This window comes from Aulonocara sp. 'chitande type north' Nkhata Bay, linkage group LG18 (genome assembly GCF_057382095.1).
Source record: "Aulonocara sp. 'chitande type north' Nkhata Bay isolate Kocher_YH1m ecotype deep benthic linkage group LG18, A_spYH_male_GT1.1, whole genome shotgun sequence".
Lineage (NCBI taxonomy): Eukaryota > Metazoa > Chordata > Actinopteri > Cichliformes > Cichlidae > Aulonocara > Aulonocara sp. 'chitande type north' Nkhata Bay.
Genome location: NC_141361.1, coordinates 27,097,652 through 27,151,850, shown reverse-complemented (window position 1 = coordinate 27,151,850; position 54,199 = coordinate 27,097,652). Strand labels below are relative to the sequence as shown.

General features: G+C 40.5%; 6 protein-coding genes and 1 long non-coding RNA gene across 8 annotated transcripts; 2 read left to right on the top strand and 5 right to left on the bottom strand.

Moving 5' to 3' along the window:
• Positions 1–1,841: 1,841 nt before the first annotated feature.
• Positions 1,842–20,038, bottom strand: scp2a (sterol carrier protein 2a). Its single transcript, XM_086270891.1, has 16 exons — positions 19,880–20,038; positions 18,813–18,867; positions 18,617–18,688; positions 18,255–18,386; positions 17,876–17,940; positions 15,369–15,495; positions 15,170–15,233; positions 14,997–15,083; positions 14,726–14,876; positions 14,485–14,632; positions 14,024–14,131; positions 11,132–11,285; positions 10,872–10,968; positions 8,565–8,694; positions 5,398–5,477; positions 1,842–2,364 (listed from the first exon to the last, which is right to left on the bottom strand). The coding sequence occupies exons 1-16, from the start codon at positions 20,000–20,002 to the stop codon at positions 2,269–2,271; spliced, it is 1,689 nt and encodes a 562-aa protein (XP_086127017.1). The 5' UTR covers positions 20,003–20,038; the 3' UTR covers positions 1,842–2,268.
• Positions 20,039–21,603: 1,565 nt separating this feature from the next.
• czib (CXXC motif containing zinc binding protein) lies at positions 21,604–23,668 on the bottom strand. Its single transcript, XM_086270898.1, has 8 exons — positions 23,610–23,668; positions 23,440–23,523; positions 23,186–23,242; positions 22,987–23,068; positions 22,872–22,903; positions 22,714–22,791; positions 22,173–22,238; positions 21,604–21,935 (listed from the first exon to the last, which is right to left on the bottom strand). Exons 1-8 carry the CDS (start codon positions 23,613–23,615, stop codon positions 21,858–21,860), a joined length of 483 nt encoding a protein of 160 aa, XP_086127024.1. The 5' UTR covers positions 23,616–23,668; the 3' UTR covers positions 21,604–21,857.
• A 545-nt stretch (positions 23,669–24,213) lies between these two features.
• On the bottom strand, positions 24,214–30,924 carry uck2b (uridine-cytidine kinase 2b). The gene is made up of 7 exons (XM_086270896.1): positions 30,769–30,924; positions 28,638–28,797; positions 28,085–28,181; positions 27,740–27,882; positions 27,428–27,525; positions 27,166–27,214; positions 24,214–25,468 (listed from the first exon to the last, which is right to left on the bottom strand). The coding sequence occupies exons 1-7, from the start codon at positions 30,871–30,873 to the stop codon at positions 25,332–25,334; spliced, it is 789 nt and encodes a 262-aa protein (XP_086127022.1). The 5' UTR covers positions 30,874–30,924; the 3' UTR covers positions 24,214–25,331.
• Positions 30,925–31,142: 218 nt separating this feature from the next.
• On the top strand, positions 31,143–38,924 carry aldh9a1b (aldehyde dehydrogenase 9 family, member A1b). The gene is made up of 12 exons (XM_086270892.1): positions 31,143–31,278; positions 31,455–31,673; positions 32,418–32,563; positions 32,704–32,833; positions 32,937–33,071; positions 35,063–35,259; positions 35,401–35,541; positions 35,657–35,845; positions 35,939–36,026; positions 36,165–36,306; positions 36,743–36,855; positions 37,050–38,924. The coding sequence occupies exons 2-12, from the start codon at positions 31,493–31,495 to the stop codon at positions 37,142–37,144; spliced, it is 1,557 nt and encodes a 518-aa protein (XP_086127018.1). The 5' UTR covers positions 31,143–31,278; positions 31,455–31,492; the 3' UTR covers positions 37,145–38,924.
• On the bottom strand, positions 37,506–41,200 carry zte38 (zebrafish testis-expressed 38). 2 transcript variants are annotated; one of them, XM_086270895.1, is made up of 13 exons: positions 41,120–41,200; positions 40,913–41,023; positions 40,590–40,734; positions 40,055–40,118; positions 39,918–39,954; positions 39,796–39,816; positions 39,690–39,716; positions 39,525–39,592; positions 39,291–39,439; positions 38,962–39,194; positions 38,797–38,845; positions 37,910–37,950; positions 37,506–37,805 (listed from the first exon to the last, which is right to left on the bottom strand). In XM_086270895.1, exons 2-13 carry the CDS (start codon positions 40,961–40,963, stop codon positions 37,758–37,760), a joined length of 933 nt encoding a protein of 310 aa, XP_086127021.1. In that variant the 5' UTR covers positions 40,964–41,023; positions 41,120–41,200; the 3' UTR covers positions 37,506–37,757. The 2 variants fall into 2 exon arrangements, with proteins under 2 accessions (XP_086127021.1, XP_086127019.1); XM_086270893.1 differs by having other exon boundaries at positions 40,913–41,199.
• Positions 41,201–42,421: 1,221 nt separating this feature from the next.
• prdx1 (peroxiredoxin 1) lies at positions 42,422–48,050 on the bottom strand. The gene is made up of 6 exons (XM_086270897.1): positions 47,942–48,050; positions 44,251–44,363; positions 43,912–44,065; positions 43,703–43,825; positions 43,486–43,616; positions 42,422–43,098 (listed from the first exon to the last, which is right to left on the bottom strand). The coding sequence occupies exons 2-6, from the start codon at positions 44,354–44,356 to the stop codon at positions 43,016–43,018; spliced, it is 597 nt and encodes a 198-aa protein (XP_086127023.1). The 5' UTR covers positions 44,357–44,363; positions 47,942–48,050; the 3' UTR covers positions 42,422–43,015.
• A 2,053-nt stretch (positions 48,051–50,103) lies between these two features.
• On the top strand, positions 50,104–53,673 carry LOC147308799 (uncharacterized). The gene is made up of 4 exons (XR_015125956.1): positions 50,104–50,870; positions 51,239–51,391; positions 51,753–51,840; positions 52,422–53,673. It is a non-coding gene; the product is annotated as an uncharacterized LOC147308799 (long non-coding RNA).
• The last annotated feature ends 526 nt before the right edge of the window (positions 53,674–54,199 follow it).

Genomic DNA, 54,199 nt, shown 5'->3' with positions numbered 1-54,199 from the left:
GTAGATTAAGCATAAAGTGAATAGCTTGTCTAACTGACCACTAAAATGAAAGGCGGTTTTTATTATTCTTTAAAACGATTGCCCTAATAAATGACCAGAGATGTTTCTAAGGTTGCTCACGACCAATAGGACGTGCTTTTAGAAAGACTTGAATAGCAGTTGTTAGCTGTAATGTATTTTAACTGATGAGGCTTTTTAGTGTGATTATAAAAATTCCACCTTTATACTGAATACGGTTGGTAAGCAGTCAAGAAAGCTCATATACAGTTCTCATGCATTACAATTATTATTGACATTTTTGTTTCTCGCTGCTGCTTTGCTACACCAAATTCTGTGTCAAATCCCATTTTAACCCCTGGGTGTAGCTACTTACATTGTGTAGCGACTGTTTCATACAGAATCACATTTATTTATTCAAATACGATATAATACTGCAGTTCTGATATAATTATTTTACGTTTACCTTCCAACACATTTCAGAGAGGGAGTAATCACCTTGAATCCTATCTACTCGCCTTCACAACTAATGATCAAACGCAATGATTGTCTGTAGAGATTCTACATCAGGGGAAAAAACCTGAAGGTTACAGGCCCGGTGAGCAGGTTCATGTGGATTGTGAAGTCCTCTACACAATGTAATTTCACTTGCTACTCTGCTGATTTGAAGAAAATGCTCTGAGCACGAGCAACAGGAGCAGCCTTGGAGCAACGCTCGGTGCTAAAGCAGCATCACCAAGGCAACCTTGCAGAGCAAATTACACGAATTGTGTGCAAATGCCAAACGAACGATCAGGAGAGATGGACTGAAAGGGCAGTGATCAGGATGCATAAGTATATTTAACAGAGCTTTATCACACGTGGCTCCATAAATACTTAAGTAGTAATCAAATCTGGATACAATCTTCCATAATAATGCATTTAACTTTTTTTTTTTTTAAGCTTTAATTTTAAGAAAAAAATAGTGCATTAACTGATCAAGAATTATAACCTGTATAAAAAGAAGTAATGAACTGGAGACCAGAAGGCTTAGGATACCACGGAAAACAAGTAAAATGGATCAATTATTTCCTTACTGAAGGAAAAAAGCCTTAACTTCTTCAGCTAACATCATCCTGCTTTCACTCTCCACCTAAAGACCCATTAACCCACTGCTATCGGTCAGTGAGACAGGACAGGAGGGGCTACGCAGCTTGTGCAGCAGCTGAACGATTTGGCGAGTCAGCCACCTGGCAGAGAGGCAGTGTTGGGTGGGGCGGGGGGCTAAAGTAAGTTGGCTGGAGGCTGGATATGAGCAATTACGAACAGCCTGGATCTGGCAGAAGGGACGCTGTGGTGGGTGGAGGTGAGGGAGGCCAATGAGGAAAGGTCGGGATCAACTTGGAAATAAATGGACAAATGTGGAGGGGGGGCTAAAAGGGGGAAGTAGGACAAAGGCTGAGACAACGAGGTCAGAAATATAGAAGCAGATTCCCTTTGTTCGGTTTTTGTGGAAAGATGGTAAACGCATGAGTGTGTGGATGACGCAGAATGAGTGGATATGCTCAGTATGATTTAAGCTTAAGAATCCTTTATTTCCTTATATTTTTCTAGTGCATATACCAGTTTACCTTTTAAACCTTAGATACAACTGCACACACAGAGAAGGTATTTCAAGCAGATTTGTCTTACACCCCCTTTACTAAACATTCAGTGACAGAGTAGAAAGTATCAACACCAGTTCTAATCATTCCTTTCTTATATAACAAAATGTTATTTTTGTTGCATGATTCATTCATCTTAGATTCTTCTACACGTTTCATACATCATGAAATAGAAATATGGACAATTATACAACAACTCCAAAAATTGTTAGAGATTTTATTCGTTTCATTTAAAACAACAACCTGGATTTCATTTACAGATGTACATTTTGTGCAAAATTATTCCTCAAAAACCCCCAAATGCAATTCTTACAGACAGACTAGAGCACATTGAGATTGTGAATACATTAGTAAAGAAATTAAAGGAGCAGCGTGTGAGTATTTCCATAATTTGAACTGGCTGTGAGTAGTTCACACATCACGTTAGGCTTAAAGAACCGACATAATCACTGAACCATGCAGTGTGCTCTGATATCAAAGCTGCAGCTGGAAATGAAACTTAATAGACTTTCAACACCAAGCATGTCAAGGTATTTGACAAATCATCAGTCAGTTAGTTCAATTAAACAGGCAGATTTCAGTTTTTCCTACAAATTTGCGTTTAACATGAAGAAGACAGCCAAGGCTCTCACAGCTTGGCCTTCCCTGGTGCAATCTGCAGGTTCTGCAGCTTCATAGCCATGCCCATGTTCCCAGCGACCTTGAGCTTTCCCTTGAAGAACGCCTGATGGTAAAGCAGTTAAGCATGAGGAAATTTTAATTTTCTAATATCACTTAAAAAGTAGTGGTAGGTTTTTAATGACATTTTGTTTCAGTCTAACAAAATTTCAAATTGAAATCATTATCATCATCACTAAAAAAAAAATAAAATACCAATGCATTTAAAACCTTAAATCTAAGGTTTCTGGCTATATAGAAGAGTTACTACTATTTTTAATATTCAGCATTATCATGATCTTTGTGGACCCCATGCCTGTTTTTACGTGTGTCTCAATGCTCATTGGCCTGTGCGCTGTAGGGAGTAGTTCAATATATACAAAGGCACTGATGTCTAATTGATGGGTGGATATGGCTGCACTGGAACAAAAGCATTACACTTTGCAACTGACATTCACTCTATCAATATTAAATGTGGGGCCAGCACTCTATGCAAGCCTGGTAGTGAGACTTTAAAACCATTTTAGGAATTCCCCTGGAAAAAAAAAAAAAGGAAAAAAAAAATTTCAATACTGTAAACAAACAGCAATCAGACAGTGGGATTTGACCTACTACAGGCGCAGACAACTCTTACAGAAAACAAATTCTCTCTATGACACAACAGATGGGTTAGCTGCCCCAAAAACCTGCAGCAGAACGGAGCAGATTTTGTCTGCTGGTGGATGATGGTAGTCTGTCGGGTAGACACCAACTGAGGGAATTCAAAGCGCCTTCCTGCCAAATCTGTTTGGGTCAACTAAACAAACGCGCAGGGTGCATGTTCCTGTTTTGGTTCGCTTCCATTGGGGGCTGACGTAAAAGCTGTCAAACTCTGCTGTCACACTACAGTAAAAATAGGACGGCAACCTACTGGCGATTATCGGGGGGGGGGGGGGGGGGGGGGGAGGAGGAAGAAGGAAAAAAACCTCCAAAACAACATATCTGAGTTTATAATGTAATATGGCCTATATTTGTATATTTGTAAGGACCCCAAATCACTTTACACATTCACACACTGGTGATGGCAAGCCAAACCAAATCATTGTAGCCACAGCCACCCTGGGGCGCACTGACAGAGGCGAGGCTGCCGGACACTGGCGCCACCGGGCCCTCTGACCACCACCAGTAGGTAACGGGTGAAGTGTCTTGCCCAAGGACACAACGACCGAGACTGTCCAAGCCGGGGCTCGAACCGGCAACCTTCCGATTACAAGGCGAACTCCCAACTCTTGAGCCAATATCATCTTCCAGGATAGAAGTTATGAAATCCAGGTGGTGATTTTATACCTGTTAACAATGTTCCCTCTAAGCTGCACACTGCTGGCACGGTCTCTGTGCACAGAAAATCTGCGTTGCGCACAAAAAAAAAAAAAAAAAAAAAAAACTAACTTGAATTGAAATTAAAATCAATACTTTAACAATTCTGTTTTGCAGTGTTAGTCAGTGACTGGCTGCTCCGTATGGGATTAGAAGGATGCCACCTTATCTCATAGTCCAGCCAATAATGCGATTCACATACGCAGCTAATCAACGTCGTCGACAGGCTATGACAGCGTCCTTATGTGCCGACACCGGTGTTGTAGCTAGCAAAGCGGCGTGGCTGATGTGGAGTGAAGCCACGTTAATGACAACGTGTACAACCATTGGAGATGTGAGCAGGACAGACGGAACAATTGACGGAAAAAGTGTGGACTTTATACCAGTTTTTAAATTGTGTTGATCGGCCACGTAAAACCAGAGTTATGATAAAAATATCTGCAATGTTTGGTTTTCTTCCTGAATACTGTCATTGTTTATATTTACTGCGGGAAGAAACGTTTTTACATTTTCATTGTAAGTGGGCTAAAGCAGTTAATTAAAAGTAGTCGAACATAAATGTAAATGCTGTAATTTGATTATTTTAATAAACCATGTAACTTGGGTGGATTCCATGCTGGCGTGACCACAGTGCACACGTCTGCTGTTGCTCACAGTGGTCCAAGGGATCGCTCAGGGAGTTTGTGTGTTCGCTCAGACACATGAAAAGTTAGAGGGAACATTGCCTGTTAATCTCTAATCTGGAGTCTAATGTGCTCCACAGCTGTTACCATGGTGATGTGCCTCAGTAAGAAGTGAACCACCTTCAGGAAACCCATGAAGTTACCTGGATAAGACGAAATCCTCCTTAATAGTACCGGCCTCAGACCACGTGAACCAAACTGCAGATGTAAAAGCATCTTCACAGCACTTAGGAAACTGAGATCTACAGTTTCTGAAGAGGAGCTGGGGAGGCTAGACCTCCTCTTTCAACTTTTCTAATTCTCAGTTTTCATCACTCAGCAAATCTGCCTGGATTGCCTGCAGGCAGTTCAAAATGCTGCTGATTGTCCTTCCTGTTGGCCAGCCATACATGCCTCATGTCACTCCATTACTAATGTCCCTTCCCTGTCGCCTTGCAGCATTTAGGATCCTGTATGAAGTCCTCGGTCCTATCTACAGAGTACTGCATTACAATGAGGCTCCCTCATATGCAGCTGAGCAATTTCACTGCTCTTCTCGCTCATGCAGGTCAAGCAATCTAAAAATCTAGAAGAGATCATCAGAGGGAGGGTCGCCTGCTCCCACCAGGTTTACCAATTCTGTGGACTCTTAAAAGTTTGTTTACTTATGCATTTCAGAAACTTTTCATGCTTTTGTGGGGTCTACATTTTGTCTTTTGATTCTTGTACTTCTCTTAGAAAGTTGGTTTGAATAATTTAATTATGCAGTTTTGTTATACAACATTTTTGTGCCCATTAAATTCTTTCATATTTTTACAGCGTAGATTATTTCATATCCAAGACAATTCCTGTCTTTGTAAAGTGCTGTATAAATGAATAAATAAATAAATACTGTTTAATTCCAGTTCACAATAAATGAACTAACCCTAATGTAATATAAATAAATAAATGCTTTACTGTAAAAATGTTAGGAGCCCCACAGCATGAATTCACTTTTACAGTCAATGTAAAAATATAAGATATCCTTTCCCTTACTTAGACAAATAAACTTTATTTATAGTCATTATTATGCACACACACACCGTTTGTGGGTTCAGCTTTCCTGTCATCAGATCCAGCAGATCCTCGTCATTCAAGGATAATGTGCAGTCTGCCTTTTTACCTAAAACAAGACATTAAAAGATGCATTTATTATTTATCTGGCCAACAGCATTTCAGGTGAGCCAAAACTAAAAATCTGCACACACAAAAACAACTAACGACATACTCTACACTGAAGGAAGCAGCACGGAGGAATGTTTGTCTCCGCAATATAGTACAGAAAGCACACTTGGCATTTCCATAACACTGCACTAATCAGCCACAACAATAAAACAGGCAGGAGGAGTGAATAATTATCTCATTACTGCGTCGCCAGTCGAGGGCTGATGTAAAGAATAAGATGTGACTGCTCCCTTACTGCCTTTGAACAACAAGAATATAAGCAGAAAGTCACAGCCGCAGTTGGCTGCACAGCCATAAATCCAAGGCCAGAAGTGACTACACTGGCCATGTGAGAGTCAGAGCTCAACCATCGAGCATGGAAGAGGTCCGATGAGTCATATTTCCATTTACTAAGAAAGAGATGGCAGCATAATGCTCTGAGCAATGTTCTCCTGGGAAATCTTTGGTCATGCCTTTAATGCATATTCATCTGACCACATTTACCCCTTTATTCCCACTTCTATTCCCTGATGGCAGTGGCATCTTTCAGCAGGATAATGCACCCTTCCACACTGGCTCCACACACAATACTGTTTAGCGATGGCTTGAGGTGAAGTTGTGTTTCAAGGCGTCTTAACTCAATAGAGCACAGGTGCCAAACATGAGGCTCTGAGGGCCAAAATTGTGCGGGCAAAGACTGGACAGCTAGGACAGATATGAAAGCATGAATTTTTAACTTTAACAGTATTTTCATAAGTTTTCCAGCTTTTCCATCCATGGTTATTCATACTGCACCACAGTAACAGAAAACTATTAACAATTTCTATTTCTGCTTTTTATTTTTCACTTTCTAGTGATTTAACAAAAACTTTGTTTTCTAATGACAGGACAGTCTGGGCAGTGAGCCACCAGAACTTCCTTTGCAGTTTTACACATTTGTTTCTTTCTATTTAAGCCCAAAGAGTCGTGGCAGCAGATTTCTTTCATTTAGTAGAGCCAAACCTCTTTCTTATGCAGGAAAACTGAGGTGTACTGCTGAGGCTGCACTTCCTTTTCTATTACTAGTGTATCTCGGGGAATAAAATATGCAGGTAAACTTCTTTACACTGACAAGGGCAGTTCCACTGGTCCGGCTCACTCAAGGTCAAAGTGGGCTGTATGTGGTCCGCCATGTAAAATGAGTTTGACTTTCCTGCAATAGAGCGCCTGTAAGATGACCTGGACAAACAAACCCAATCCACAGAGGCTTCACTTCACAGCTCACAGAAGCTTTTGACTCAAAGCAGATTCTTTGAGTCTGTTACCACAGGACACCTCCAGAGACACAATATTAGGCAGGAAGCTTTAATGACTTGGCTGACCGAGGCATCCATTCAGTGCAATTTGTATCACAGCTCAGAAAGCATTATGACTCACTCTTTCTATATTGCATAACTTAATATACTACTTTGTACTGTTAACACACAATACATTCTGTTTCCATCATGCTTGAGCAAATAAAGATGGTGGACAGACGAAATATAAAAACTGAAATTTAGATGGCCACCATGTTTAAATCAGTCCAATAAGGGGAGATGATAATGCAAATTAAACCTTGTTCAGTCTTCAAAGTAAGACTGAACACACTGCCTCAAAATCTCCTGTATCAGCTTCATTAAAGATGTTATTAGAGCTATCTGAGAGCTGCAGTATCCTAAAATCTAGTTCAACTTTCACTAAAAACAGCACAGCAGTGTGCTTGCAGAAGTTCAAATACTGGTCCTGCAAACCAGCAAGAAAACATTCAAGTGTACTGGGTTTAACAAGCCTGTTGTTCCCACTCATCGGTTCAGCTTTTTATGTGCAAGAGAACTTCTTTAACTGTTGTTATGATTGCAGCGGTTTTCAAATTTTGCTCCTAACCTAACTTTTAAATTCGTGCAGTAATGTTGGACCATAACGGAGGGGGAAAAAAACGCATATTGAAAACCTTTGAGTGGAACAGCTTGTACATCTTAGATTTCCCTGAACATTTCTTTCTATTTTTGAAACATTCAGTCATATGGACAGAGTGGTGATTCAGAAATAAGGGCTTGGAAGTAGCACGCATTACAGGGGAGACCATCAAATGATGAGATGCCCATTTACCAGGATGTGCCTATGAGTACGGATGCTACGTGTGTGTGTCTGTGCAGAAATCAGCTTGTAAAATAAAAAAGTCAGAATGCAGCTCTTCTAGCAGTACCTCTTTTACACACATCAGGTCATTATTGGAATTAAGCTTGTTTGTTTCCATTTGGTTCATGTTTTGAAGTCCCCTGTAGCATCTGCATTTAAATCTAAATTTTAAGGCGGATAATGAAGTAGCTGAAACATTTTCACCGCTTCAGCTACTTAATTTGCGTTAGTTCTTCACAACTGCAGAAGTATCAAGCGAATTCAGCCTAAACTTTAAAACAAAAAATACCACTAAATCACAGCCTTTCCATTTTACCTCCAGCACTCTGCAATCTTCCACAACGATATCTACTGAAGATTATTAGTTTTTTTTTGAAACCTCTATTTATTGTAGGGGACTGAACACATTTCTTTTTGAGCTTCGGAGAAAAAGAGCAGAACACTTTCACTCCCACAATACAAGAGTTAAAAAGCTGACGCTCCGAGGTGTTTGCAGGCTCCTCAGGGAATAATAAAGCCTTTTGAAACGCTCTCTGAAGTCTTCAGACAATGAGGGCTTTCCTGACAGAGGTGTGAAACAAAATCAAGCTCAGCCACAATCGCAGCAGTTCGGGTGATTTTTATCTGCAAGCCGCTTTGCACCCCAACTACACCCAAGCCCCTCTCCATGCTGCTGCTGTTCTTAAACTTTACATGTACACAAGAAGGACAGGGAGGTCCAAGAACAGAGCCATACCTCCCAAATGTAAAGTACTGAAGACGGGAATAATTATGAATATCCTAGCAGACCTTATCCTAAGGGTGTAAAGACTTACAAAATAATGATAATTAATCAGCTGCAAGCAAAATATCAAGAGTGTTACAGGACTTTAACAACAGCCTCACATACCTGGGTCGTTTGTGACAGAACCGTTACCATTTTTCACGTCAACAATCCAGGTCGCCTCTTTCCCACCTGGGCCGTCCTTCACTTTAAATGCAAACACTCCGCCAATCTTCTTAACAAGTTGCGCTCCCTCCTGCAACAACAGGGTTTGAGTTCCTTTTAATGAATGATTGCATACAGTAAGTGTAGACAGGCAGCAACAGCCCACACAGTGCAAATTAAATTCTACAGCCATCTATTTGTTATACACACAGCTTGACATGAATAGTTTAGATCATGTTTCGTGGTTTCGCCTGAGAAAACCTCTCAAACTCCATGGTCCTGATGGTGACCAGAATAATACACCACCACATCTGATTGAAATGGCTGTGCAGCTATAATTATTAAGCAGTTTCTGTCGCCTGTAAATCATCTGAATCCTGACAGATTCAGATGATTTAACGTGTAAAAGTGTGACAAAGAATACCCTACAGTTTACAGAGAATGTCTGCCTTCTTAACCATACGAGTCCTGGCAGCTAATACAACAGAAATTTATGGAGCAGCTAGCTGAGAAGTTTTGTTCCAGCTCATTAACTTTCTATACTACATGGATTTCACCACAATAAAAATGATCTCTCCAGCACAGATCTGATGCTCTTGAAATCCATGTTGCATTATGGCATGCGTGTTAGCTTAGTTAACACTGAACCGTCAGCTTTCTCAAAAACAACCTAAAGTATTCTGGGAAGAAGTGAGAAGAAGTGAGAACATCATTGGGTTCCTTGAACCCAATGCTTGTAGACGTGGGTGAAACCAAAGTTCCCCGAGAGTAACTGGTTCTCATATGCCACTCATGAGCACTTCTTTTTTTAAAATGTAACATCTGAGGGAGCGAGGGGTCACAGGCAGGACTGAGCAGAATGCTCATCTTTAAGAATATACAACGCTCAGAGAAACTGAACGGAGCACTTTTTAATCACATCAGTTAAACTTGGGGGATATTGATGAGGTCAGTTAAGTAGCACAGTTTTAGCTACTTTGGTATTAATGAATTAACAACTGTTTCACCAGAGGGGCAACAATGAGGTAAACCACTGACATTGGCAGAAGGTTTGCTGAGTCTCCCAGCACAGTCTCAAGATCATGGAAGTGATTCAAGGGGACAGGCAGTTACTCTAGGAGAGCTGGACCAGTATCTGCTCCTTTGTGCTTGGAGGAACAGGATGAACACTGCCAGAGACAAAATTGTCCTGTGCTTTTTTTTTTTTTTTGAGATGCTGTAATGAAATTTCAGTTAAAATAGACTAGCATGCTGCATTTTCTTCCCACCTTTGATTGTCAGGGTGTCTTTGAATTCAACCCTCTGTAGGTTGATCATTTTCAGTTCCATGTGGCATCCCTTTATTACCCAGTCCATATCAGTATAGATATCCAGCATGATTTCCTTCCCCGTTGAGATCTGGTGTGTTTTCAAAGTGTTCCTTGATTTTTTTTTTTTGCAGTGAATATCCTCCACATTTAAGAAGATACTGCTGCCATACATCATTACTGTGGAGTGGCTCTCCTCTGAACCAAGACCCAAAGTGTCAGCCAACTCCATGAGCATGTTTTTAGTAAACACATCAACATGAAACAAGCAAAAATAGTTTCTTGTGCAGTGGAAAAAGTCCTTACTGCGATGCACATATATAGAAAATCACAGTTGGGTAGGCGTTCAGGCACCTTTCTCTGCATTGTAACTCAAGCAGGTAATAGCTTTGCTAATGCACACAATTACTGATACCGCCTAATTTCTTCTGTTATGTCATTGCACGATTAAAAGCCTTGAACACCGAGTACAAATTCTTTCAAACCAACATCATCACACACGCTTCACACAAACACACCGTCAGTGTTTAAGATTTTGTATCTTTTTAAACGCATTAATCGCAGCATATCCAAAGCACAGCATGTATCACATGTATCATACTGCTTTAAATTTGCTCTACAAATTCAGTTTACATTGCCGCAACACTGTATAAATAAACCTTTTTGCAACTATGAGGTCGTGCGTGTGAGTTTCATATCGACAAACTGCGATTTAATTTATAAGAAAAGAAAAAAGAGACCAACGTATGAAACACGTTTCTATTAGAGGTTTGTGGTCATGTTTACATGTCACGCAACTATCAATAACGACAAAGAAGAAAGAAGAAAATCTAATACATGAATGGATTTAACTGGATGCGCACTCATCAAGTCTATAAGAGCAGACACAGAGTGGCTAATTGAAAATATCACAGTGACATGCTGTCACTAATAGGTAACCGCCTGCTGTGACACTACCTACCTGCTGTAGATGTTTTTCAATCTCTTTAAAGACAGGATAAGCTTTAAACCCTTCCAGACCGCTGCCTGAGCTGGTGAGAACTGCACCCACGCGGGACCTGAAGGAAGAAGAAAAAAAACTAAACTGATGTATGAGTTAAAGATTTCCTTTAGAACCTGCCTCGGCAAGTTATTCTTTAAGATAAGAAGTGAAAATGCTCCTTGCTGTATGAGAGGTATCCAAGTGAACTAATAACAAATCATTGGCAACTTCCTGCTCACCTCGCCTCCTCTGGAAAACCCATCTTGTAAAGTGCGACAACCACTGCTCCTCCCAAGCCAATGTTGTGCTGCAAGGCCACTTTTGCCCCAGAGACCTGCCTTTGCCCGGCCATCCCTCGGAGCTGCCAGCATAGCTCTGCACACTGGGCCAGACCTGTGAAAAGGCGAGCACATGGTAAACTTAGTAAACGTGGTTAACCAAGTTTACCTCCTAGATCACACGGACTTTTAATTTAAGAAAAATTATTATTTACCCATGTGACATGAAAGTGAAGGTTATTATTATGATTTCTTTTTAAGATGATCTGTTTTAATTATTCTAAAATGAATTTTCATTTTTGTGGGCTTGCAAATTTTTTTATGCCTTTGTGCAACTTAATAATGAACATAAGGATACACTTAAGTATTCAAAAGTATTTACACACAGTAAAATCATCATTAATGTAAAGTATCATAGCTGGGAAGTTATTAAGAAACCCGCACACCCACAGAAAACGAATCCCAAAAGTAACCGTAACAACGTACCATACAAAACTTAACGGGTTCAGGACAAAGAAGCTGTTTCGCTGGATTTTCAAAATATCTACAGGTTGCAGTAACAGGAAGGGAAAAGCTGCAGTCAATATTTATTTTACAATTCTTACTGAGAGGGGTGACAAAATGACTCCTAATCTGTGAACTTGCTCCCTAATCTCACCAGTGGCAGCTCCAGCACCAACCAATGCTACAGCTAAGCATTTCATCCCATCTGCTTAACGAGCTTTCGCATTTCTCCATTATCCCAATGAGCTAAGGAACTTGAGGCTAAAAGACCATGGTGCATCTCTCACATTCTGCGGCACTCGCCTAATTCTTTTTCATGTGGACTTCTGTGAGAGTGTGACTTTGCTTGAGTGCCATTTGGAAAAATTGCCACATGGTTCAAATTGGCACTTTATCAGTGAAGAGCCTGAGGGCATCCTGTCAGATCCATAATTTTCATCCAATGTAAAAAACCTTCACGTTCAAGACTGTTTGTCGTCACGCCCCCTCAAATATGAACTCATCTGCAGTAAATTCCCTCCCAAAAGCTCTTTCATAGTACCAAATTTTCATCAAAAGCCATTTGATTTAATAAAGGATAAAAGGGTGTAGTCATTCACCAAATACTTCGACCTATGAAACAGTGACATCTCAAGGTCACTGGATGAGATGTCTACACATTAAAAACTAAATAAATAAATAAAATATATCACATCCTCCTGAGGTGTAGGTTGCTTCAGGCAATTGGCTGTTAGCATCTCTGCTCACAGTGTTACTGGGGGAAGAGGTCAGAGACTTACAAGCAAGATTTAGAGCAACACCATGGATCAGACAAAGCTTAGCTGAGTAGGGCACTCGCACGCTGGGAGTGTGACCCAGGAGACACAGGGAGTGCTGATGATATGGGCAGGGCGAAGTAATGGAAAAAAATACAAGCAAAACAATTAAGATGATAATTCCAAGATATTTGGTAAATACGGGTGAAGTAATTAATGACGTTCGCACTGTTTGGCCTGGTTATCTGTCCTTAACGAGTGCATTTTTCCATGTGAGTCCATTACAGACGCTGGGCGAGCCAGCTGCACTGTTTGCTCAGTCTTGTCCCCCGACGATTTAAAACGCAGAGAGATTACAGGGGAAGCGTGCCAAAGTCACAGCCGGCTGCTCTCGCACATGCAGGCTTATGATCACTTTTACCCAGTGTCAGTGTAGGTGGCCATTAATGCAAGACACATGCCACCTGGTGGGCACGGTGGAAATCGCTTGTCAAAGTTTTCAAAGTGCATCCAGAGAAAACACTTGTTTGTTGAGCCTGATTTGTGAATACGAAACGCACGTGGCTACGAGACGTTTTTAGTTCAAACTTGTCGTAGCTGCTTTAGATCGGGGTGGGATCTTGTTCACACCATAAACCGTACCGAGACCACCTCCTCCAAAAGGTCTCGGTGTGGTTGTTTTGGTCTGTACCCGAGTGCAATTACTGTGTTAAACCTGTACAAACAAAACACGAAAAAGTGGGAAAACAAACCAGAGTTCGATTTAAACTGACTAAACACCACAGATGTCAAAACGCCCCTTAGATTCTTAAAGGACTGTTTATTTTTACTTTTGTCTGCAAGTAATCTTACAGCAGGTCTTTGTTTTATAAGTAAGATAATCATAAAACAGAGAACATTTAAGCATTTGCTCATTTAAAGGTTTGTTGTTTTGTTATTTACTCCTAGTTTAACCGAGTTGAAGCATTGAGACTAAAACTGCCTTACACACAATAAGAAAACACAAATTAATGAACTATAAAACACGATTGCCCATGCCTTTACGATTCATTTAAGTGGGTAAGTCTACTAACTTAGCACAGTCATCTTTTTGTCTTCGGTTTGCTAAATGGTGTTACAGAGAATGCATATACATAACTTTACTGGTTGTACTGATCAGTCAAAAAAAAAAAAAAAAAGCTACATTCAGACACTCACACATCCACTTTGGCTACATCATCTGACTTGTTAATCTTTACACATTTCTAATAAAATGGTTTGCTCCTTGTTTTGTAAAACATGGCACTTTGCTGCAAGCTTACCTGCCCATGTTTGTGACATGCCCATTTTTATGTGAACGTCCTCATAGCTAAACTGATCTACTGAGTTTATAACCATCTTCGTGGATCATGATTTTAAGTAAGTGAAGCTGGATAAAGAAAAGGTATCCTGTTGAACTTGCTTTGTCTTCTAAACCTGCTTTATGGAACATGTTAAACACATTTTCAGGACACCAAACAAGTTATATAACAACAATTAAATGGTCAAAGTAGCTTTTATTTTTTATTTCATCACTTACAAATGATTTGCATCAAGAGTCAGAGTCTCTTCTTACCTGTGGCACCAAGAGGATGTCCTTTAGAGATGAGGCCACCGCTGGGATTGATCACAAACTTGCCTCCATATGTGTTGTCCCCTCTGTCAATCAGTTCTCCAGCTTTACCTGTAGAAACGGTACATTTAACTTCTTAAAAAGTAATTTATCTGTAGGCGTACATCCATGTGAGGTAACATGACCTCACTGATACTGCACTACAAGATCATCTGGGCGGTTCAGTAAAGCTGAATTAGCCGACATTAAATTTAGATATAAAAACTTTGGGAATTGTATCAAAATCATTTAAGTTCCTTTGCTGCCAGTATGGTCATTAAACAACACTGCCACCTGCTGCTCAGTCAACGCAAAATACTTTAACATATCACCAGGGACAATTCAGGGGAAACACTGACATAAACTGTGATAGAGGCTCAATGGATATGGAGAATACATCAAGGTTTGATGAGATGCAGTCTTACCCTCTGGACACAACCCCAAGGCCTCATACGTGATGAGCTCATTGGCTGAGAAGCAGTCGTGCAGCTCGACCACATCAACGTCATTTGGCTTCAGACCAGCGGCCTCGAAACACTTCTTAGCCGCCAGCTGGGACATGTCATACCCCACCTGGAAAGGAAAAGTGTTTGTCACCATCAACCCAATTATTTGTTTGTTGTCACCAGTGTGCGTGTCAATAACTTTCAATTTCAGATTTCTTGCCATTTTAATGCAGCTGTTCTCTTCAAATGTGGACGTCAGGTCGGTCACCATCTCCTGGGCCACAATCTCCACCGCCTGGTTCTGCAGGTGGTATTTCCTGACAAAGGGCTCGCTGGCCAAAACTGCTGCTCCAGCACCATCTGATGTAGGGCTGAGAGGAAAAGAAGACAAGACAAGAAAAAAAGAGGCATAGTTGTCAGAAAGTGAAATGATTATCAGTAACCGATGATAAGAATCTGTACTTCGATCAACACTTGTGTAAGTTTCTTACCAGCACTGCAGGAGCGTAAGAAAGTCAAACACCTTCCTGGATTTCATCACCTGCTCCAGACTGTACTCATCCTGGAACTGGGAGTACCTGCGTGTACAAACACAAATATTTACACCCTCGTTTGAACAAAAAAAGACCAATATGAACGCTGAATGCGGTCAGCTGTGTCTTACGGGTTATTGGTGGAATGTTTGTGGTTTTTCCAGGCAATCTTGGCAAAGTGTTCTGGCTTTGTGCCTAAAGGAGAATCAAAAATACTGCAAACACCGTAGAGAAAATGCAATAATGTAAAATGATGACAACAATGAAGATTTTACAATAACATTCCTACTGTAGTCTGTAGGAATTGCTTTGTTTGGATGATATGTTTACCATATTTCTCCATGTGCTCCCTGCCGGCATTTCCAAACATCTGTGGTGCTGCTGGCGCTGCTGCCATCCCATAGCGGTTGATCATCACCTCCATGTGCTTGTCCATGGGATTTGTCCTATCCATGTACTTTAGAAAAGAAAAAAAATGCAATAACAGACTAAATTTTCCTTCCACATATGGGCTCTCTAGTTCCAGAAGGATATAATTATTTGACATTTTCTTGAAATTTTTAGTCTGTCTCTCCCAGTTTGACCTGATATGGATTTGTAAAGACAGGAAGTGAAATGTAAATCTTTACCCATCGTGCAATGGTAAACAATCCTTTGCAAAATCTTTAGATCCGGGTCTGAATTGACTCCAAAAGTTACAGTATTTAGTCAGCCACCGATTGTGCAAGTTCCCCCACTTAAAATGATGACAGAGGTCAGTAATTTGCACCAGAGGTACACTTCAACTGTGAGAGACAGAATGTGAAAAAAAAATCCATGAATCCACATGGTAGGATTTGTAAAGAATTTATTCGTAAATCAGGGTGGAAAATAAGTATTTGGTCACCTCAAACATGGAAAATCTCTGGCTCTCACAGACCTGTAACGTCTTCTGTAAGAAGCTTTTCTGTCCCCCACTCGTTACCTGTATGAATGGCACCTGTTTGGACTCATCATCTGTATAAAAGACACCTGTCCACAGCCTCAAACAGTCAGACTCCAAACTCCACCATGGCCAAGACCAAAGAGCTTTCGAAGGACACCAGGAAAAGTATTGTAGACCTGCACCAGACTGGGAAGAGTGAATCTACAATAGGCAAGCAGCTTGGTGTGAAAAAATCAACTGTGGGAGCAATCATCAGAAAATGGAAGACATACAAGACCACTGATAATCTCCCTCGATCTGGGGCTCCACGCAAGATCTCATCCCGTGGGGTCAAAATGATCATGAGAACGGTGAGCAAAGATCCCAGAACCACACGGGGGGACCTGGTGAATGACCTGCAGAGAGCTGGGACCAAAGTAACAAAGGTCACCATCAGTAACACACTACAACGGCAGGGAATCAAATCCCGCAGTGCCAGACGTGTTCTGCTGCTGAAGCCAGTGCATGTCCAGGCCCGTCTGAAGTTTGCCAGAGAGCACATGGATGATACAGCAGAGGATTGGGAGAATGTCATGTGGTCAGATGAAACCAAAGTAGAACTTTTTGGTATAAACTCAACTCGTCGTGTTTGGAGGAAGAAGAATACTGAGTTGCATCCTAAGAACACCATACCTACTGTGAAGCATGGGGGTGGAAACATCATGCTATGGGGCTGTTTTTCTGCCAAGGGGACAGGACGACTGATCCGTGTTAAGGACAGAATGAATGGGGCCATGTATCGTGAGATTTTGAGCCAAAACCTCCTTCCATCAGTGAGAACTTTTAAGATGAAACGAGGCTGGGTCTTCCAACATGACAATGATCCAAAACACACCGCCCGGGCAACAAAGGAGTGGCTCCGTAAGAAGCATTTGAAAGTCCTGGAGTGGCCTAGCCAGTCTCCAGACCTCAACCCCATAGAAAATCTGTGGCGGGAGTTGAAAGTCCGTGTTGCTCGGCGACAGCCCCAAAACATCACTGCTCTCGAGAAGATCTGCATGGAGGAATGGGCCAAAATACCAGCTACTGTGTGTGCAAACCTGGTAAAGACCTATAGTAAACGTTTGACCTCTGTTATTGCCAACAAAGGTTATGTTACAAAGTATTGAGTTGTATTTTTGTTATTGACCAAATACTTATTTTCCACCCTGATTTACGAATAAATTCTTTACAAATCCTACCATGTGGATTCATGGATTTTTTTTTTTTTTCACATTCTGTCTCTCACAGTTGAAGTGTACCTCTGGTGCAAATTACTGACCTCTGTCATCATTTTAGGTGGGGGAACTTGCACAATCGGTGGCTGACTAAATACTTTTTTGCCCCACTGTAATCACCAAGTTGGGCAGAGCCCCACATCTGGTAATGAGTTAACCAAACTACAAGTAAACCACGTAACGTCCTTGTCCACAGTTATTAGAAGTCAGTAGAAAATGCTAATCTCCACTCTCTACTGTGATTGTACAAAGGAAAACGGTATGAGCAGAAAGAAGGATCGCAGTTGCTGAATTGCAGTCTTTTATTGCCCGATGCTTTTTATTAGCCATTGGACTTTAAGGATTGAAACACAAAACTTGGCAGCCCCCAAAACTGTGGACAAAAAGTCCCCAGAGGCCAAGTCAATAAATGACAGTGACCGAGCTTTACACATGCAAAAACCCAGATAATGCTTTCCTTTTAACAGCTTTCATTCTCAATAAGAAGTTTCTCTGTATTATGTGACCTCAGCTGATTTTTCTCCCCCCTCTCATCCATCTGGTAAAATTTCAGCCAAGTCAAACATGAAAGATTGCAAAATAGCTGTGAGGGCTGACTAGGGGGTAAAAAATGTTAAAACATACAACGTGATCAATTCCTGGATGAATGTGCATACCTTTGCAGACAGAGAGCCCCTCTCCATCTTCTCAAACCCAAGAGCAAGCACACAATCAGAAAGACCTGCAAGAAAACATTAAAGGCAGTGAATAAAACTACTGATTATAGACTGCGCTGAAAAGAATATGCAGGTTTGAGTCGGCTGATTTGATTTTTACGCTGGATCCTCTCCTGATGCAGCCCTAAAGGGCCTCGTCTCTCCACCGGAGACTGAACTGGGGATCTTTCGCTTGTTATACACCATCGAGCCACAGTAACATTTCAATACTTTGAATAACTAGAATCCAAAGAAGCCACGGTTTATCAAGTTTCACCACAGCCTTCAGGTGTTATAGAGCAAACTACCTGCCACTGTTAAAACCTCCTGGCTGACTCACCTCCCTGGACCAGCTGGCGTGCCATGAAGAGAGCAGTGGAACCTGTGGAGCAGTTGTTGTTGACGTTGATAATGGGGATGCCGGTCAGACCCAGGCTGTGGTAAATGGCCCTTTGTCCACATGTGGAGTCACCTGGAATAGAGAGGTAGGATGAGATGCTACTCTTCACTCATTTCACTTTAACTGTGCTGAAAAGTACATGAAAGAGGCTTAACAAAAAAAACAAAAACAAAAAAAACAACAATTTGGAGCATAAAAACAGGAAAAATAAAAAATTCCCATTTTCACATATACAGCAAAGTAGACAATGTGAATGCACATACTATATTGTTAAAAATATAAATATTTATTCGAGGTTTTACCATAGACGTATCCTACGCAAGCTTGTTCAATGGCAGAATATGGGATTCCTGCATCTGCTAGAGCCCTTTCACCTAAAATAGGATACAGCAATGTAATAAAACTTATTACATGTTTTATAACAGCACAAAAACAATAAATATCAAGATCTGATATCTATGAATGAGTGGATGACCAATAATCTGTAAAGATCAGCACCTGCTTCCTTGGCCATATCAGGATAGTCACCTTCCCGTGCTCCAGGCTTGTCAAACTGCAGCAAACACACACATAAAAAAAACCTCAGGTCAGTGCGACTAAAGAATGATTCAAGATTTTATTTTCAAAAAAGTTTTCTGTAAACATTTTATTAAGTGTGGAGAAGTCTACAGTCACTCTGCTGATGCAACCTAAACATGCACCAGACAGCAAGAATATTAAAACCACTGACAGGTGAATGATACTCATCATCCTGTTAGTATATTTATATATTTGATTTATACATGCCTCCTGCTGCAGGTGTCATGATGTGAACAGACTTAAAGGACAAAGAGCAGATAAAAAAGCTGCGGTGGCATAATTGTAATTAATGTCATTAATGCACAGAGGTTTAAAATGATAGAAAATTATTTGTGTGCACTGTTCAGAGAGCAGAACAGTGCACACAAATAATTGTGTGCATAAACAAATATACCCTTCTCCACCAATATCACTGTGAGGGACATATTTAACTTTTCAGGGACCTGAAAGCATGAGGCTCGTTCAGGTTTGGAGGTAGAAGCAGCTTTTGGAATTAAAGTGTCCACCTTTAGCAGCCGGAGAGAAGACCTTTGGCACAGTTTGTAATGCTGTTGACCATGAACTGTGGACTCCACGTTTAGTCTCAGCGAGTAATGAATACAAACCAGACCTACTGCCATCACACTCACGAAAGCTGGGTAGGTTTTAAATTGTAAACATGAACTACAGCAATTTGACTTTACTTCGGCTAACTTAGCTAGCTAGCCTTTCAAAGTGTACTGACAGCTATGACACAGGGGTTTTTTTTAGACCTTTGGACACAGCATGAGCACAAATAAGCCCGACAGTCCCCAACACCTCGGATTTTGATCCAACTGTCCCAATGAGAGCAGAAAAGTCCCAGCTTAAGGTTTTAGATGGACCGCACTGAAAGAACCGAAATCTTGGTTTAGGTAATCGTGCTAGCCTCTCCGCTACACAGCGCCGTTTCTCGCTGTTTTACAGAGCAGCAGGGTGATAAACTGCTAAAAATAAAGTAAGATTACCTTAGTCATGCCAACTCCTATGACAAATACTCTGTTCTTCTTTCCAGGTGCCATGGTGCTTCTCTGAGTCCACTCACACAAGTGACGTGAAAATCCGTGAACACGGCGTAGTAACTGGGACATAAACGATCTTCAGCGTGGTGGCTCCTGATGTGACCAATGAGAGCCCGCGGTGAGGAACATAAACACGGAGAGAAGGGGCCTGACAGCAGCGGGTACAGCAAAGATCGTCTATGCACAAGTAGGTGTGTCACTCTGTGGGAATACAATACCATTAGTAATAAGTTAGAATAAAGCTCTTAAACATCTAAACAAAAGCGACTTTTCTATAAATATGCGTCCTCAAACATAACGTCCACCAGATTGATAGCACTGCATATATATACAACTACCATGAGGTTTTTTTTTATGGTTAAATATTGGAAGTTTAAGAACTCACAAGCCTGTGTCCCCTGTGATCATTTGACCTTTATCGTTTGCGTTATCTGATTACTTTTTGTAAGGCGTTGTCGGACTAAATTGTTATGCTATGTTGCTATATCGTTATGCCAAAAAGTCATTTCCGATATTTAAACCGTTGTAAATGACTTTCTGGCCTATAGTCCATCAAAAATCCCTCTCATGTTTAATAACAAGTTATTTTGAGCTACATCCTGTCACAAGGTAGAAACTGGAGTTTTTCAACAAACTAATGCTTATATATCCTTTATTTATGCACGATAAAATGTGTCATTGATATTAAATATGTCTTTTTTAAGAGCGATGTGCAGAAACAAATATATCACAATTCTACAGTTATTTTAAGTGGTCAAAAGGGTTATATCAATGCAAAGTCATAACGATGCTTGCAAAAAGGTCTTTTTTTAAATCTTATATTTAACCCCTTTAGAAATCCTGTTGACTACAACCTATTTACAGACATAAGCAAAGACGTTAGACGTAAAAAAAACACAAACATCAGTTTTTGACACAAAGCAGCCTTATAGTTAGGTTTTGTTTTACTTTTACATATCTAGATAAGTCACTTTAAGGGTAGCTTTTTATTATTTCAAAAGTATACGCATGTGCAGATATTAAGTAGCAACTGTTCACACTGAACCACGCGTCTACTGTGAGATAAATCCTGACAGGAGAAATTAGTTGGAAGTTTGCAGCACTCTGCAGGTACAGTAAGACCTCTTCAGTGACTGATACTTTCTTTTGATAAATTCACCCACAATGGGTCCTTGTCTCAATCTGTATTGTTTATAAAGTCCAATTTAACACAAGAAAAGGATTTGTATGTTTTCCCGGGAGGAGGCCCCGGGGCAGACCCAGGACACGCTGGAGAGATTCTATCTCTCGGCTGGCCTGGGAACGCCTTGGTGTTCCCCCGGACAAGCTGGAGGAGGTGGCTGGGGAGAGGGAGGTCTGGGCTTCTCTGCTTGGGCTGCTGCCCCCGCGACCCGGCCCCGGATAAGCGGAAGAAAATGGATGGATGGGATGGATGTTTTTCAAGTAGAGTTGCGTCTTAATTTAATTCCCAAGGTTTAACGTTACTTGTCTTTTTATTTAACTCTGAAGTGAGTCATACATAATTATCTCTTAATTACACAAAATGTGTGGAGGACATTTCAAAGTGTATTCTCCATTAGCATCTTTAGCATATTATGTGACATACCTCATACTACACATCGTCAGTCTTGTATTGCTGTTTGAGGAGCAAAAGAAAAGAAAAACCTCAATTCAAAATGTTCATCCTTCATTTTTATTGAGGGACTGAAAAAAAAAACAACCAAAAAAAAACACCATCCTCTTAGCATGTTGATCAATCCAAGACACGTGTACAACAACCTGTTGCCTTAATCCGCACACCTTAATGTTCATCGTCAACCAAAGCGCCGATCACATCTCCGTGTCGAGGCATTCCCCGTCGCCAGGAATTGGGGCAGAGGAAGTTTTCCTGCAGTGTTCCTCTAAGGCTCAATGCATGGTGATATCAGCACTTGATGAACTGGTGTGTGACCTCATATATCCCCACAGACTCACTAATTTTCTCATCGTAGTCGGTCCAGTCCTGAAATGTTTTTGTTTTTAAAAACATGAGCGAGAGAAAGAACTGTAGGGATTATTTTCAGATAAAGTGCAGTGATTTTCACGAGTTCAGTGAAGATAAATGAAAGAGCGCACTACCACAGGAAATCAATCACATATCAGTGAATTGTATCCTGCTGTGCTAAACAAACAGCTGAAAGTCTGCTAAAGGTCAAGTTTACTTTCTCGCAGTGAGCGATTTAATTTCTCCTGTGCTTACTTTTTCTAGCAGGTTGATTTCAGGAAACGGCGTTCCAGACTCGGCTCCTTCTGCAGCAAAGCCAGCCTGGAGGAGGGTATTACAACAAGTCAAAGTCACGCCATTATCACAGTGTTACCTAGAACACACTACCAGATTGCATAGATAGCATCAGCTTCATTACATAACATAAAAGATAGAGCGAAAGAGGTTCTTGCAGGGTTGAACCCTGACACACTGTCACAGGCAAACAGCACTGGTGTGCTGGACATGTGCTCTACAAAGCAAGCCCAGATTTGGCCGATTACCCTCTCCAAATGTTTATGACATCAAATATTGTAACCTCAACTTTTTTTATTACATTGTTGTAATAAACGGGCAAAAAGGTGATCCATCAAAAACCTTTTTTCATACAGGATAAAAATGAACCGACATCAACTAACATCTGGATGACAGTTCTGGTGGAGAGTGGCTCTGGCTTCATGGATGATGACACAATCTGGGTTTTATCTCCTCCAGTTTATATGGACAGTTGTGGAAATAGGACAACAAAGATTCTCACTTGTGGCTGGAAATCAACGGGCTCCAGACCTCGACACTCGAACTGCACCATCGTCTTGAAGGTTTCGCTGTTCTCGGCCTTCAACCCAGCAGACACGACACAACATTAGAGAAAGAGAAACTGAAAAACCTGAGAACTGACCGTGGACGTTTGCTTACATTGTAAGGTGTGATTGTGTCTCCCAGAATATCTGTAAGGAAAAAGTTGACATTTCGTAAGCTTTTAACTCTGCAAATTAAGACAAGATGAGCCGGACGTCATGTCACGGCCTACCGATGGAATTTTCCCTGGAACAGAGTTTACACTTCTGCACCATGCTGGCGCTTCCTCGTCCTCCCTTGAGTGGCACACTCTCCTGTGAAGGCAAACACAAAGTACAGGTGGTATATTATATACGTGCAATTCTATAATAATAATAATAATAATAATAATAATGTTAAACTGAATAGAAAAATTGCCCTTTCTTCCTTACCACCAGAGTTACATACTGCCATTTATCTGGAATTTCTCCACAGTTTCCACACTTGAGCTAAATTTAAGACAAAACAAACAAGAAACACATAAATGATCTTTTAAAAAATAATGTTTACATGTTTCATTATTTAGTGAGTATGTGTCAGCATTACACATGGTTAAATTAAGGAAATGATCAAAGATTAGCAGAGAGGAAAAGTGCATGATATTTTATTATGGATGAAAACAGTTTAGCATGTTAGCTTCTCATACCTTCAGGAACCAGCGGAAGTCGTCCCCCAATGGTCTAACATTGGTTACGTTCTCCAGGGTGGCTTTAAACTGCAGTCCAAATTTCTGCCGTGCACAGGACAGAATAGGTGGTTAAAACTAACATAATAACAGCAGAAATTACCCCTGAGACACGCAGCAGCAGTACGTACCACCATTTCGAAGCTTCCCCGCTGACAACTTCCTGAGGCATTCAGGACACCTCGTAAATTTTAACTTCCAAACCACTGACAGCTATTTTAAATTTTGCATTTTTTTCAGTTCATCTCAAAAACAATCATAACATAGAAATAAATAGTCGTTATAGGAATGAATGCACCATGCTTGCAGGTGACTAATAAACTAAAAATAAGTAATCTTTTATTACGTATCTGCTCATTTTGTTGCCTAAATGAGGCATTTCAGCTGTTTCTACTAAAACTTTGCATAAATCTCAATTACAAAATCTTTCGGCTCTGATGGCCGTCAGAATTTCTTCAGAACTATATCAAAAATAATATCAAAGTACATTTTAAATCACCAATGCTAAAGCAGGACGGACGTGCGCCATCTAGCGGATGTACCAAATACAACATGAACTGTTTCTCTGTGAAATGCATTTAAATTGGTAAAATAACCACAAAGCTACAAAAACCGCATCAGTTTATTAACCGTTCAAATATAAATCACCAAACAAATCATTATCAAGTCATCATACAGTACAAATCTTATGGTACAAATTATTAAATTAAGCACATTAAAAAATGGATCCAGCTGTTTGTTTTTTGTTTTTTTATTGTAACCTTTTCATAGTGGAAACTGCAAGTGTGAATACTTACTAGACATTTTAACCTGAGGCATCTTCACAGAGGCATTGTGGTGGATCTTGGTGGTTAATGGCCACACACCTGGGATAAGTGATATTGCTGTACCTGGCATTTCAAATCCATTGGTATCAACCTGAGTATATACATGCCAGCTCGAACTCGACAACTTATTTGTCCATGTGAACGTGAGCAAATTGTAGAAGAGGGAGGAGTACAGAAAAGCAATTCACAGATTTGAACACTTTGCTCACAAACCAAAGTCTGTGCCATTGAAAACAGAAGGATCTGTATAAGCTTCAGTCATTACACATGTGAGCCATTTAGACAGGAGAACTAACCCCATAATTAACAGTTGCACTAGACATAGTTATCAGAGCACTCAGTTGAACCCTCAGGCATTTGGCTTCATTGATCTGCTAGTCGTGTTATTCTGCATGTAGCAACTGGTACCGAAAAATAAAAATAAATTGTGTTACAGGCATACAAAAGGTGCGGACACTACAATACACTTAACACAAACGAGAAAAACCAGGAACTGAATGAAAATTGTTGGAGACACTCCCAAGATTGTCAGTGCAAATCTAGCTAGAGTGCACCTGATTCATCACTTGTCTAACTTGCGTTCCTTTCAGAACACTAAACATGTCATCAGATTCCTCCCCCCCCCCCCGAGGGCTTCAAGTTTTATCAGACATAAGAAAAAAAAAAAAAAAAAAGATTCCCCAATTTTATTCATTTACAGCATAAACTTTAACGGAGCAGCAGGGGATACATAAAAAGAAAGGAAGGGGAAAAAAGAGGCAGGGGTGAAATGCATGGGATCAATATTTAACCAATGGTCTCATCGCAACAAGAGCTCATCTTTACCCTCATGACAAAATAAAAATCAAATCCTTACAGTTACAATGAAATAACCAATAACATAAGAGTAGTCATGATATAATAAAAGGCATTTCAATTCTCTTTGCATTTCTTCTTCTTCTCCTCTTTTAAATACAGTGATGCCCACAGGCATTATTTACAACACCCCACACCCCTCTCCCTTCTGTGAAGAGAGGTGTGATGGGGTCAGTGAGGCCGACTGCTTGACTCGGAGGTCCGCCGCTGCCGTGGAGTGCTGTGGCCGTTCGTGCAGCCGTTGTGACGTTTGCTTGGTCCGCCGTTCAGAATGTCTTGGATGTGCTGTACTATCAAGTTGATGGCCACTGAAAGAGGAAATGGAAAGTTTGTTAAAGACCTTGAGATGCTGTGTGGCAGAGGTGTGTTATTTGTATCACTGGGGCCCGTTCTTCGTACCTCGATAAGTAAGTTAGCTGGATTTGATTGTTGACGATTTCGCGTGATCTCGGATCGTTCGGTTCTCCGAAGCTCATCCGGGACTTGCTGTCATAGCAACAGATCCGTAAGCGTAAACCTGCTCGGGAGCAGGTTTACTTTATGTAAACAAGATTAGATCGCGGCCACTCAGGTATGTCCGCTTCATGTATACGAAAGCAACAGCGATATTTTACCACTGTTTTACCATAAATAAATATTATCAATGTAACTAAAGATATTGCAGTACTTGATTCTTTTATTGATTTCATACAGATACATACAGGTCATTTCCTAAAAAAAAGGGAAATGTACTATTAATCATTCTATTTCATGTATTTGATTATTTCAGATGTAAGTCATATGTTAGAGTAGTAATAGTAAATTACTTCGTGTAATCAAGATGAGAGACGACGGCTATAAAAGCGAAGGTGGATTTGGGAAGTCTGTCGCAGCCATGTCCTCTCCGTATACGTGAGCCACCCATTGCGGAAGGTGCAAGATTGATAAGGAGAGTTCTCAGAATTCAGCGTATATTGCGGGATAGACAGGATCCTTTAGCTCAGCGCGACAGTGTGCTCATAGAGAGATATCGATTTTCCCGTGAGGGTATAATTTACTTAACCAACTTGTTGACGAGGGGGTGCAGGACCACCACCTGTCTTTTGTTGCTCTGCCCTTTTCTTGGTTGCTGTTATAAACAAACAGATTATTCCAGGGTCTCATTCCAAGAGACTAAAAGCAATATAAGTGATAAATATTACCATTCTGTAGAATATTCTTATATTTCACTTTTACTTGTTCCCATGTTCTAGTGGGTCCTGTTGTGGCTCTAATGTGAAAGAGGATATAATGTAATATAATATAATAAATTTACCCTACCGCCTACTGGTGTTGGCCAGAGGGGCCGATGGCGCGATATGGCAGCCTCGCTTCTGTCAGTCTGCCCCAGGGCAGCTGTGGCTACAACCGTAGCTTGCCTCCACCAGTGTGTGAATGTGAGAGTGAATGAATAGCGGCATTGTAAAGCGCTTTGGGTGCCTTGAAAAGCGCTATATAAATCCAATCCATTATTATTGTTATTATTATTAAATTACTTACGAGTTTAATTTGTCAGCAACTTTCTCCCAGCCCTCTCTCCTTGCTTTTGCAGCCTTTGCAGTGTTCCCTTGCGTTTTAACTAAACTCTGAAACTCCTGAAATCCCTCAATCAAGAGTTCTTGCTCTGCTGCTGAAAAATACCGAGCGTGCTCCTTCGACATTTTCGCTGACCAATCAAAGGGTTGCCGATCAATGTTTCTACTATCGATGCGTAGCCCCTGTTAAGCCACCCAGTGATCTCACATTACTTCATCCAGCTGTACTAATCGTCAACAACAGGTGTGTTCGGAGAACCGGAATAGCAAGCTCAAAGTTAGCGCGATGATTTGATCTTGGATGTAGTAAGCGAGGTACGAAGAACGGACCACTGGAGCGCAAACATGTTTGTTTTGCCTCGCACGGGCAAACTCAAGCACAATCCAAAGGACAAGTTAAACACGTTAGTTATTTGTAGGTTAAGATGTCACGATAATCACTGAGGCCTCACCAAGATTATCTGCTCCTCGTGGAATAATGACATCTGCATACTTCTTCGTCTGGTAGAAATAAGAAATGTTCTTATGATTAAATACAGCAGCTCAAAAACATTATAATATGGAACAATTCTTTATTCTAAACAAGTACAAGCACACAGCGCTCTCTAGTGGGCAAATATTTCTTGTTACCAAAAAAATAATTGCCTGTATCAGTGTTAAAACTAGAATGGTGTCAGTCCTGGTTTAGTGTCTCAACAAGACAGGAGCACTCACAGGTAAACAGAACTCCTCGAAGGCCGGCTTCACAAAAGTGATGTACTGACTGAGCACTTGCTCCAGGTCTCTGCCACGTTCACTGATGTCTCTCAGAACTGAAATAGAGACATGTTTTACATTTAGACATGAAAAACAAAAGTACACCAATGTAAAAAAAGAAACAAGAAACAGAAACACAACACACACACACACACTATGTGATGATAACAGACTGTCCAAATGTACTTTTGAAAACCAAAAGCACTTTAACAGTGCACTTAAGTGACAATCGTTACACTAGTGAGTAGCAACCCAAATCACGCTATACACCTCGACGCGACAGCCGTGTGTCGGGATCTGTGTCAACAAACAGCTTCATCTGGAACAGATCTCTGATTTCCTGCGAGTAGAACATGAGGATGCCCTCAAACAGGACCACATCAGCCGGATACACCATAACAAACTCGTCTTTCCTGGAACACACAGAAAGGTGCCTCTTCTCTGTGAGCGACTGCATTTACACGCGTGTCAAAACAAATTTAAGCATATTACACAATCGAAGTTACACATCAAATGCTTTATTTGTTTAACTGCATAAAGCCTCTGTTGTGCTTCTATGATCACATGATGAATTGTGGCCAAATTAAACAGCATGGTAAACAAAGAGGCACTCACCTGGAATGAGTGACAAAGTCATAAACTGGGATCTGGACAGTTTTCCCCTGAAGGATCTGTCTCAGTGTTTGTATGATCAGCTCGCTGTCAAAGGCATCTGAGGTCAAGAAAGGGAAAACCGAAAAATGCTCAGTTACAATTGGTCACACTTAACCTCCATCACTACAGCTCAATGTGCACCCACAGACACGTGGCACCGCTCCCCGCACGTTTGGTAACCCAGGAATCGCTTTCGTATAACATGTGTTGTGTTCAGTCTGAGCCTGGCAGCAGCTGCCTGAGGACGGCTTGCTGATGGTGCAGATTTAAAATCAGCCCAGAAAGGAAGCGAGGGTGAAAAGCCTGACTCCAAAAATGGACTCCAAAGGTTCTATGTATTGCTGCCACTGTTAGGTGTCATTTAACATATTTTATCCTCCAATTGTTTAACCGTAATCCACTTTGGACTGCATGTGCACATGAAAGATGCCATTTAGTTAATACAATAAGCCAGGTAAAATGACCTAGCCACTAAAACCTGTAACATGTAGCAAAGATTTAACGTGCATCATACCTGGATGATCAAAGTTAAACTGGCCCTTGAGTGCCTTGGCTTTCTGCTCAGGAGTCAGCACCTTGTAAAAGCTGTCCTGGCTGAGGATCGCCACCTGCCGCTGATGGTGGTCAATCTTGTTCTGTCCCAGGAGCTCCATGATCTTCTCACACACAGACGACTGTGGAAATGATCAAGAACATGACTGTCAGGAGAGTGCACCAATAGGACTACTGAATACCAGTATCGGCCAAACATCAGCATGCTACATCCCATGTGGGCTAAATATCAACCCACATAGATTAAGATTTTAACCTAGAAATAATCTGGGTGAGTAAACATCCTGCATCACATTTGCAAACTGCTATAGGCAAACTGCCCTGTGGCCAACCTTTTTTGTCCTCACTGACCTCCCAAACTAAAAGAATCTCATGCCCAATGCTGACAGGGCATTCCCCCACTGCCTGAGGCTCTGCTTCCTTTTGTACCCATTACACTGTGCTACAACGAATTTAAACAGCTTCACACCAGAGCTGGAAGCTTGGGTCAACGCCCTCAAATGGGGTAGTTTCTGATAAAATGGACAAACTTTGAATGTACCCTTGAGCCACCCCAGTGACACAGCATCACTTTGAAGCTCTAACTTCCAAGTTTAGCCCTCTTGGAGAAATTCAAAATAAACTTTTTAAATACACTAAAGGGAAGACGTTTTACTTTTAAATATTAAGGGTATGTATATAATTTTATAATTATTTTTTTTAGTATTAATGTTTGTTTGTTTTTAAAGAAAAATCATATTCATTATTTTGTTGCCATTACAGGCAGGGGGAGACCTTCAGCAGTAAGGCTAATGAATATGAAACAAAACTGGTATGTCTTCTAAATATACCAAACGCGGAACATGACATCACTCACACCCCGAGCAGCGTCAAACCGGAAACTGACAGGAAAACACTGACATAATGCCAATAACAGATGATACGGTTTAAAGAGCCAGAAAGAGGGCCCAAAGGAGATGAATGTACGACGGGATCACAACAAAGCCGCGAAAAGTAACATTCACCACCAATTTAGTATTGTTTACCTTGACTAACCTTCGCATTTAGCTAGTCTGTTATGTGAACTTTGATCACTGGTTTAATTCAAGGGGAGTTTTTTTCCCCAGCCGCCCACGGTTTAAAAAAAAAAAAAAAAAAAAAAAAAAAAAAAACCCTAAAATTCATAACAAAGAAATGTGACGACGTGTTTGGAGAAATAGCCACGTCTGTGTTTAAGAGTCAGCGCCACCGTGTGCGCTGGCAAGTTTAGCTCTGCCCACGCGCGTGCTTCTTTGTGCGAGGCTTTTAATGCAACTCGGTCAAATTAAAATAGAATACAATAAGCTAAGCTAATACTTCTTGAATCGACGTGTGTGTGTGTGTGTGTGTGTATATATATATATATATATATATATATATATATATATATATATATATATATATATATATATATATATATATATATATATTTTATTTATTTTTTTGTTAAAAAGGCATCTAAGGTTTCACATATTAAGGAGAGATGAGCGACATCTTTTTCCACAGTGATTTCCACAATGGGTTCAGTATATTATTATCCAGTAAGCCACCATGTAGGTTACCGTTATTTAACGTTAGCAGTTATCCCGGGCCAAAGGGGAAAAAATCTGACGTCAAACAACTATCATTTTAACGCTGCTAAAATATTATTCATTTGACAGATATGTGGCTCACACTGTTTACAAACACAGCCCACCTAGCTTAGAGTTAGGTTAGCACTAGCTATTGTCTTAGATCTCCCGGCACTGCTAGCATGTGATGGAATTTATCGTTAGCTCGGGGGCTAACTAAGCTAACATTATTACCATCCATTGTCATTTTAGTTTATCATTATCATTATTATTTCCGTCACAAAAAAGAAGAATATTGGACCAACTAAAGTCAGCGTTCAGCACCACAGACAGAGCACCAGTGCGCTAAACTATTGTGAACTGTCAATCAAGCCTCACTGCTGCGTCGCTGAAGCCACGCGGTCAGCCGGCGAACTCAGCTGCGAGCATCAGCCGTCAATTAACTCAAAATTCTCAACGTGTCACTACGTGAAACCCGTCAAATTAGCTCACTAGAACGCTAACCTTGCCGCTGGCAGTGCCACCGGAGACACCGATGAGGAAAGGTTGCCGAACAACCTGGGTGTTCTCGCCGCGGTCCCCTAAATGTGTCTCACTGTCTCCAGCCATACTTGTAATGTGCTCCTCCAGCCGCTGAGCTGGAACGTAGTTATGATGTAGCTCCTCCCACAACGCTGCCCTATATTTTAAACAACTGCAATTTTAATTATATATTTTTATTTGCTTGTATTTATTAAGAAAGTTTTACAGCCATGCAATAGTTACTGACGTTTAATTATGTTTAACATATGAGAGTATATTCGTAAAGCCGCTTTAAGTGATCGACAGTGAAACTATCCAATCGTATAGTACGTTCAGACGCCACTGGCCTGTTAGCGCCGATTGGCTTTCGGCTGCAATTTGGCCCGCCCCTTGGTGAATCGTCAGAAAAGTACCGTTGTAATGGCAACTAAACACGATATTCTCAATTGAGTTGAGATTGGACTCTTCGAAAACAAATTAAACGTCTTATAGGTATGTTTTCTCAAAACTTAAATCCAATAATGACATTTTAAAAGTGACAGTAAAGTGAAAGAGTCGTTAGCACATAACTGTTTGGCGGAGTTGCTTGTAATCGAGTTAGACTCCTTTTTAGATTTTCCAGCGTTATCGGTATAGTGACGTTAACCCGCATACTGCATGTTTTACAGTCATCAGTGACACTTGAAGCTACGGGACGAGCTCCAATATGCTCCGGAGACTCGCTAGTCTCCCTCTGCGGCGCCCTGCAGCTGCTCTTCTGGCTGCTGGAGTGAGGTGCATCTCCTCCGGCTCGGTGGAGATCACCCTCCCGCTTAACTTCTGGGCTGGGAAGAGGAGGACAGGCCCTGAGAAATGCAGCAAGGACATTGTTTACGAACCTGCAACCGGTAAAACACACAGCTCGTAAATACTGAAAAAAAAGTACTGACCCTGCCTTATCACCGGACTTTGGCCATTGCTGTGTGAATATGTATGTCTGGTAATCTTTAGTAGGGGAAAATGATTTCAACGTTACTTTCTGAATGATTAAAGTCTTTTTGTCAAATACACCTCTAAACTTGGTAACTAGTTTTTCAATAAAAGTAAACTTTCTACACATGTTGATTGATATACTGTATCCAGTTAGTCACTGCTATAGACCAGCAGTCCTGTATGGACAGTGTTATCTCTGCACAGCTTCATTGGAGCAGAACCAAGACATGAGAGCACATCATTATCAGTTAATGATGCCTGATAGTCAGCCTGCTGCTCCGTGCATTACACATTTTTAGTCCAATTATATTCTGATGCTCTTTGAGGCCCGGTCCCTGTTTTTAATTCAACTCTCTTAACTCCATCTGAGCCAGCACAGAGCCTGCATGCAGCCCCACCCTTTATGCATGGTGCTCTTTATCTAATCACAGTTACCATCACTGAAAATGACATTTCCAGCTCTAAAGTGTAAGCGAGCCACAAAATTCACAGCACAGTTGCCTGTAGCTGCTGTAGGCCGATAATTATTTTTCCTTCACATCAAAGAACGACTGGAATCATAGAGATGACTGTGTCAAATGGAAACTGTGTGCAACCTGTTGTTTTCATGAAAGTCCGCCTACTTGGACGCTTGAGCTATCTTACATTCCATGTTGTAGGCCGTGTCCTGTGCCAGTTGGAGCCTTGTGGTGCTGTGGAGGTGGATCAAGCTGTGAAGGCTGCCAAACTGGCTTTCGGTTATTGGAGCAAAATGTCGGGGATGGAGAGGGCAAGGGTCATGATAGAAGCTGCACATATAATTGAGGTGTTTGTTGTTTATATGTTTTTGTTTTGTTTTTTAGAATGAAGAACAGCTCAACAAAGTTGTTGTTATATCTTGCAAAAGGAAGATCTCATGAGTCATCTAATATATTAGATTGCATATGCCCTGATTTTAATGCACAGAGCAAAAGAGAGGAAATAGCTGAAATGGAGGTGGTCAATAATGGGAAGTCCATCACAGAGGCCCGTCTGGATGTGGACTCTGCCAGACTGTGTATAGAGTACTATGCAGGACTGGCCAGCACTTTAGCAGGTTGGTATAGCTATCGTATATTTTTGCCATATTTATATGGCTTTATAAATGTCACGTCAGCCTTTGTTTTACCTTGTCAATGCTTCTGTTTTCCTTTATCAAGGCCAGCATGTCCAGTTGCCTGGGGGATCCTTTGCATACACTCGCAGAGAGCCGCTGGGAGTCTGTGTTGGCATCGGTGCTTGGAATTATCCCTTTCAGATCGCTGCCTGGAAGTCTGCTCCAGCCCTGGCCTGCGGTATGGGTTTCTTCCACGACCAAAACACCAGTGGCCTTTGTTGGTTTACTACATTTAAGAAAATCTCTTTAAACTCCTGGAAAATGAATCAGTACATTTTCTTAAGAAGTTAGACTGTTTTAAATGCACTTTAGAACAGCACGCAGCAACACTACATATGAGCGGGCGGAGGGAGGTTTGGGGTCCTCACTCACTCCCGTTCTGTTAACCTTCGGGGCTGGGGGGCTGGGAGAAGGTGCTGGCCGTCAGATTGGGGTCTGGGATGCGGGGTCTCTCTCTCTCTACTGCACATAAGGAGGCGGTCTGCTTTGCTCCACCCCAGAGAGAAGGGTTACATTTCCTTGGTCCGGGTATGGTTTGCCCCTCTGGGGGCAGGGGTACCCGGACCTGGGATATAGAGTATGTTTGGGGAGTGTGAATGTGTGTACAGTGTCTATTTGTGTCTGTCTCCACGTCGGATGAGTGCCGAGTATTTGATTGTGTATATGGGGGTGGGAATGCACGTTTGTGTCTGCGTGCGCCTGTTCATCTGTGTCTATATATCAGCTTGGGTCTTAGACTCCACCTCTCTGGGAACATCTCAGGCTCTCCGAGGTATGGAGGCCTATCTCCCCTCACCACACTCCCTACCAGTGGCTGATGCCCTCAGACGATGGTGGTTCTTGGTGTCTGGGGCTAGGCGCTCATGTATGTACCGACTCACTCCTGGTGTCCGATTGGCAGGGCCTGGCGCCTGTGGCCCAGCTGGGCCCCTTCCAGGGGGTGGGGTGCCCTCAGGTCTCTGACATCTGGGCCTGAGGCTCGGTCCTCTCTGGCACAGCTGGCTGCCATCAGAGCCCACGGGCACGTCACTGCAACCCCCTCTGGCCTTTGCTCCGTGACCTCTCGTTTGGGGCTCTCCTCAGCTCTTCCCAGGAGGGTGGCGCGGTTGCCCCTGTGGTGCTCCTCCTTGGGTCCTCGTACTCTGGGGCCTCTGGATGTCTGGGGCCTGGATCTCCTCCATACCTGCTTCATGCCCTGGGGGACGGGGCTGTGGCTCCCCACACTCCCTAGCAGATCGTTACATGGAGAAACCTTTTGAATACAAGTGTGCTGATCCACACAGGTGTGCACACAGGTGTACACACGGGTGTTCACAAACACAAACTACACCTTTCTTGGCTGCTACCTCAAAGCACATTGTGCACTGTCAATCTTGTGTACTGCACAATAGCATGTAATATTTAGTATCTACTGTTATCTACTATTAGCTAGTTTATTGTGATGGTGGTGTATTTATTATGTTGCTCTGTTTTGTTCGTTTTCTCTTCTGTTTTTTTTTTGTTTTGTTTTTTTTATCTCCATACAGGTGATCCAGGTGTTTTGTTTGGTTTTCCTTTTTTTTTTTCTTCCCCCCTTTCTCACCATCTCTTCTCCCCTCTATTTTTCTTTCTTTCTCTCCCTCTCTTTCTTTCATTCTCTCTCCCTGTCCTATCCCCCAGTCATGTCTGTCCCGTCTGTAACAACCAAAAATAAAATAAAATAAATACATAATTATAATAAAGGTCAATCAAATGGACCAATATGGCAAGGCCATGATGATCCACTTGGTAAAGTAAATCCGCTTGGCATCTTTCTTGGCCTTCAGACAACAATTCTCACGGCTAAAGATCCAAATGGGACAGGCAAAAAAAAAAAGAAAAAAGAAGTTAGACTGTGGGGTGAGGAAAGGGCATCTGAAGTTAGGATAACTGCACGTTCTAGCAAATGAACAGCAAGACTATGTTTTGTAAGGTCACTTGACATAAACTGCTGCGCTACTAAAACTAAAATGTGGGCGTTACCATCTTTAAATGTCAGCAATTCATTTGAGCACAAAACAGTTCAGAAAATAATTACAGCATTTCACCTTTAGATAGCATTCCACAGAGACTGATACAACTGAATGTGCAGACTTATTAAAAGAATTCAAACAATCCATGTTTTTCTTTGTCATCTTTTCTCCATATTAGGTAACTCCATGGTGTTTAAACCGTCACCGGTGACACCTGTGACAGCAGTCATGCTGGCAGAGATCTACGCCAAAGCCGGAGTTCCAGAGGGGCTCTTCAATGTGGTCCAGGGGGGCCAGGAAACTGGCAGCCTCCTGTGTCAACACCCTGATGTTGCTAAGGTGTCTTTTACTGGTAGTGTGCCCACAGGACAGAAAGTACGTGGTATTTTAGACTTCTTGTGACTAGGACATTTAATAGTAAACAATTGGGATTTGTAAATGTCGTGGTAACGATGCCGACGTCTTCTTTATATGTCCTAATAACTGGATGTTTTTCCATTTGCTTTTGTGCCACAGATCATGGAGATGGCATCTAAGGGGGTCAAACCAGTGACTTTGGAGCTTGGAGGAAAATCTCCACTGCTCATATTTAAGGACAGTGATCTGGAGAACGCTGTGAGGGGAGCTCTCATGGCCAACTTCCTGTCTCAAGGCCAGGTAGTGTATCTTTTTTTTCATATGCTGTTATATTTTACCATCACTCTATGGTTCAGCTTGTGTCTGGTTCACATTGAAGCCTGTTACTTGATAGTGTTGTATATCTGCATCACAGGTGTGCAGCAATGGTACGAGGGTCTTTGTTCAGAAGGATATTCTGCCTGAGTTTGTGAAGGAGGTGGTAAAGAGGACCCAAGCGATCGAAATAGGAGACCCTCTTTTAGAGAGCACCAGAATGGGGGCACTGGTCAGCCAACCACATCTGGATAAAGTCCTGTCTTTTGTTGATCGAGCAAAAAAAGAGGTAAGACTCGTTCAAGGAGTTCTTTTTATTTTGTCAGGTGTACACCAGTAGGATTATGTGCAGGAACTTCAACTTGGATTGCATTGTTACTAGGGCGCTACAGTGTTGTGTGGGGGTGAATCTTATGTCCCATCTGATCCCAAGCTCAGAGGAGGATACTACATGACACCATGCGTATTAGGTAGACCTTCTATAAAATACTCTATTTTTGCATTTTGTTACGGTGCTGGAAACTATCTCCCCCTACTAAATTTAACTGCAACACCACAAGTTTTCTGAAGTCAGTGGATTGAAATCCTTTAATTTTACCCCTTCATAGGTAACTGCACTGATGACATGACCTGTGTGAAGGAGGAGATCTTTGGTCCAGTCATGTCTGTGCTACCCTTTGAGACAGAAGACGAGGTGCTGCAGAGGGCTAATGACACTTCACTGGGTCTGGCTGCAGGTGTTTTCACCAGGTTGGTTTGTTATATGTGCAAATTCTCTTCTTCTTTTTTTTAAACCACATTTAAAGCTACAAACCAACCAGTAATTGAAGTCACTTAATCTGAGTCCCAGTGTATCACATACACATATAACACATACAATTCCCTAATCCCTCAAACAAAGTCATCTACACTCAGTGGGTCCCTTCTTTCCCATGCTTCAGCTCTCCAGCATGTTTCATGTAGTTGTTTGTTCATGTGGTTGTTTTGGCGAAACCTTGCTGACAAACAACCAAAAGATCGCGCATGTCAGCCTCTTATTTTGCTTTGGTGTCTGAATTTATTTATTTTAAATTTGTCTTGATGCATTATCAATTATCCAGGTAAGTAAATCTCCAAAAGTTGATTCTGTTCATGAACAGAATCAACTTTTGGAGATTTTAAATTTGCTTTTATGCGTGTTCTGCAGGGACGTGAGGCGAGCCCATAGAGTGGTTGAACATCTAAAGGCAGGCTCCTGTTTTATCAACAACTACAACATTACTCCTGTGGAGGTGCCTTTTGGGGGTTTCAAAATGTCAGGTACACTCTCGTTTTCAAGCTGGCCAAGAGCTAAATGTGAACGGCATATCATTACTTTGTTTTGTTTTTTTATTAATCAAACTCATAAGTAATTAACTGAATAACTCAGATCAGTTCTATACCTGGAAAAATGCATCATCTGACAACTACAGTAAGTAAAGTGGGCGTGCATTTGTGACCCTTATGTTCCCCAGGCATAGGGCGGGAGAACGGCCAGGTGACGATCGAGTTTTACTCCCAACTGAAGACTGTGTTTGTGGAGATGGGCGATGTAGACAGCCTCTTCTAGACCACCCAGCCACAGCAAGCCAGAGCTGTGCACTGAGACAGAGACTCTAGATCAGGAAATCTCTCTCAGTCAAGGAAAAACTATCAACTGTTTGTGCTCCAAATAACAACTAACAGTCAAATCATCCACACTTTTTTTCTAATTTACAGGAAAATATAACACATTGTAGGCACTAAAACTGCATTCTGAACCAATTCAATCTAATTCAAGCTCTTAGCTTTGTGATTAAAATCTAAATCTTGACTGATTTTAGCTACTTGAGTGCGAATGAGTTTCATATTGAGTTTCGTGCTTGGTTACCTTTTTTGGCCATTTATGTAAATGAGATGATTCTCAACGTATTTTACGCATTTGCACAACAATGTTTACAATCAAGCTTTATTTTATAAACTATACACATGAAACTATTTTTGTACACTTAAATGAAAACCTGAGTACTTTTATATGAATTATGAATGATATAGCGTGTCGTGTGAAATAAAACTGCAACAGCAATGTCTGGGTAGAGTGAACTATCAAAGGAACCTGTCTAACACATTTGATAATAACATGAATTGTACAATAACGTCATACTAAAATTAACAGGTTGTTCACACGTCTGTTGTCTTGTTGGTTAGATTCTTCTTTTCTTTCTTGCAAGATTTCTGGCAGCTGCAGTCCTCTAAGACAGACAAAAAAGTAAACAGTTGGAAAATTAATAATTATTATTAATTAAGCTCAAATATGTTATTTCTTAGATTTTGTTACAGTCTAGTACCACTGTACCTTTGCCATGGGTCGCCTTGGTTTCTTAAACTGTGCAGACTCTGTTTAGAGGAAAGTCAGCAGTGTAAGTCTTTTGTTCAATTTTATGTTTTGTTTTGTTTTAGGGTGAGGGTTTAAACAGCAGCAGCACATCCAGGGTAGGCGATCAGTTTTCCCAAGAGGAACACATGCGAAAGTGGGACTGTTGTGGAGGGCTGCATCTATTATGTGAACTTAATCCTGCTCAATATAGATTTTATCTGCCTTTCACAACAGCCCAAAGTTCTACAACAGAGTATTTGCGCCACATTAACAAAAAGAATATTATTCACTTTGAGAATAAAGTTGAAATGTGAAGATACAGGCTGTTGTTTCAAGCTAAACAACTCCCACGGCTGCTATACCCGATGCCCAAAAATGCCTTTGTAGTGGAGTTGGTGAAAAAACATTATCAGCTGTCTTACTGTGGCTTATGACACAGCATACGTCCTCTTTAATGCGAGAATGTGTAACCATTGATATCCTTGCATTTCTAACTTGACAGGCATGTCATTTTGCATAAATCCAGACAACTTTTCTGAGTTTGTGTGGTTTTTCCTTTGATCAGATGAGGCTTTCTACACCATCTCTTCAACGTCCTCATACCCATCAGCACACTGTGTTTATGTGCTAAAAGAGAAATAATTTCCTTGCTGTTAAAACCAGTTCTGAAGTATGATTTCAGTCATTCATCAACACAAGGCATTTCGCAGAGTGTAGCAGCTGTGGCAGACTTGAAACAACAGCTTTAATCAGCTTTGTACTCTCAAAATGAATATTTTTTTCTTAATATAGCCCCCAATACTCCTTTGTACAGTTCTCATGTGGCTTCTTGGGAAATATGGATCACCCAGCCCTGATAGACTCACCGTCTTCAGAAGGCAGATCCTCTCCTTCATATATTTTCTTGGGAGGATTCTGTAACCAAGTGTTTAAGAATATTATGATAAACTGCCTGTTGCATTTGTAAACAGGATTGAGACTGTTATAAAGATATCATCCAGTACTTAAACAGTCCCCTTTCTGTAGCCTACCTTCTCAATTTCCTTCTCTGGAAAAGCCCCCTGAGAAACCTGCTTAGTCTCCCCCAAATGATTTCCTTTCTGAAGTTTCTCCACCCGATCCTGTTCTGCTGACACAGCTATTTTCAAGGTGTGAAAGGGCGTCTCCACCTCACCAACCCTGAAGTTCACGGCCACGCCTTCAAACCACAGACTGTCACATTCGCCCTCCTTGAAACCAGGCGGCTGGTAGTCAGCAGGGGTGACTTTGAAAGAAGAGCACAGTATAATATTTTTAGTTTTTAGTAGGAAAATTCTAGTCTAAAAGACACAAGGATATTCATTAAAAGTAAGTATCCTACTCTCATCATAGTAGTAGAGCTTCATGGTCAGGTAGACGTTGCTGGGGAGGACGTCCAGGTTCTGCATAAGCAGAAAGAGCTTCCTGATGAGAAGCACCAAAGCCTTTTTGGTGTCGTCCATGGTCACTTGCATCTTTATACCGTTGTTCCTATGGTTGCACAGAGGTTATATCAGCTTCAGCCAGTCAGCTGGGTAGGGCTCAGTCTGTGTGGCATGCTTAAACTTATTCCTACCTGAGTATGTCCATCTCTGGTCCCTTTGCACTGTATCTGAATTTGAAGTGGTAGGACTCAATTATCCTCTGCAAAGTAAGACAATGATTCATACGTTTTTTTATAATTTCCGATCAGGCCACATGCTGCTGTAATTTGAATATTCAGTAATTTAACAGAACTTACATTGGGTTCATCAGGATCAGCGCAGACCTGGATTGTAACAATCGTAAGTTTTAGACATGTCTATGTAACCGGGAAATTGTCTCTTTCATGTTACATATACACTTACCCCAATGAACACAAGCTGGAGCTGTCCAGAGAATAACATACAAAATAATAAAATTAACAAAAATATTAACGGCACCGCACATTATTACATATTTCAACAGTTGAACAATAGGCTCGACTTACATATTGTTTCTCTAATGCATCGAAACAGCCCATCAACCTGAACAAAACAAATAAGGACACTTGCAAATATTAACCAGGGTAATAAAACTCTCCTTCTATACATTTTCTTAGCATTAAAGCAGGGATTTTATATTTACCATTTCACAATTTTGGCTGCACCAGGAGTGTTGCAGTTTTCACGCAAGATTTTGATGCAAAAATCTGGCAAAACAACAAAAAGAAAACAGCCTTTTATAGTCAGTGAATAAAAGTAGTAAGACAGAGATTTGTTGGCTTCACATTGATGATTTGAATCTCTGGTAACACCACATCCCAAAAATGCTCTTTAGAGGCCACTGGAATACAGTGAACTCATTGTTATGTACGAGTTTGAAATTATTTGAGTTTTGTGGTAGGAACATACGTCAGAGACTATACTAAAGTAAGCTGTGTCATTTAAATTTAGCACACTTTGAGGGATTTAAGAGGCCCAAACAATAATACAAGGGAGGACGGATCCATGCTTTCATATTGTTGAAGCTAAATTCTGAACCTACCACCTGAAATTATCAGACCAGGAAACGTTTTTAATTGAATAGGTGTATTTTACCTTATGAAGCATCCAGTAAGTGTACATTTTTTCACCGAATACTGATTTTATTAAACTCCTAGCTAGTTTCTCTGAATGTTCACCTTCCAGATATCTGGATCTGTAGGCATCCTCTGGAAAAATACCCCTGAGATAGGTGATAGAGGAGACAGCCACGACCATCATCCTTTTCACAAAGAGTAAAGACTCCTGCGCAGATTTAAAGTCGTTCGGGAATAACTCCGTCCACTTTAAATAAAAGAAAAGAAAGGAGAAAACATATTCACAGTCATATCATGGCCACAAGATGTCGCCATTGACTGCCTTAAACATCTTCCAGCACAGATCCGTTAAACAGGAACTTAGAAATACAAACATTGAGTAAATAACACCTAAAATATGGCATTTTTATGTAGTGAATTCAAACCTCGGCAGTTTCCTCCTTATTTTTCTTCATGCACATCTTCCCAGCTGCCATTTTCTCCTTCTTTCCTTTGGCCGGAGGTTAGCTAGGTGGTACTACTAATCAATAAACGAGCTAGCAAGATAAACAAACAATATTAAATTTCGCCAAAGTATTCTTCTTAACAAAGCTCTTATGCGATTTTGGTTGTTGTTTCGGGAAGCTTATTACCACGGTGAGCAGGTAAGAAAGGAGTTATTAAATAATTAGCCGTGACCAGGCAGGTGTGGGGGGGGGGGGGGGGGGGGAGCGCTAGCAATTTCCCGCCCAAAACATGGCGCATGGCCTGTATTTATACAGCGCTTTACTAGTCCCTAAGGACCCCAAAGCGCTCTACATATCCAGTCATCCACCCATTCACACACACATTCACACACTGGTGATGGCTAGCTACACTGTAGCCACAGCCACCCTGGGGCGCACTGACAGTATTGGTATTGGTCCAGTTACTGACTGTATTGGTCCAGTTTTTCTTAACTTCGTAGGAAAGCAACAAGGTCAGGGAAACTGACCTTACTTTAAAATATAGGAATAAAAAAATTGTTAAACCATAAAAAAAGTTTTTAATTTTTCAAATTCTTCACAAATAATAGGTTTACATAGGTCTATTTCTTCGAGTCAAATACATTAAGACCAGACCAGGGGCGGCAGAACTGGCCTGTAAAGGTTCCAGTCCAACCCACTGGAATGTTCTGGAAAATGTGAAGGAGGACATAGATGTATTTTTAACTGTATTGTTAAAGGTTTTACAGCTGTTATTACTGATAAAGACCTCTCCTGTGGTCATTCATACTATGCTAAAGTAATAAGTGATACACAAACAATTAAAAAACAAACAAAAAAAACCCCCAGAAAATATCCCGTTTGTATGATGTAATTTCACAATGGCTCCTTGCAAGAAAAAAAGACGTTTTCTGTGAATTATAAACTACTTTTCTGGGTAAAACTGAGACATACTGTTGAAAATGCAATTATTTTTCTTATATAAAGTGGGGTTAAAAATGTAGTCATAGTGGGTTCACCGTATATAAATGGGCTGTATGTAGCCCACGATGTATGAGTTTGACATCCCCGATGTAGACCAGTAGGCATGGCCATTACAGGCACTTTCTTTTTGCCAGCTTTACATTAACTGGATAAGTATGGTGTAACAATTATAAATAATAATTATATCCTTGTGTCTTTTAGACTAGCAAAAAAAGAATATGTAATAGAGAAGTTCGGTGAATCCAAAACACTTAGCCTAAACATAGCATTGATTTCACTACTTTTTCATCCCTTGACAAATTCAAAGTGTCTGCTGTGAGGTCTGTTGAAAGAAAAAAATAGATTCATTGTTAACTTACACTGGCATTTTCAGTTGTTTGGACAGTTGGTGTTAAAGTTTGTGGATAAACTGTGTTGTAATCAAACAGCTACTATATATTTATAATATGTGTCGTGGGTGTAAGAAAACTGACAATCAAGAAAAAATGCAAACTGTTGTTTGCTTTATTAAAGATCTTCATACATGGACATAATTCAGCATTGGCCTGTTTTTGTTGTTTAACCGTGTGTTATAACTGTTGACTGAGGAAAAAGATGCAATAAATATAAAGGAATCATAGACTCTCTTGTGCTATTGTGTAATTTATAACGTATCTGAGTAAATGTACATCATTCCAAAATATTCTTAATGTGCTTAACAATACCATAAAAAGTCGTGTAAGCGTGATACATAAATACATAATAGGCAGGTGAATTTCTACTTAATTTCAGTGAAATGCTTCAGACAGTTTGGTCCTTTGTATGTAACAAAAATGGGGAATGACATGAGAGAACAAACACACATTTGGTTCTGTCAGACCGTGAAGCATACAGCATACATAATTGCAGTGTTTTAACACAATTACATACTTTGGTCTAAGTGCACTGTTCACGCTACAAACAACAAAACACAAACAGCACATCAACTACAACAGCTGGCTCACTCGTCCACAGGCACAACGGCTTCAGTAAATATTGTTCGAAATGTAATCACAAAATGAAATCTCCTACAGCAGATAGCAGACTCGGGCCATGGGCTTATTACTGCTTGGAGAAGAAATCTTTGCTCTTCTGGACGTCAGGTTTGATGGTGTCATTTCCTGGTTTCCAGCCGGCGGGGCAGACTGAAAAGATAAGACTATAATGAGTCCTGGCTGGTAGATGAAATGCAGGTGTGCAAAAGTGACACACATATTGCACCTTAAAAATAAACCAACTCTGTTCTGCATGCAAAAACAGGCAACTAAAATGACAGTTTGTGAGATCATGATACATTGCGCAGATAAGAGTGCAAACCTTTGAATTTAAATAAGCCTCTGTGGTCTTTGCACTCTCTGCCACACATTATTTCTGAAAAACCATTAGCTAGTTTACATTCAAAAGTTATAATTTGGTAAAAAGCTGATTTTCACTGCAAGTAAATGTGAGCTGTAGAAAGCAGGGCGAGAAAACAGAATTTAAAATCAAGACCCAGAATGCAGACATTACATGGGCACAGCAGAGCACCATACCTTCTCCGTGCTTATCTGTGAACTGAAAGGCTTGAACCAAACGCAAGGTCTCCTCAACAGAGCGTCCAACTGGGAGGTCGTTTATGGTGATCTGTCTCAGGGTGCCCTTGTCGTCAATGATGAATAGACCCCTGTAATAGAGAGAATTATCAGCTCCTAGGTCTCCTTTAAAAATATTAAGACCAGCCCTTTGAGGACTCCACATTATTAGACTCACCTGTAGGCGATGCCCTCATCCTCTTTCAGGACCCCGTAATCTTTGGAGATGGTGCGCCGTGTGTCAGACACCAGGGGGATGTTCATGGCACCCAGACCACCCTGCTTACGTGGTGTGTTGACCCTGCAGTCACCAAAAGATAGTATGAGGACTTAATAAAAATGAATATGGTCACTGTGAATGTGTAAAATACAAAGCTTTTTAAATACCAAGCGAAATGGGAGAAGTGTGAGTCCACTGAGGCGGCAATGACCTCACATCCAATCTTCCTGAATTCATTGGCAGCATCACTGAAAGCGATTATCTCAGTCGGACAAACAAAGGTGAAATCCAGCGGGTAGAAGAAAAACACGACGTACTTTCCTGTACCAAAGCATTAAAAAAAACACCAATGAGACTAGTGAATGCATCACTTTAATTAATTCTCATCTTTTGTAGTGTAAATGAATCTCTGCTGAATATGCTGCAGGATCACAAAACAATGAATCGCAGAGAGGAGGACCATCAAAGCATGTCAAACAGAAGGTGAGACGCAGGTTGTCCTTTACCTCTGTAGTCTGACAGCTTCAGATCGTGGAACTGTCCATCCGGCATCACCGCTTTGGCAGTGAAATCAGGGGCCGGCTTTCCAATTTGTGCATTGCCTGCAGACATCTTGAATCTGATTGGATTACAGAAGAAGAAAGCAGTCGGTGTTACACTGTGCTGTTTCTGTGTGCAAAAGGTCTTCCTTATTTGCAGAACAAGGAAAAGTTTCTGTTATGTGAAACACCCACCAACACTGTTTTTATGTGACTAACACCTCTTCACTAGAATGTATATAGATATATATGTTATTTTTTATGTTGTATGTATGTACCGTCACAAAAAACAAAGTTTACACCGGTTCTCCTCTCCGGCTAAATTACCCAGATGGTGTTTTATCCATCCAAAGGGCGTTTGTGAAAGTAGGAAGGAAAATCAAAATCTAGAAAACAGGATTAAATGAATCCAAGAAGAGAAATTTCAACTACAGGAGAGATTTTTGGAAGTCCAAAGTGAACACTTTGAAGAAATGCACAATTTCTCATGAACAAACAAGACCAACAAATTAAAAATACGCAATACCAGCAGAACATTCAGATTATAAATGAAGGTTGGGGAATAATGTTTGGTCAAGCACGGCAGCAGATTATAAACCTGATGAGAGAAAACAAGAACAACAGCACACAATTAAGAGAAATGTCCTACCACCTTCAAGAAACAGAAGCTATAGTGGAATCTCATACAGTGGCACTGTAGGAATTAAATAAAACAAGCAGACAAAAAACAAAAGTAAAATTCTCGCCCTTTTTCCAGTTCAGGTTTGGTTTTAAATCCGTATTTGTGTCATTTAACCCACATTAGTTCCTTTACACTTAACCTAGGTTTCTTTAAGTCAATATTAGTCAACTCAGTTCTAAGTTTAGTCCAAATCAAAAACAAAGAATGAGCAGTTCTGAAGGTCGCGCTTCAATGGGAGACGATGGAGGCAACATGGGAGGCTTGGCCACTTGGTTGGTGGCGAGCTTGGAAGGAGCAGGACCTCACAACGGAGCGCACACTGCGGGCACGGACCAAACAGGACCCACCGGCTCAAGCTCAGGTGCTGGCATCCGCTGCCCCGGACCTTTGGGCTCTGGACAGGGTTCAGGACTAGACCATGTGGTGACCTCTGGCTCGGGTTCAGAACCAGGACCAGATGGTGCTGAGACTTCTGGAGCAGCACCAGATTGCTCAGGGTGGGGTGGGTGGGGAACTGGTGACTGAGGCTGATGCTGAAGCCTGACCACTCTCTCCCTGGGGACAGGAACTGGTGAAGGGACAGGCTGGACCCTAATTGCCCCCACTCTGGGAATTGGTCCAGGGACAGGGCAGATAGACAAAGAGGCTGGAGAGTTAGTGGCAGTGATGACAGCCTAAACCCATCAACTGTTATCGTTGGGGAACTGAGCAAAGGAAAGGCAGTAACGCTTGCAGCTTGGATGCTACGAGGCCCTCCTAGAGCCAGGGTACACCAAGCTTCCTCCCTCGTCAACTCACCCAGATAGGATGCCTGTTGCCGATTCTTTACTAAATTTGCTGGGTCCATTCTGTGGTCACGTCATACTGTCAAGAGGTGCTGGAATCCTCAGACAAACGTAAACTCAAAATGCAGCTTTATTAGATAGCAAGGTGGCAGCCTTAGCCTTCTCCTTTACAAGGAGGGGTAGCAGTTCTACTCTGAAACCTTCCCAAATGACTTAACTCCTCACCCTATCGCTAAGGCAGAGTCCATCTGCCTTTTGGAGAAAACTAATTTTGGCTGCTTGTATCGACAATCTCATTCTAATAGTGTTAACAAAAAGATGAGGCCTAGATTAAAAGATCTATGCACCATCTAGTGGTAGAAGGCAGCATAATAATTAGGACCATAATTTACTGCCATTGGATATCGATTAAAATTTTAACAGTTAGATTATAAGACTAGTAAGTCTGGTAGCGACTAGTCACAACAACGACAATTAGTTGCCTAGGCGACAAGTGGCGCACATCCCAAGTATAAAGCTTGCCACAATCAAAGTAGTTACAAATGAATCTTTTAGTCAACCAACCAGCTCAGTTTAAATACACTTATCACTGACAAGGTCCTTTAAACAATGAATGCATTTCTTGATGCATGCTCAATAATCCAAATAAGTAAACCTGAGTGATATGATGTGTGGAGCTTATAACATAGAAATCAGTCAATGAAGTGAAAACAAACCACCTTTTTTTTCCTAACCCTAACTGGCATTAGATGAAGTAGTCCTAAATCTACAACACTAAAAACGCTTTAGTTTCAGCTTCTCCGACAGGAGGATTTGTTGTTTTTCTTTATCCAATGTGATTATAAATAGAGACTGACTAGGCCAGTGTTAATAACCAATATATAACCAGTATGCATAGGTTGTTCAGTATGGGCCAGTAGGAAAGCTTAGAAACCTAACAGATACTGGAGATAAGTTATGTTAGCACGTTTTCTTTTCTGCAGAGCAAATCTAGCTGTGGTTTCCACTGTCTGTGGCATTTCTACAGTCAGCAGCTGTCTTCTTCTTTTTCTTCTTCCTCTTCTTTTGGCTGCTCCCTTTTAAGTCCTCCTTTTAAGTATATCTACTGTGTATATAGACACAATATTAGCTAATATATTAATACATTCAAAAAAAAATATGTAAACACAAAATGCAAACTAAGTAATTTGATTGCACGTAAATCTTCCATGTAATGTGTTACTTAAGTACAATGTAAAACATTACATTTGGGGAAATTTGGTTAAATAAAATGCACTTGATTGGTATGCATTCATTCAGTTTATACCAGGCACATTTCCCTAATGATTGATTATTGGTATGAATAAACCTTTGATTTAAAATATTTTCATTGCTTTTTACTCAAAATGATTGCTTCATGTTTATGGAGAGCAAAAAAAAGTGCACTTGCACTTTTTATTTATTTATTTAATTTAACCCCCCTCTTTATTAAAGCTCGAATCTATACACACACACACACACACACACACACACACACACACACACACACACACAGATAGATAGATAGATAGATAGATAGATAGATAGATAGATAGATAGATAGATAGATAGATAGATAGATAGATAGATATAAATCACTGTGAACACAGTGGGATAGAACAATAACATACAAAATTTCAACATTGCAAACCGTTTAACTGTATAAGCTTGTATTATAGTGAAGTGTATAATTTAAGGCGCATGGCAGCTCACCACCTCAGCTCAAACACCTATTATTGGGTGGCAAAAACATAAAACCGCAAAGCACTTCCACTTCGACTCTAATGTGTTTCCTTATATAAATAGTCACACCTGTTTTCTAACCCTTCTTTTGCCATATAACTTCCATCTTCAGGGATTAACCCACCTGGGTTAGCTGTGTGAGTTTGGTTTGCAGCTGTAGCAAAACTCTCAAATATTTCCTTGACTCTAAAATAAGCCACACACGGGCTCTTTCTTTCGTTCACTGAAACGGAAACAAATTATCAACGAGCCATCCTTTTCTCCGAGTTTCTGAAAGCGATTTTTTTTCACATGTGGGAAAAACCCACTTGTTGAAATATCGCTTCAGCTTCGGCTACACAACTGCAAACTTCACAACCAATAAGAAAAAATGTCATTTTAAGGTTAAGACTCTAAAGAACACAATTACATGTTCGTTAGTGTCACATACCTCACTTTTTTTCTTCACACCACACAGTCACGGCCCACGGAGTGCAGGAGGTAAGAGACTCGGGCTCGGGGGGGGAATTTATAAAACGACTCACATCTCGCGATAACTGCGCTCAGAACGTGAACTGAAGCCACTTCAGTCAGTCCCACAGAATGTGAAGCTTGCGCTTATGTAGCATGACTTTGCATTTTTCCCTCCTTTCCTCATGACTTTTCTGGGAATCCACGCTCTTGTGAAACCCAGAGGAGTAAGAAATAAAGGCTGGACTCCAGGAAATAACCTCAAGATTTTGCGTTTGGCGTTAAAGTTGTTTAATAATCTCAGAGGAGCTAACCCTCTGTGTTTGAACTATCCCCATTCACTGTAATACACTGAATTATTGATGTAAAACTAAAAATATATAAATGAACAGGTGTCTAATGGCTGGCACTTCCTTAATCCAGGGGTCATATGAGGTTCCATCATAAGACTCAACCTCTTTCACAATGTGCTGCCAATCCATTGTTATGCACAAGCAGTAAATAATAGTATCATATTACTCTTTCAGCTTCACCTCATTTCTGCTGCCTTTTTTCTCATTACCAGTAATATGCAAAGTAACTTACTAGCTCAAGAAACTAGTGATACTCAACCGATGGAGCATATTTTTTTTCCAATTGTCTGTGGACTCATTTCAATGAGGGCTAAGTTCCTCTTTTTCTTTTAAGTAGAAATAACACTTCCCCTAGAAAACAATAGTAAATATACCTGTTTTATACCAAGTACAATAAATCTGTTCACGATTTAGGTTTCAACTACACATGATGTGTTTTAGAAGCACTTCCTTGAAGTCTGGACTTGCCTTTAAATTATTATTGCAACATCTTATTGCTTCTATCCAGTGAGCTGCCAGAAGGTATTTTTCTTTCTAATTTCCTCATCACTCCCACTAGATTTACTGAATGACTCCGCTGTCTGTATTTTCTGTAATCTTGTGAAGAGGAAGTTGCTACATTTTACTTACATTTCTAAGCAAGTCCATTTAGGTAAAAAAAAAAAAAAAAGAAAGAAAAGAAAAGAAAAGAAATGCCCGGTGCTATATGATATGGATAAATAATAAGTAATAAACTATAAATGAACTATTGTGGGTCACCTGTTTGTCTCTCAGGGAGATTAAATAGAAGCTAGAGGCTAATTTTTTATTTGAACATGGTGAAGAGGTGCAGCATGGGCAGCATATTAAAATGATTGTTAAGCCAAACCACTTTCTTTCAAACTGCATTTGTCAGAGCCTTTGCAGAGGACGAGTTTTCTGCGTGCCTTTTAACTTAAAGTTTCAGACTCTATGGGACTGTTACTAACACCTAGGAGAGTTACCTGGGGTACCAAGGTGTAATCTAATTACACCAAAGTATTATTGACGTGTGACAGCAAACCTTATGTGTAACAGTTGCTATAATTCAGGAAGAGAAAAAAAAACAACAAAAGGGAAGAGAAACCGGTTTCAGGAATCCAGACAGTGGTTAATTTTGAGTTGGGGGGTTTTCAGCTATAGTAGACCTTTTTCAGAGCAGTCATTCTTTTATATGAAAATGCAAAGACAGGTTTTAATTATGACATTAATTCAAACTCTACACCCGAATGATTCAATCTAGTTTTATATTTATATATTTTATTTATTGCACTAAATCACATAAATAGTTGCTTCAAGGCACTTTATATTATAAGGTAAATACTTTACAGTAATACAGACAAAACTCGAGCAATTACACAATCCCCTTTGAGCACGGACTTGGTGGCAGTGGTGAGGAAAAACTCCCTTTCAACAGGAAGAAGCCTCCAGCAGAAGCAGGCTCGGAGAGGGGCCGCCATCTCCCACGACCGGTTGGGAAAGAAGCCCAATCTGTGCTACTGTTAACACCTGTTTACCTATTTATTCATGCCCCAATAGTGTACTGAAAAAAGTGTATTGTGTCCTGTTTGGGAAACCTAAATGAAATAATGTTTTCTCTCACACTAGTGAGTCTAATGCCAGTGCCCTAAACATTTTGGCTAAAACCTTCTGAGTACATATATCATTAAATTCATTTTTAAACTCAGGAAACCAACCACAGTGTGTGTTTTTTCTTCTTCTTTCTATTTTTCAGGTTACGTTAGTTCACCTCAGTCGACCTACACTGAAAAAAAGGGACTGGCCATCTCTTGGATTTATGTAAGCATCTTGCATGTATTTAACACAATTGCCTCATGTTTTAAAGATAAATGTAACTATATAGTGTAAAAACTACATGATATGCAGAAAGGGTGTATTAAATTGTTTATATCATGTTCAGGTGAAGTAAGTCAATAAGATAGCAACGTTAAATCTCGTGAAACCACGCGTGATTTCATCTCGCGGGCTTTGGATCGTGGTTTAAAAAATGCATCCATCTCAGTCAAGTCGAGCAGCCAACTCTACGTTTTTTGGTATGTCTTGATTTTTTGAATTAATATTTACCATATTTCAGCCAAATGTAGTTAAACGTCTAAAGTGCCGCCATGTAACATGCTAAAAAAGAGCCGTTAGCTTATTTGCTGTTTTATCTGTTATCAAAGAATTGGCGCTTTTTCATTTGAATTTGTCTTTGGCACAAGAGCCGTAATATCACATTAAACCTAATTACGAGGCACTCATAACATAATTTGGTTTTCTGTGTGAATAGATTTGTCAACTGACTCTTCAGTTACATTGTGTATTTACTGCACCGTGGTGTTAGTGAGATTTTGGACATTGAACAGCTTTAGCTAATATCATCAGCGGCATTATGCTAGCTTACATCCCTACCCCTCCTGCCCTCACCTGCTGTCCTTTTGTTTTTGTTTTTGTTTTTGTTGATGCACATTGAGAGACCACATCTATTCTGCATTTCACCAGGAGTCAGCTGATGGATTGTGGGTTCAAGGTGTTATGGTAAGAAAGTATATTCTATTTTCGCTTAAGGTTTCTGTAACTTAATTATAATAGGTTTTTTATAATTATTAGGTGCATGCATACTCAAATAGACCACCCTATTAATACAACTGAGAAATCCAAAATCTGCCATAGGTTTAACTTATACCTGTATGTATTGTCAGAAAGGTGATTACTGGACTCACATTAATGCACACTTGAACTAAAATGAGGTTGTAACTTGTGGGTTCTTGGGTTGCAAATCAGAAATAAACATTTTTTTAATCCCATAAGATCTGGAAACACAGTTTTTATTCAACAAAACATTACTGATTATTAACCAAGCACAGTGCCTGCTGTTATTTCAAAATAATTTTATGTCATTTCAGATGAAATGCAGCATTCCAGTGCATCCCAACCATGCCTTTACAGTCAAGGTTTCTGACGGAGCTGAGTTTCTCTCTGACAGTCTGCTGAAAGTGTTTGCAAAGTGATCGGGGGAACAGGGCACAAAGCTAAAGGATGTAGCTGCCATGATGACAGTAAGAACTTTAAAATTCTTTAACTACAAAGTGTATATGTATTGCATTAGGTCAGTAAAAGATTTTTATGCTGCATCCATTGAAACAGTCAACTATTACCTGTGAGTACTGATTCCACCGAAAGGATGCCATAATTTTCGTCATGCATTTACTGGCCCACTGAGAAAAATTGATCTTTTTAAAAAAATAAATGTTCTGGAAACTATATATCCATAAAGTTGATGTCAAACAGGAACTTTTGATATTGCTTTGTAGATGCTGGTGTTGCATGTTGACTGGTTTAAGTTTTGGTCTGGGATCATTTTCTTCTGTGCTACTGAAAAGTTCACAAATCTCTGTTTTCTTTGTTATAATACTTTAGGATGACATTAATGCTCAAAGGGAGTCTCATCAAAGTGCTCCACATCTGTGTGAAAGACAATTGCAACATCTTGGTGCAGGAGTTCATGGTGAGTGTTTTATGAGTAGATTGTGGCTTTGCAACATTTAAAAATGCATTTAGTTATCCACTTGATCCTCATTGGACCAGTTAGGACCAGTAGTCCTCTTTAATAATTTGAAGTTCACATGAGGCCTGGTAGTGAACTCAGCCGCCGGCCCTTGAGGCCCCACCCCTGTATTAGGGGTCACATCAGTGTGAAAAAACTTTAAATTTGTCATTCTAGTGAACAAAGGAAAATCCCACCAATATTTACATTAGCTTTTGTTTGAAAAAAAAAAAGACCAACAGCTAACCAAATTGTGGGGCTGAAAGTCTAAATTCTAACATCTTCTGAGTGACAAAACCTGGATTTCTGATGGGCCGGTGTCTTTCTAAGAAAAACTAATGTAAAGCATTTGAAATTATGTTTTTCACCCTCTCTTAGAAACTCTGTTAGACCATGAATGGCAGCATGGCAGGCCACTCTTTGGCTATAGCTATTTACTATGTTGCTTGCATTGGTTTAAATTACTCTAACATTAGAACTGGTAGATTCAAAAGAGATGAGTTTAAAAAGGAATCTTAAAGAAATGTTTTGTTTTTAACCAGGACTTGACTGAGGCCACTGCACAGATTGAGAAAACCACAATGAACATCTGTCTCCAGAGGATGCACCAGGCAATGACTTTTCTGACGTTGGCATCATCATCGAGGGTATAGTAGTTCTTCAAGATCTGGATAACGTGACCTTTGCAGTAGCCATGCTGTTTGGACCTTTTTTATTCCTTCAATATGAGTTACCCATCACAACTCTGCTACACTTTTGAGGTGATTCAAAGGGTGGTAATGGAGTTGGAAGCAACTCAGCTCTCAAGAAAAGCTCACAACTAAGACAAAACTGCTCCTGCAACGAAGCTCACTGTTATGCATGTGAGGTGACCAGCTCTAGGTGAGAAGACATTTAAATCTCACACTTGTTCTGCTGCATTTTTGAAGCTCAATTCCAGGAACAGATCGCAGGGTTCATTTTTATATACACTGCAACTGCCATGAGGACGAGCCGTTTTTTTGTTGTTGTTGTTGTTTGTTTTTCCTTTTGCTCTGTACAAGTTCTCTGTCTGTTTGGCAGCATTTTTAAATTTCTCTTTGTATTTTTTCTTTCTTTTACTAGTGAAGAGATGTAGCATGAACAGTTATGCAGTCTAAATATCCCATATGGGCCGTGTGAAATGGTATTTTCAGTTTCATTCAGTTGAAGTAAGGAACGTTGAATATTTCTAAGCTTGCTGTTTTGAACCAAGATGTCACAGTATGATCAGTGCCGTAATTTTTGACAGTCACTGTATCAATGTTATTTTTGCATCTCTTGAATAAAGGTTTTGACCTGCAAGTGCTAATTTCTTTAGTTATTGGGGTAAAATGGGTAATGTTAATAGGAAGGTGTTTGCCAATTCAGTAACCTAATTTAATGTTAATGGAAACTAACATTACCTCAAATTGTTTAGTTATAATTGTTGTTTAACTGAATCTTGACGTCAGAGGCCTTAAATAGAATGTTTTGTATTGTTCTTTCCCAACATTTTTCAAAAGAAAGAGTCTAATTTCTTTGCTGTGATTGATTCCAGAGAACACGGAAGAACTGACATTATTTAACTGTTGGTTTATATAGATTCAGTAGTGGAGTAATGTCAGTTTAATTCTTTACCTACTGTCAATGCAGTGAAATTAGACATTTTGTTTTGAAAGGTTACTGGTGGATGCCAGCAACCATCTTGGAAGAGAACAATATAATCTGTTATAAGGCCTCCATTTGAAAATTGTGTATTTGATACTAGAATATAATAGCAAAATGTAATTTGAAGATAACATAGTATTTAAGTGACCAAGTAGTATTGGGTAAAAGTTATTGAATGGTGTTGGGATAAAGTGAGAAAATTGTGAAGGATTAAAATATTTCAAGAGCTCAAATTACTTCATCAAAACATGTTTAAGTCACATTTTATCAACACAAATTGCACAGGTTTATTGAACATGAATAAATTGTGTTAATTTAACTCAATTGTTTAAGTTGCTGCCAAAGCAAAACATCTGTGTGCAACAAATGTCCACCATTGAATTAAGTAAATCCAACAACATATTTTTTTCAGTGTACAGAGGCTGCTGTCAGTTCAGCCTCTCGCTGTCACCGAGCAGTGTCTTTGCACACTGTTACCATGGAGCTCCATCAAGGGCTAAATAAGAGGGGAGGGCCTACAATAACCTCCTGTTAGAAGCACTGCGGTGGGCTAATGATCAAACACTGCGCTGTGTTCATCTCCTGTCTCACAATATGCCCATAATTAGTACATCTGCTCCCCTAGTGATTCCAAAGCAGCTGGATGTTTGAA

Excerpts from the sequence above, each read along its gene's own strand:
- aldh9a1b (XM_086270892.1), top strand. The coding sequence starts at position 31,493 with ATGCTCCGGAGACTCGCTAGTCTCCCTCTGCGGCGCCCTGCAGCTGCT. Across the intron at positions 32,834-32,936 it reads ACTGGCCAGCACTTTAGCAG|GCCAGCATGTCCAGTTGCCT; the intron begins GTTGGTATAGCT and ends TCCTTTATCAAG. Across the intron at positions 35,542-35,656 it reads ACTTCCTGTCTCAAGGCCAG|GTGTGCAGCAATGGTACGAG; the intron begins GTAGTGTATCTT and ends TCTGCATCACAG.
- prdx1 (XM_086270897.1), bottom strand. The coding sequence starts at position 44,356 with ATGTCTGCAGGCAATGCACAAATTGGAAAGCCGGCCCCTGATTTCACT. Across the intron at positions 43,617-43,702 it reads GATGAGGGCATCGCCTACAG|GGGTCTATTCATCATTGACG; the intron begins GTGAGTCTAATA and ends TCTCTATTACAG. Across the intron at positions 43,099-43,485 it reads CACAGATAAGCACGGAGAAG|TCTGCCCCGCCGGCTGGAAA; the intron begins GTATGGTGCTCT and ends TTATCTTTTCAG.
- zte38 (XM_086270895.1), bottom strand. The coding sequence starts at position 40,963 with ATGGCAGCTGGGAAGATGTGCATGAAGAAAAATAAGGAGGAAACTGCC. Across the intron at positions 40,735-40,912 it reads ATAAGGAGGAAACTGCCGAG|TGGACGGAGTTATTCCCGAA; the intron begins GTTTGAATTCAC and ends TTTTATTTAAAG. Across the intron at positions 39,593-39,689 it reads CTGATCCTGATGAACCCAAT|AGGATAATTGAGTCCTACCA; the intron begins GTAAGTTCTGTT and ends CTTACTTTGCAG.
- czib (XM_086270898.1), bottom strand. Across the intron at positions 22,904-22,986 it reads TTCCAGGGAAAATTCCATCG|ATATTCTGGGAGACACAATC; the intron begins GTAGGCCGTGAC and ends TTTTCCTTACAG. Across the intron at positions 21,936-22,172 it reads AAATCAACCTGCTAGAAAAA|GACTGGACCGACTACGATGA; the intron begins GTAAGCACAGGA and ends AAAACATTTCAG.
- uck2b (XM_086270896.1), bottom strand. The coding sequence starts at position 30,873 with ATGGCTGGAGACAGTGAGACACATTTAGGGGACCGCGGCGAGAACACC. Across the intron at positions 27,526-27,739 it reads CACACGGCTGTCGCGTCGAG|TTCTGAGAGACATCAGTGAA; the intron begins GTGTATAGCGTG and ends TCTCTATTTCAG. Across the intron at positions 25,469-27,165 it reads ACGAGGAGCAGATAATCTTG|TGGCCATCAACTTGATAGTA; the intron begins GTGAGGCCTCAG and ends TTCCTCTTTCAG.
- scp2a (XM_086270891.1), bottom strand. The coding sequence starts at position 20,002 with ATGTCCCAGTTACTACGCCGTGTTCACGGATTTTCACGTCACTTGTGT. Across the intron at positions 17,941-18,254 it reads ACGCCAGCTGGTCCAGGGAG|GTCTTTCTGATTGTGTGCTT; the intron begins GTGAGTCAGCCA and ends GTTTTCTTGCAG. Across the intron at positions 14,132-14,484 it reads CTTGGGGTTGTGTCCAGAGG|GTAAAGCTGGAGAACTGATT; the intron begins GTAAGACTGCAT and ends CCGTTTCTACAG.